General features: G+C 42.6%; 1 pseudogene; it reads left to right on the forward strand.

Moving 5' to 3' along the window:
- Positions 1-23,523: 23,523 nt before the first annotated feature.
- On the forward strand, positions 23,524-25,638 carry LOC127629667 (uncharacterized; annotated as a pseudogene).
- Positions 25,639-72,089: the final 46,451 nt, after the last annotated feature.

Genomic DNA, 72,089 nt, shown 5'->3' on the forward strand with positions numbered 1-72,089 from the left:
TGGGGATGGTTGTAAATTTTTTTATGAATTGTTAGGAGGTATTGCCCCAAGTGAAGGAGTTCAAGGACCTCGGGGTCTTGTTCACGAGTGAGGGGACAATGGAGCGGAAGGTTGGCCGGAGAATCGGGGCAGCGGGCGCGGTATTGCACTCGCTCTATCGCACCGTTGTCATGAAAAGAGAGCTGAGCTGGAATCTACCGATCTCTCGATCTACCGGTCAATTTTTGTTCCTACCCTCACCTATGGTCATGAAGGCTGGGTCATGACCGAAAGAACTAGGTCGCAAGTACAAGTGGCCAAAATGGGCTTCCTCAGAAGGGTGGCGGGTTTCACCCTTTGAGATAGGGTGAGGAGCTCAGTCATCCGTGAGGAGCTCGGAGTAGAGCCGTTGCTCCTTTGCGTCGAAAGGAGTCAGTTGAGGTGGTTTGGGCATCTGGTAAGGATGCACCCTGGCCGCCTCCCTAGGGAGGTGTTTCAGGCACGTCCAGCTGGGAAGAGGCCTCGGGAAGACCCAGGATTAGGTGGAGAGAAACGGCTACTTTAGGTGATATAAGTTGCAACATTGCATCTACAATAGAACGAACCCTAGGCAAAAAATTATCTTGATTAAAAGAAATACTTTCTTACCTGAACATATATATTTTTTTGGTTATAAAATTCACAGTGTTGCTAACAGAGACATGCCACTTCTTAGGTGAGCTTGAAAAGGAAATGGGAGTCTACAATATTGATGACATCACCACATCTGTTCACCACATAGACTAGGTCTTACGTTTTATTTGTACCAGAAAAGTAGAAGATTTATCTGTTGAATGTAAATTCAAATTTCCTGACTGTCTAGTTATATTTTGAAAATGAGGTAACAGAACCTATGTTTGCTGCTTTTTTATGTCTTTGAGCACAACTACCTACTGTTATTTCTATCAATAAATAATATAATATTTGTAAGTTTTCATTTTGATTAATGTAGACTTTTGGAAGAAATCTGTGCTAACTCACATAACTGATTTTATAGGCTAAATATATGACCGTTCTCACAAGGCACAATACCTGGACATATTGAGCTCTTTTTCTTTCCCATACTACAGTTATTTTTATTTTTTAAATGCAATTGCGTGATTTGGCCACAAGAGAGTTCTATTGTCCATTTTAGTTCAGCTGTTAATAGTAAACTAAATCTGATGGTTTACAGTCCCAACAAGTACACTTTCACTGCAATTTAATGAGAAAAGTTCAAAAGAAATTGTAGATAAAAAAATAACATTACACAAGTTTTCAGGTTTTATCTTTGTTTTAAAACCACCTCCACTATAGCAGGGAGAACACATCCTGACAGCTGAGAATGTTACGGTCAGATACTGTTCCCCCTGTGTTCAATAAGAATGAAAGCTCACAAGTATTTCATGGAAGACTTTAGTTTAAACCATCATGGTAGCAGCTTGCCTTGCTGTCTACATGTTTTTCCACACAAGTTATAGTTGGTGATATTTTGTTTTATAATCACTACAAAATTCAGTAAATGCAAAACCCAGTCAATTCCTTACAATATCTGCTGGTGTTAATACTGAACCAAGTATTTAAAGAAAAATTGGAGAGACAACTTTGTATTATTTGTATTTTCTATAATTATTAGACATGACAACCAGAGTAGTTATATATGTTTTTATTAACAACTTGTTAGTAGTGCTATTATATAACTTACCAGACTCCCGAAGAAGAGTAGAGGCAATCTGTCAATGTAACATTGCCACATCATTTTGGCCAGCAGGGACTTTGAACTCTTCGTCCATTTAAGATTTTCTCAATGAACTGATATTAAAAAACACGATATTAAAAGTTATTATTTAACAACACATACAAATCCAAATATAATTTGTCAAGGAAGCACCATTTTATATGTGCACATACTGGAGAGAAAAGGGCACATTTTTCATACCTTAATGGCTAAAACCACAGTGGAGGCGCTTTCTGGATGGTGTGGATGAGGCACTGTCACATAATGCTCTAAAAACCCAAAATACGTTTAAATATAGTAACCAGATTTACTTAAATATTATTAAACTATATTTGTTATAAAATGTCAAGTGCAAATAGAGGAGCAAAATATTACCAATTCCTCAGACATCAAAACAGAAGGATTAGAATGTTGTTCCAGGTAAAAACAACCATGATCCTTTCCCAACAACCTGATTTTTCAAAGAAAAAAAATAACAAACCTGTGAAATATTAATCTATAATGTTGCAAGTGAGAACAACTTGCCATTGTCCATGTTTGACATATACATCAACATTTAGTCCTTCAGTCATTCAGGTCTGCAATTGCTCTTTTGCCCACCAGCAGTGGGCAAACATATCCTTAACATTTCTGCAACTGTTTCTGTTTGTTCTGTTTGTTGGTGTGAGCAAATGTCTTCTCTTAAACTTAATTGTTTGTCTTGAGTGCTAACCAGTTGCTGTTTTGCATCATTGTCCAGTGATGTGGAAGATTTCAGCCTAGAAAAAGGTTCATCGTGTAAGAAACTGTCCAGTGAAGATCTTGAAGGTCCAGACACAAATTCTAGTGAACATGAAGATCAGCAAAGACGCAAGTGCACTATTGAAAACCAAAAGAACCCCAGAACTTATGTGAAAAGACAAGATAAACAAAAGAAATAAAGGAAAATCAACTGCAAACTTAAAAACTTGTACAAAAAGGGGAGAGAGTAAATTAGCATTATTGCCTCTACTGAGGTCAATCACACTCAGAGATAGCAAGGAATTTACAGAGAAAGCACATGGAGGTCAGAGCTGTGGCATATTGCTTCAGGATCAAAAGAAAGAGACTCTTTTGGAACAGCTGCGCAATAAAGGAGATTTTAAACACAATACCAAAGTTCTGAATAAAGGCAGAGGACAAATAATGACATGGAAGCAGCCCTCTGATAAAAATTCTGTTTAAGATTATTTGCCTTGCCCATATTGTTTTGGAATGTTCAGGAAAAATTATGCAAAAATAAGAAATCATGTGTGACAGATGACAAAAGAAATGGACGAGGGAGAGTACAAAGTAATGCTGCACATCTGTTTACAATAGCAGCTTCCTCAGATGGATGTCAGAGTGTCGTCAACATGCGACAAGATGATGTGTCCTTTCACATCAGGAGTGATTCATTATTTGCAAATATGGTGAATCGCTGTATACAAACATGGTCGTGTGTAGTCTAGGCACCAGTACATTGCACAAAGAATGAGGCTTGGCCGATTCATGTTAGTTGCTAAAGATATGGATAAGATTGCAAAGGTCTTCAAGATTTGTGTGCACCATCAAAATTTCAGCTTGTTGCCAATGTTGCCCAGCAACTTAAGAGTTTAGTCCAGGCAAAAATGAACATGGAAAACCTTCAACAGCAGTCAAAATTCTGTCTTAAAGGGGCAGTGGAGGTCCAGATTGGACAGACTCTTATGAATGACGATGACCTGGCAAAGAAGGCAAAACAAATATTGGAGAAAATCTGGAGGAACAGTGTTGCTGTCAGCGCTCACCACACCAGACTGTTCTGGCACAGGTCATTATCTTCAACATGTGGCATGAAGGGGAAGCATCACACTTGACTCTTGAGATCTACAAGAAAGCAAGCGCAAGTGCCATTAATGAGTACATTTATGAAACCTTGTCACCATTAAAAACGGAACTAAGCTAGCTATTAACCTGCATAAAAATCTGTGGGAAAAGAGGCAAGGTACCAGTTTTCTTGACAGAGAACGAAGGAGTCAATCGATTTGTTGGTTAAAAGGAGAGAAGAAGCTAGTGTACCTGCTGAAAATCCCCATCTCTTTGCAAGACCTGGGGCCTCATGTATAAAACTTTGCGTAGATTTCATCCTGAAAGTGTGTGTACGCACAAAAGGCAGATTTTGCATACGCACAAAAGTTTTCAGATTTGTAAAACCGTATGTATGCCAGAACCTGCGCAAGCTTTACTTTAAATCACAATTATCTAAACATTGTGCACAGGTGTACATGCTTTGAGTTTACCCCCATCTCCTCCCCGAAATAATCATATATGAAACTTAAGAACGCCTTTTTTTACATTTATGATCTCACTGCATATTTATATGACCAGTAATTTTCAATACAGCGGTTGGTATAAATTCTGTAATGAGGAACAAAATCACAAATTGAAAGAGGAACTTCTCTGACTATGAGATGGAGGTACTGCTGTCTGAGGTGGGCTCTCTGCAGGTATTTCTAATAAACCGAAAACTGTGGAGTGGGAACAGGTAACTGCAGCAGTCAATGCTGCTACCTCGGTGCCCCGCACTGTCCATGAAACAAAAAGTGGTCTGATATAAAAGTTGTCGCAAAAATGTGGTATGGAGTGGTGGTGGTGTAGTGGTCTAAACCACATAACTGGTAAACTGTTAATCAGAAGGTTGCTGGTTCGATCCCCACCACCATTGTGTCTTTGAGCAAGGCACTTAACTCCAGGTTGTCCCTGTAATAAAGGCTCTGTAAGTTCCTTTGGATAAAAGCATCTGCCAAATGCACAAATGTAAATGTAAAAAATAATCTCTGCGCAAAAGCAAATTGTTGGTATGAATTGTGGTGGTCAAGGAACCTCTCAGCCTTTGATGTGAGGGTGGGTGCAATTATAGGGGAGACAGGATTAAGTGGCATTGTTCTGGAGTTCGAGGGTGATACTGACATGATTAGTGTTAAAGTACTTGATTTTATAACCAGAAAAATATGTGTCCGTTTCAAATGTAGCTTTATTTGTAGCAGGCTTTAATAATAATGCATGTAATTGTTGGTGCTTTCTTTTTTTAATTCATTTATTGATAATTTAAAAAGTTAACCAATTCAACATTTTATTTCGGGGAAACAATAATGTACTTAAAATAATGAAGTGGTAAATATACAGATAGTTAGATACCTCCTTAATACAGACATTTTCTAAACAAAATTTAACTTGACGTTTTTCCAGATTTTTCCTAAGTTTATAATTTCAACACATCATCCAATTCCAAGTGCAAATTAAATCACAATAAATTATTTAAAAGTTTAACACAAATTCACAATACAACAATTATTCAGTGGCTAATCCTGGGATGTCTGTGGTCCAAACTGGGAAGATGAGGGATGTTCATCCTTTGCCCTTTGCCCCACCACCGCCGCCATCCAATGTGCCACCAACGGCATCTTGTGCACCACCGCCGCCATCCAATTAATCCCCATCCTCCGTGACACAACCAAGCACTGGTCCATCAAGGCACGTACTGACGGAGGAAGTAATGCAGAGCCAGCGGCACATGGTCCATGCCGTCTGTTCCAAACTGCTAGAAATAAAAAATATATTATCAGAAATAAGTGGTTCACTTAAAGAACTTGTGAAAAAATAAAATACTGAATGAATTCACTTGCCGTTTCCTGTTACATTCCACCTATTATATTTAATGCAGCTGTACTGCCCAAGCATTGCGTGTTGCATTTGGAGGGCCAGGTTCAGGATCATTGGAATCAGCGTCAGGGTTCAGTTGGACTGGTAGCCCATGTCTTTGCGTGATGTTGAGCAACACTGCGCAACCCACCACAATATGGCAAACCTTGGTAGGACTGTACAGTATTTTGCCACCAGACCCATCCAAGCTCCTCCGCTGTCCTTTTAACAGACCAATAGCTCGTTTGACCACTGAACGCAACCGATAATGTTTCTCGTTGTAGCACCTTCCTTTCTCAGTCTGGGGTCTAGTTAGTAGAGTGAGCAGCCAGGTTTTAAGGGGGTAACCACTGTCTCCTGAAAGGTACAACATTTAAAAGTAGATTAAAAAAGTTACATGATTACACACAATGACATGTACCCTACCGTCTTACCAAGTAGCCATCCATCCTGCACAGCTCCTGTTTGTAGTCTGTTCCCTACACTGCTGTTGGATAAAATGTAGGAATCATGGGTTGACCCCAGGCAATCTCGCAACTACATTTGTCAGAGACAAGTGCACATCACATATGATCTGCACATTCACTGAGTGGAAATGTTTCTGGTTAATGAAAGCAAATTAATTCTCAGAAGGTGCCTTTTTTGCGACATGAGTGCAGACAATAGCACCGATTACATTGGGAAAACCAGCAATCGCTGCAAATTGTGTTTTGATGTTGGCCTGTTCAGCTTGTGTGTAAGGAAAACTGATTTTTTGGGGTGCCATCCCAACTATGGCATCCCATCGGTGTGGCATGACGTGGCTCAGGGATGACTGTGACATCCCCAAACGGTCTGCCAACTCCCGCTGCAAAGCACCAGTGGCCTAATGTCGTCAGTACTTGCAAGGGAACAGATGAGCGTGATTTCTCCATGAGGGTCTCTCCAATACTGGCCGTAATTCAGAACACAATTCCAAGAGGATGGCTCTCGGGAATCAAAATCGGCTCATGAGCCAAGAAATCCTCACGGTCCCTGAAAACACGCTCCCTCTGCACAGTGTCATTGGCCAGGTCCTCTAACAGCACTAGTGCATCCATTGTCACAATGTCCTAAAAAACTGCGCGCACACACACACACACCTTTATATAGCTGATTCATTTAAGTAAATAAATTAATACAAAGTATTTGCACCTGGATGAATAAGAAATATGTTTTGAATGATTAACTACATATCTGATTGAGACAATTTAATTACAGTGGTGTCGCCAAATCACACACACCACTTAAAGAGTGCGTACGCACAGTCAAGATTGTCCGTAAAAGTAAATTTTTTCTGTCTGTGTAACTGAGTGTTAAGCTGTGTTGCCAACTAATTTCAAATGGAAAGTAGCTAAAGGTTGCTAGATTACGTCATACGCTAATTAACATTTTCGTGACGTCACCATGTCTCATTTGCATTTTGCATATAGTGTCCACCCTTTACATGCGTATGCTTCCCTGTGCTTACCGTACATACTGTAATTATCTATATACAAATGTAGCAAAATGTAAAGTTTGTTACGTGTTTGAATAAATTACAATGTACAGAGTACAGTCTCTGAATTCAGAGCGTTCAGAAACAGGAATGATCCCAGATAGCAAAAAATATCCGCACGGCTTCTTTTGCCGCCGTCCCTAAGCTGTCGGCTATAGGTGCGTCCCACTGGCGGGGATGAAACGTTTGCCGCCGAATTCGTCACTCCCATTTCTTGCGAGATGCCGCCTGCGGGCGGCTGGCGGCAAGCCGCTTTGAAATACAAGGATTTCTACTCTCAAAATCGACCAGCCATGTTGGCTATTATTATTTTTTGCTCCAAAGCCATTAGGGTTTATAACAGAGTCTTGACTCTTGATTCCATGATAAGGTAAGGTTTAGGAAATGACATTTAAATTACTTTGAAACTCTGAAGCGATTATACAGTAATATATGTAAAATATATTGAATTATTTTATGCACTTTACATTTCTTTGATTGCTGCGCATTTGAGACATGCACCAATAAACCAAAAAGAATTCCTTTTGTAAAACTTACTTGGCAATAAATATCTTTCTGATTCTGATTAGGTTTTAAAATAGATATTTAATTCATGGTATGAACAATTTAGCACAATAAATTGATGAAGTTAGACTTTTCACGTAATGCCTGACTATCAGTGAACAGTGAAAGACATCTGCAACATGGCCAAAATCTCGGTATACTTTAATTTTTTTATTAATTTGCAACGATGGTGATATCTATCATAAACATGAAAATCCCTGTTTTGACGTGAAGGATAAACTCAATGAAAAAGCTTAAATTATCCTCTGGTTTCACAGTTACGCAGAAATTTCGTTTATGTCTAAATTTTTTCCAACCTCGATTTGTTTTGTTATTTTACCTTTTACAGGTTTTGCAATTATGACCTGTACAAATGTTTAAGAAAGTGTTAAAGTCCCTGTAAAGGCAATAAAAAAATCTAAACGCATTATAAATGTTAAAAATGTATTGCTAAAACACATTACAAAGACTGAACTGTGAAGTTGCGCTGTCGCCATATCTGTTTCCGGTTTACTTGCGCGTCGCCCAAAATGTCTGTTTTTACTCGATGTCTCCAGAATCTTCCGAAAATGTTCATCGCATTGTTGATGCCTGGTCCCCTGCTCCGACAAGCAAGAGGGACAAGGGCTTTAAACTCTACATATCGAGTTATCTGCACAACTACAAGGGTAAGTATTTTAATCTAATGTGGTGTGCCGGCAGATAGCGGCTAAGCTAGTTCGCCACGTGTTCATTTTTAATGTAAGGTTAGTATAGAAGCTTGTTTTTTCTTAGTTTTAAAGCAGACTGTTTGTTAATTTTTGTGATAATTGTAATATAAATTATATTAATTTGCTCTCCTCTCAGTTTCTAATAAAGGTCAGGGCACAGGTGAAGTCACTGTCAGGGCATTGTGTTACAGGTCCATGAGGAAAGCAGATAAACCTCACAGTTTGAGTGTATGGTGAAGCTAGAATTGATAAGACCGCAGTTATAGGCTTGTTACTTAAATAGCCCGATGTTCCTGGGGACTCGGCTAAGGTTATTCATGTTTAATGTAACTCAAATCAAATGAAAACAGTTATTGTAGGCAGGTAAGTTTCCCTAACTGGTCCCCTCTGTGTAAAATTAGTTCTTATTCAAGTTTTCAACTCAGTCATTCGTTTAAGATGCAATCTTGTGTTATAAGTATTAGGCTATCATGATTATACAGTGAGCAAGCTATATAAATAAGTATTTAATATAATAAAAGTGTAGAGCAACAACCGAGGGTGTAAGGTAAAGGCTGAATATTGTAGATTTATTACAATATGTTGCATGTTTGAATTAAAATACCTGTGGATATGCAACTTCCCACTCATGAAAGTGTTATTCAAAGGAGCAAACTCTACAAATGCCTGACTGGAGATTTGCCTGATCTATCGTCCTTCAGGTGAGTAGGGATATAACAATAGCAAATTTCACTGTACAGTATGATATATCAACCAAAATCTGTATACCAATATTTCATTATTTTCTTTTTCCTCCCCTTTTACAAACAAATATTCTGCTTCAAAGAAAAAAAATGAAATTGATGTTATCATAAGGGTTCTTCATTATGAACTTGTATGCCATGCATAACATACTGTGGATAGAAATTACAGGGAAAGTTACTGGTATGATAATTGTGGTTATATTATATTACTATTATATTTAGTGTATTGCTAATCAATATATTGTTACTTCCCAGGTGACAGCGACTCACTTATAGAGCAGGTGAAGCAAGTAGGGACAATGTTGAAGACATTTGCTCGCACTGGGCAATCAGGTACAACTTGCAAACAACACCTGTGGTTGTTGGTTTAACCCTAATGTTGCGACGTCTTGGAGTTTGGCGATGTTGTGCGTAGCATGGACAACAAAATGCTATGCTGCAACATTTCAGTGCCAATGTGTCTGTTGGAGAGTTATCCCTGCCAGGGGATCTGTTACTCCCCCCTAGACACCCAGGAAGATTTGGCGTTGCTTGACAACAGTTTGAGGTAGGATAAAGAGCTCCAGCAACGATTTGTAAGCGTGCCGATTTTGTTTATAACGCCATAGGGTAATCTAAAAAGTTAAATTAAGATCGTACACTGCATATTCTACAGTCTGAATCCACAGCCTGTCACATTTTAAATTTATGAGAAGCTTCAGAGCATCACTGACAGCTGGAACCGTTTCTTTATCCTGCAGTCAGTAACATCAAGACCCATAAAAAAGCCTGCTAAAAGTGTCAGACTACACTCACCCAATCCACACTGTTCACTGTGGAAATTGCTCTTTTTTTTTTCTCTCGTGACCCCGCTTTGAGGGCAGCTCCTTGGATGAATATGGGATGGTTTGTCCTTTTATACAGGCGCACGAGGAATCACTGAAGATATGCTAATTTGCACTGCCTCATTCTGGGGGTCGGGGAAAACCGGTGATTCTTAGCCCACTACGCCACACAGTCCCCAACCTCTCCAGACATTCTGATTGGCTGTGTTCTCTACAGCCAGATTTTCTGCTGTTAATTATATTTATTCCCACTTGTTGTCATGTGTAAGTTGAATGTCAAAATGTATATTATACCTGTTATCCTGCACATTCCTTGATACCAAAGATCTCAATTATTTCATATACAATTTGCTGCTTATTTCATTGTTACAGTGCTTAACTATTCTATTTTTAAATATAGCTTGTAAATCCTAGATTATACATCTAATACTTGATATTTGCACATTATCTGGTATCAAATATTCTACTTACCGTGACTTTAGTATTGGCTTATTTAATTCCGTCAGTGCTTAACAATTCTATTATAGTTTGTAAATCCTATTTCATACCTCTGATACTTGATATTGCACATTAACTAGTACCAAAAATTCTACTTTCATTCCGTCACAGTGCTTAACTGTTATTCTATTGTTAAATATAGCTTGTAAATCCTTGTGCCACAGGTCAGCATTGCAGTTATAATGGTATATTCTACTCCAGAGCTTTACTCTAAATTATTACCACTTAACCTATTGTTAGAAATGACTTGTAAATATGATGTTATACCTCAATTTATTTGTATCCTGTACTTTCTTTGGTACCAAATATCCTCATTGCTTATGTTTACTGGTAATTCTTTTCATCCCAGAGCTGACCTCTTTATATCATTAACAATTATTGTAAGTGTTACAATAGTGTTTTTTAAAATATTTTGTATTTTTTTACCAAAATTGAATTGGAAACCTGCATGTTCTTTAGTGTGTGTGTGTGTGTGTGTGTGTGCGTATATATAATGTTTGTATTTTTCTGTTATTTATATTTCAGTGATCTGACATCTTGTTTCGATGACAGTTACTGTACTTTGAAATGTGGAATTAAAACGCCAAATGGAAATTTGTCTGGTTTGATCAATCATTATTCTTGATAAACTGCATGCTATATATATATATATATATATATATATATATATATATATATATATATATATATATATATATACACACAATAAGCGCAGATCGCTCGGAAAAAAGCGTTTGCCTCCGACGCTCCGTGGAAGGTCCGCCTTCGATATAACGGCGGCGGAACGGCGGATGGCCAGCGGGCCAGCCGCGGAACGAAGGCGGTAGGAAGGCGGCTGCCGCCGGCGGTGCGCCGTCAAACGTGTTTGCGATATCGCCATTCTGACGCTTCTACTGCCGCCGGAGCACCGCCAGCGGCCCGCCGACTTATTGCTATCTGGGGAACAACCGTCTAAAAATCTCCTGTGATTAAGTGCATGAAAAAAATAAAAATAAACATTCAAATTAAACTCTTTAAATGTAAAACTAAAGAGAGCACACAATACAGATTCGTGATTGGTCCTTGGAAACGCTGTTTGCACATGCGCAACTCATTCACGTCTATGTCAGCTGCCGTGCGGTCACCTGATTGTGCGGCTCCGCCTTCTCGCCTGTTTATTTATTTATTTGTATTTATTTATTTATTTAACAGGGACAGTGTATGGCACTCAGCCATACCAGAATTAGCTACAAGCTAAATTTCATCTGTAGTCCCTGGGCAGGAAAAAGTAACATACAATTAACAATCCAACAAACCATATAAATATACCATAAAACGTCATCACGCAAGTAGCCTCTCAGACAACAAAATTTCACATTCTTAAAAAAGCACAATAAAACAGAAAAACAGAACAAAATAAAGTGCAATATTAATAAACACTATTAGGATACGACAAAAAAATGAGTTTTTTGAATTTATGATTAATGGGTACATGATTGTATAGATTTCAGCCATAATTTTACTTAATATTTAAAACTAGTAAATGTACAAATGTCTCTAATCTCATTTGGGACTAAGTTCCAGTACTTAGAGGCTCTGATAGAGAAGGCTGATCTGCCAAACTCAGTACGTCTGCGCTGTACGGCACAGTGACCTCTATTGGTCGCCCTGGTTGTTCTCCGACTATCTGAGAGCAATATTATGAACTCCTGTAATGGGGACGCAGCCAGATTATTAATTACTTTGTACACTAAACAAACATTGGCAAAAGCCACATACAATTTTCAAAAGTCAAGAGTTTATGCTTTTGAATGATATTGCAGTAGTGATATCCTGATGGCTTTTTATCTAGTACTTTGAGAGTTTGTTTATATAGCGTTTGTAGTGGAGCAAGTATTGTTTTTCCGGTTTGTGACCAACTTGTGATGCAGTATGTACAATGTGAGACAATCATTGAATGCATATACAATTTGGCAGCATCTAAAGGTAACTGATTACGAATGTGTCTAAAATTTCTTAAATTAAATTTAACAGTATTACAAACCTGCTTTATATGTTTCTTGAAAGACAACTTTGAATCAAGAATAACTCCCAGATATTTAAAGTGTGACACAATCTGGATTTTTTCCCCATTTACAACGACATCTGGCTGATTTTCATTTTTCCTTATATAAAAATACATACACACAGTTTTACTGACGTTTAGTGTCATGCAACACTCAGAGAGCCATGTGGCAATTTTTGCCATTGCTGCTGTTAATTTGGTTGCCACTTCGTATCTGTCTCTTCCATGTGCCAGAATGACCGTGTCATCTGCATACATTTGGGTGTGAACTTGAGGACATGCTAGCGGTAAGTCGTTAACATATAAACTGAATAACAAAGGGCCTAAGACTGAGCCTTGCGGAACACCAACAGAACAGTTACTGAATGATGACATTTTATTCCCAACTCTGGTACTTTGTCTTCTCATGGTAAGATAGAACTCCATCCAGTTCATAGCAGCATCAGAAAAATTTAAATTTGACAACTTTGATACAGTAAATCATAATGTTCTTCTCTCTAAGGCTTTTTTTAAATCCAGAAAAACTACTCCTACAGCACTCCCACTGTCTAGTTTTGATTTGATTTTTTCAACAAAATAGCACGTAGCCATTTCGGTCGAATAATTTTTTCTAAAACCAAATTGCATTGGATGAAGTGTTTGTCCAGAATTTAGAAAGTCGGTTAACTGCTCAGTTACCAATTTTTCTGCAATCTTTGATGTCACCGGCAAAATGCTGATGGGTCTATAGTTAGCTACATCAGTAGGTTCCCCTGCCTTGAAAATCGGAACTAACACTGCATTTTTCCAAGCAGATGGAAAAATTGATTGCTTTATCGATAAATTAATTAGGTGTGTAATGGGGGTGCTGAGGGAGTGAATATTGTTCTTTAGAAATTTTGAATCCCACTTAAATGTGTCTTTTGCCTTTGATAACTTTAAAGTACTTAATGTCTTACAGATTTTATTTTCAGAAACTTCAGTTATCTTAAAAATGGTCTTATTATAATCTGGTGTAGCTATATTTTTAATTCTTGCACCAAAAGTGTCAGATAAATTCTGCACTGATGCGGTAAAATAAGTATTAAATACAGAAGCTATTTCACTAGAATCATTCTTTAAAATTCCATAAATTTTCAGCTCATATCCATTTCCCTGATTTCGCTTGTTGTCTTTCTTTGTTAGTTTATTTATGCTGCTCCATATCAATTTACTATTTCATTTCCGTCTTTAATAATATCCATAAAGAACTTTGCCTTTGCTTTCCTTAGTTCACTGACTACTTTATTACGAAGGTTTGTAAAAATGTGTCTGTCATTAATTAAGTTAGACTTCAGCGCTACTTTTAAGGCAAAGTCACGTTTTTTCATCAGGTCCCACAAATGGTCATTAAACCATGGTAGGTTGCTCTTACTCCGTCCATTTTTAAAAGGTTTTGTATATTTTTCTTTAAGTCTATTTATTGTACCAATGAAGGACTCACAGGAGGCATCTATATCATCTGTGAGTAAAACATCTCTCCAATCAGTTTGATTTAGTTCTTCCTTAAATACATTCATATCATGTTTCCCTATTCCATAGGAGTTTTTGATGATCTCTCGTCGGTAAATAATCCGTTTTTTTGTTAATTTCCTTGCAATAAGGGTCATGTTATGATCTGACAAACCAGTGAGAAGATTATAAGATTTAATAATTCTCTCTGGTTTGTTACTGAAAATGAGATCAATTTGTGTTTGTGAGACGTTTGTTATTCGTGTGGGTCCATCTATTAATTGAGTTAATTCGAACTTGTCTGTAAGTACTTTTAACTTTTTTCTAGTTGCTTTTTCAGCCCAATTTAAGTTAAAATCGCCCAGAACTATACATTCTTTCTTTGTGTCCAATAATTTAAGCAGGTTCTTAAAATTTTCATAAAACGTTACATCATTTGACGGTGGTCTATACACGCCAATCACATTAAATGACATCTGCTGAGAAAGAGTAATAGTAATGGCAATACATTAAAGTTCATTTACACATGTTAGATCAATTTGTTCGCATCTAATGTTATCTCTCACATACATAAGTAGCCCGCCGCCTCTTCCCTTGTTTCTGTCCTTTCTGAAAACCTTGTAGCCAGGCATTGTGAACGAGGCTACAGGTGACAATTTGGATAACCATGTTTCAGACAGACAGAGAAAGTCCAAATTTGAGTCGGTAAAAAGTTTTTCTAGTTGTTCCGTTTTTGCTCTTACGCTACGAATGTTAAGGTGACCACCAATGAGGCCCCTCGGCTTTGCCTGTGGGTCCCAAATAATTTTGGAGTGCTGATCAGTTTTGAAGAGACCAATGTTGAAGTGTTTTGTAACCGCTGGGTTTCCATGTGAGTGTCTCTGTTGGTCGGCATTACCTGGAGTTACGAGCATGCTCGCCGGGAATAGATCTTGCACCACGACGGGTCCTGGGTTCAGCTGGACATCGCCAGCAAGGAGGAGTGTAGCAAACAGGTACGTGAGCAGCTTTCTGTAAGAGTGTGGAACTTTAGATCTATCACTCGCAGTGTTGGTTTGCTCACATGGCACCATTGCTCTTCCATCCCGTAGTATTGCCGTGTAGAGGGTAATACACAACAAACAAACTCCATTTGTTGTGTATAACAGGTTGTGTTGGTGGTAGTGCGGTGTCTCGTGAGATCAACTGATTGATCCCACAGCCGCGGACAGAAAGGATCAGCAACAGTATAATATATACCAAAAAGGCGGATCGCTGTATTAAATTCTCAGTCCTCAGTGCATACCGGTACTTGTTTGTAGTATGGTTACGATCATAGCATTTTTCAGCCACTTTAAACGGTGTGAATGAAAACATAAATAGAAGTTTGGTGAGCACACCTGCGGCTCCTGCCAAGCCGCCCGCCATGCCCATCTACTACTGTCCTCACCTTATTATTATTATTGAAATATAGTTGCACTTACTGTATATTTTTACTATATTTATAGTAAAGCAAGCATTTTATTGGTGGTGACAAAAAACAACTTGTCTAAGAGCAAACATGTGATTATTGTTTTATTGTACAAGACATTTTAAAACATAAAATCACATTTACAGATTAAAAATAGCATTTTCCAGTATTATTAATATACCAAAAGTATTGTTACACCATTGATATCATACATCAATTAAATAGTACTGATAAAAACATTTTAAAAAATTATAATATTAATGGCACATCAGAAGAATTGTTACACCATTTATTCCAGTCCATGTATCATTATTTGTAACAATCATTTTAATAGTGACATAAACAATAAGAACTTTACAAATATTTTTTAAGTGTGTATCGTCAGGCACGAAACGCCAAAAGATTAAAATCACATAACATGCGCTTTGGCTGAAACAAACTGAACTATACTGTTTCAGCTATTTGAACATTTACAACAATGATTATGATACCATTCATGTCATATTATATTGCTGATTTCAAATGTTATTGAAATGTTTGGCTAGCAGTTTGAGATTTCAGGTTAGGATAAGTTATTAGATAAGTTAGATTTCAGTTTCGCTTAAATCTAACCCTAACCTGGTAGATAGTGCATTAACTAATGTTAACAAATATAACATTTGATTATAAAAATCACATTTTTCAACTGATAAAATCATATAAAAGGTTTATATTCCAGAGCTAGATTCGAACCCACGTCTCTATGACTATTTGTGGTAGTTTTCTTGGAGCTCCACCACGACGGACACGCGCTGGCCTGGCGCCAACCTCTCTCTCTGTCAGTCTCACTGAACAGAGTAGACACAGAGAGAGGCATACCTGCGGCGGGAAAGCAAGGCAGTACTGGTGACTCTTCTACGGAAAGTAGCTAAGATTTGTCCAAAAAGTCGCTAAATTTGTTGCTAGGTGCTTTTTAGGAAAAAGTCGCTAAAGGGGTCTGAAAAGTCGCAAAATCTAGCGACAAAGTCACTAAGTTGGCAACACTGATTACAGCGAGTTGACATAAATTACATTAGTGATGAGTAAATCCAATTTCCGGTCCTTGCACATTATTTCCTTTTTGATTAAATGGCAGTGTTCAAATAAATTTTCATATTTGATCTAAGTTTTCTCAATTTCTAATAACATATGTAAGTTTCCCAACATTGCCAGATTGCTAATATTATTTTCCTTTTAGATAATACGGCAGAGAACCGAGAGGAGCTACAAGGCCAGATAGCTAGCTAATTATGTGGCAAATTGAGGTACAGGTAATAAAATAAATAGTTTAAATAGTTAATTTGATCAGTTTTCTCATTCAACTTGGGTTTAGTTATATTTTAGAATTTTGGCTGGGAAAAATAACTTATGTGATTAATGTTTAACGCCTTAAATTAACGCAAATAATGCAGCATCTATTTTCCCCCCACTTCCCGTAGCTTAAGTCATATGCGCTGGCAAATTATGGTCATAAAATGCATTTTGTCTCAGTCATGCATTATGCTCTCACAAATATTCACTAACAGTTTATGTGTAAGTGAACGGCACTAATAAACGTGCAATTTCTTGTTTAAAATTAAACATGCACCCACGTGTGCAGTTTTAGATGCTCCGAGGAATTTACATGAAGCGCATCTCGGTTACACTCTTCAATAAAATGAAGGCAGTAAAGAGAAAATATCAGCTAACCCAGCAAGAAACGGCCGTGAAGAAGCGATTTGAACATTTATTTCCTGGCCAGGTATAAAATTAACTGTTCATGTTCGCTTATCATGTAATGAATGTGTGCTTGAAGTGCGCATGCTTCATCTGCAATGGTTCGCACCAAACATATACTAAAGTACCAATTAACATGCTCCATGGAATATGGATGGAATAATAAGGTTCAAAACAGTGAAAAAGACACTATATTAGAATAACAAATATATATAAATAAATAATTTCCAACATTCTTTTGAATGTCCATGTGCTAAAATAAAATATTTGATGCCATGATTGTACCGTAATTTACTATTATTTTGAATGGCCATGGAACATGAAGCAATGTGATTGTAAAGCAATGCAAATATGCACACACACAAATTAAATATTAGATCAGATGCACATCATAATGCAACTAAAGCCGAATCAGGGAATCACATTTTCACAAATTTAGAAATCCCGGCCGGACGCTTTTTTAAAGGTCCTAAAAAGAGAACACATGTTCACCCTATACTAGTGGTACTGCAGGAGAGGTCTGAGAAACACTGCCTTATATTATAATGCATTACAATACATCCAATTTTATCTGCAGTAGTTATAGACCGTATTAATTATATTAAGTAAAGTGACAAAAATGTCTGCTCATAAACATCCATAAAGATATTTTAATTGGTTATTATAAGGTTATACTAATACAATGCAATACACACTTAAAAGGCAGTGATTCCCAAACCTGTAGAGCTTTCCCAACAGATGCACCCATTTCAAGAAATGGAGTCTGGACTCTACTAATGAGTTTAATCAGGTGTGTTTGATCAGGGAGACATGTAAAATGTCTAATGTTGGGGAGACTCCAGGACAGGTTTGGGAACCACTGCTTTAAGGTATAACCATAAATAGATTAAATATTATAATGTATAATAACTGTAGCTGCAATTATTGATGAGAGGTTACACCGTATTATAAGGTGTATTATAAGACATTATGAAAGGAGTAGAATGTCTTTTTAATGCCTTTACAATGCATTATAAATATGGGCTTTAAAGCTGATGATTCATCATCTGGTGAATAGCCAGTTCAAAATGTTGATTTTAATCAGTCAGGTACTTTGTTTGTCATAGAAAGTGATCCCCAAGTTGCAGCCATTGACTCCCCTTCACAAGGAGATAGACAGCAGATATATGTGCCTCCATTGTGGCCAAATTACAATGCAGTGGAGTGGCCAATAGCTTGGTATCATCAGTTGTTTCAGAGTTTGAGGAACTCACCTCAGAACTGCATAACCAAACTCACCAACACAATGTCTGTCATTCCTCTTAATAACCCTGCCAGATCAGCAGTTGAAGATAGTGTCAATTCCCTGTTGTCTTTTGTTTTTGTGCTTTTATGTTGGAGTTTAATTTAGTTCCTGTTTGGTTTTTGTAGTCCTTTGTAATTTCATTTTATGATTGGTTTCCCCCTGATATTTTCTCATTCCCTGATTGTTTCCCCAGGTGTTCCTCATTCCATTGGTTGTTCCTTGGTGTATTTAAGCCCTTTAGTTTCCTTTGTTAGTTCTTGCATGTGTTGTTATGTTCTGTGCTAGGTTTCCTGTGTTTTTCTTTGTTCTGAGTTTTCTTGATTTTGTTAATAAAAAGCAGCACTTAGATCTGCATTCTCTGCCTGCCTTCGTAACAGAAGAACTAAGATGGATCTAGCAGCAATCTTCATCCAGTTGAGCAGAGCGAACTTCCCTTTAATTGAGTACTCACGTCAGTTCTGCACCATTGTCAGATGCACTGGATTTGCGGATAGACACCTCAAGTCCATCTACCAGATCGGCCTCCTTGCCCAAGGATGGGAGGAGTTGCCGGAGACTGGAGAGTACATTTGGATGGCGTACGTGGATATGATTTTGGAGAGGTTCGCTCCTGAGGGCCCTCCCAACGAGCCAATGCCCACGTCTGCCACGGCCAACGAGCCAATGCCTACACCTGCCACGGCCAACGAGCTGGAAGTCTCGTCCGTCCCAGAGCCAGCGTTGCCAGCTTCGACCGCCCGGAGGAGGAAGAGAAGAGAAGAGAAGAGGAAAGGCTTCTGCTCCCCAGACTCCACCTGCCATGGTCAGCAAGCCAGCGCCTGTAGCCTCGACCGTCCCAGAGCCAGCACCTCCCAAGTCTTCCAGGGCTCCGCCTCCCAGGGCTCTGCCTCCTGAGCCCACCAGGCCTCCTCCCAAGCCTCCGCCTTCCAGGGCTCCACCTCCCGAGCCTTCCAGGACTCCACCTCTCGAGCCTTCCAGGGCTCCGTCTCCAAGGGCTCCACCTCCCGAGCCTTCCAGGGCTCCGCCTCCTGAGCCTCCCAAGCCTCCGCCTCCCAGGGCTCTGCCTCCCGAGCCTCCCAGGGCTCTGCCTCCCGAGCCTCCCAGGGCTCTGCCTCCCGAGCCTCCCAGGGCTCCGCCTCCCGAGCCTCCCAAAGCTCAGCCCCCTGAGCTTTCCACAGCTCTGCCTTCCATGGGTCCGTCTCCCGGGCCTTCCATGGCTCCGCCCACACAGCCTTCCATGAATCTGCCTCCCACGGCTCCGCCCCCTAAGCTTTCCATGTTTTCCGTGCCTCCCAGGGCTTCACCTTCCACAGCTCCGCCTTCCATGGCTCTGTCTTCCGGGCCTCCCAGGGCTCTGCCTTCCTCAGCACTTCCTTCCATGGCAGGGTTCTATCCAGGTTGGATAGAATTTTCCAGTAAAGTATGTTTAAGGTTTCCAGTAAAAATATTGATTTTGAGTGCATTTATGTAAAGTAGCAGACCATATTTGTCAGTTATGTTCAATTAGCTCAGTTAGCAAGTGATTATGTTACCTAATGGGTTGCTAATAGTTGGAAAAACTGTTTTCAAATGTGTTGTAGTGATTTGATGAGGCTTAGTGAATAATACATTCAACTAAATATGAACCGTTTAAACAAATAGTCTTATTCCAACTGCACAAACATATTTTAAACATGCTAACATAATATAGTGTGTTAAAGCAACAACACAAATTAGTAGAGAATAGCTTAGAAATGTTTTTATTTTTTAAATAGTTATTTTATTTAAATTATATTTTGAAATGAAGGTCATGTATTTGTGTGTAATTTTGAATAACAGTGTATTGTGTTTTTTATGTCAAATATAGCAGTGGTAGTCAGTTGGGATTGGAAATGGTAGGCATGTTACAGTGGGCGTGGTTAAGGGTATGCTTGTGTTTCGTTTAAGTCAGGTTAGATCATAGATTTCCTGTTGAAGGAGAACTGAGAAGTGGACAATTTACTGGATTACTGGACAATTATTTCTGTTATTGTAGCAGCTATTCATCAGAGACGTAGCTATTCTACAAACAATTTTCATCAAGGAATGTAGCTTGGCATTTATTTTTTTGTAACAGCATTATGAGGGTAACTTTTTAAATTTGAAATTAAACTATAAATCCAAACGTATTGTTCTTCATCAATCATTCAATTGGGATGAACAGAGTCAGATTCATTTTTCTTGAAAGTTATAATTTGTGAATGTTAAGTATAGCCTAAACATTTTATTTGTTATATTTTAACTGTAGTAGTGTGTTTGACAAACATTTTCAAACAATCTGAAGATTATTGCAAAGTTTTGTTTGGTATATTGAACCCTTTTGTTGTACGTTTCTAATCTAGTGTAGTTGTTACTAAGAATAGCTAGGCTATGTTATGCTCAATATTTATTATTTTTGTTGTTGGTGCAGCATTCGTATTGTTTAAGCCTATTTATTGAATGCTAAGTGCATTATTGTCACGATCCCCTGTTGTCTGCCCTGAGTTTCTCACTTGTCATCTGAGGGACTACACTTCCCATAATTCCCTGCCCTCATCACTGCCAGCTTGATTTTTTTTCACCTGTGTGTCATTATCCTTGTGTATTTAAACCCCATTGTTTTATCATTCGGGGTCAGTAGTTAAATGTAATGTATGTCCTTGACTGTGTTCCTGCCCGTGCCCTCCGTGGATGTTTCTCTTGTTTATATTTTGGTTTTCCCCTTGTGGATGTTTTATTTGTTCCCTGTGTTGTTTTGTTATTTTGAGTTATCCTGTTCACCTTTTTGTTTTTCCATTTAAAAACTGCATGTAGATCCTCACTCCTCGTCTGCCTTCATTACAGTTATGTAGCCTGTGTGGGATTTTAGAGACACTGCTTAGTGAATTGCTATCTACAAATAAACATTAACCGATATCCAGAAAAATAGATTATACATATATGCAATTCATATTTGTTTAAAGTCCTAGTGAAAAAGTTAGGCACTCATTTACATTAGCTCCATGCATCAACACTAGTAATCACACATGATGTAAATCATTTTGTAATTTGCAGTAGCTGTCTGTTGCTTTTGTGAGTTCCACCATACACTATATCAGATTGGCGATGTTCTGCACTCGTGCACAGAGTTTGTGCCCGTTCTCTTTCATCATCTCGTGTTCGAGATCCACCTATGGGAAGGGCATCCGTACCTGACCTCTGCAGAAGCATCCAATTGCACCAAGTCTGGCTAGACAGACAGAAGCGCATGTCCTATGCTCGGTAAGGTCCCGCCCCTTACCTAAGGGCATATAACAATCTGCACGCGCTGCTGCTCCTCAGTTGACATTCGCTTCTCGCGACCTCTGTTTTGTACTCAGCTCGGTTGAAATTAGAGTTTTTCACTCACCCGTCTACAGGAGGATACATCGCACAGATCAGCCTCCGCCTGACGTGATTAACCTTTTTTCAGCCAACTTAGCTGTTTATTGTTTATTGCAAGCCGCCCAAGCTCGCTCTAAACTACCACCAGGCTGCCCGCCTTTTCTCTCTCCTGCTCCACGCAAGGATTTTTCGGAGTTTTCGAACATTTATGGCATTTTCTAAGCCTACGGCCTCCTCTGGGGGCAGCCTATCGCGTGCCTGCCCGGCCGCGTGCGGTGCCCTCATCGCAGCCAAGGATTCCCATCCTTTATGTGTTGTGTGCATGGGTCTCAAACATGCGGAGGAGGCTCTAGAGTTTCCGGAAAACTGTAGCCACTGCCTGGCGTTGCCTAAAAACTCCGCCGCCGGAGGCTCAAGGTCGCCGCTACCCAGTGCACCGACCTCGAACTCTCCGACTCCGATGGGGGTAACGGTGATGACGACGCGCTCCTGGTTTCCTCCGGGCGCGGCCTCGCTCAGCTGGGCTGATCAACACAACCCGGAATTTCCTGAGGAGATTCTCTCAGTGGACCCCTCGTTCGCCAATGAGCCGGCTGGTTCTGGTGACTACGACGATGCGGGCCTTCTTGAAGGTTCGGAGGACGAGGATGCCATCCCGTCTTCTGTGACTCAGGCTAACGCCCCTGCAGCTCTCACCCAGTCTGTCCTCATCGAGGTTTGTGAGCGAGCGGCCGCTCGCCTCAATATCGAATGGCCAGCTTTACAAAGTGCCACTGACCAAGAGAGGGACGTGTATGACGGGAAACTCCTGGGACCCCCTCCAGGCTCGAGAAAACAACTTCTCCCCGTCCTTCCTGCATGCGCAAAGCATATGAGGTACTTTTGGGGGGACCCGCTGGACCTAAAACACGGTCTCGCGGGCCTTGAAGTAAAGGACATGACGGCCCTTGGGATGGGTGACCCCCCCCGCCATCGAGCCCTCTGTCGCCAGACACCTTAATCCATCTCAAGGTGGTCTACTTGCCCCCCCCCAAACCTGTTCTCCCGAACAAAATGGACCGGTTTTCTGCCTCTATACACCAGGCCTCTTACAAAGCCTCGGCCTTGGCCGTCAGAGCCCTCAATGTCTCCTCTCTTCTGTCTGCATACCAGGCTGAACTCCTGGTCGATATGGGGCAACAATTGGAAAAAGGGACCCCCACACCCTCTCTGTGGAAGGAGATTGTTACGGTGAATGACCTTGTTCTCCGTAATGCCCGTCAGGCCGTCCAAGCCTGCGGGCGCTCTATGGCGTTCTCAGTGGCTGGAGAACGTGCTCTTTGGCTTAACTTGTCGGGCCTCCCTGACAGTGAGAAACGGCGCATTGCGGGTGCCCCTGTAGAGCCTGGCCAGGCTCTATTTGGCCCTGCCGTCGCTTTAATGCAACAGCGTTGCGACGACAAGAGGAAGGAGGACGAAGCGCTAAAATTATGCCTCCCGAGGAGAGCGGCACCGCGCCAGGCACCACCCGCGCGACCACCCAACCCTCCTGCTTCGGGGCGTCCTTTCCATTACCCCGGTAAGGCAAAGCCTCGGAATAAGCCACCTCATCAGCAGGGTAACCCGCCTTCTGCTAAGCCTTGGGGTAGAATGTCTTTCGCTGCGGCCAAGAAACCCCCCCACTCTACCCCCTCCGATTCTAAACGGAAGCGGCCGGCCTGATCCATGGCCTCAGGGGGCTTTGAGTCCACGTTCTCGGGCCACCAGCCCCCCGGACTCTTGTTCGACCCTCCAAGTTCTCAAGAAAAGGAGGGTTTCACTCGGTGGGGTCAGCCCCCCCCTACCAGTGGGTGCCCACCCTGTGTGTTCGGTTCAGAACCATGTGTGTTCCCCTGTTCAGCCCATATCAGGGAACTTCCATGTGCTGGAAGTGTTTACAGTGAGAAACAGTATGAGAGCAGTGTCACCACACAGCCCCTATTACATCTCTCCCACACACTCAATAAAGGCTTCGGCCCAAGTGTTTCAAAAAAAGAAAAAGAACACAAAAAATCACAAAAATCCAGCACAGAGAGAGAACATCTCTCCACAACCCCTTATGTCGCCCCTATGTTGTCCACTAGATGGCGCCATTGTATTTCAAATGAGCAACTCGGGCATAAACGCAGCAATAAGCGCTTCCCCGGCTCAGGTGGGCTCACTTGCGAGCCACACAACAGCTTGGCAGGCTGTGTCGGCTCCCGAGTGGGTGATTCGAACCATAACGAAAGGGTACAGGCTCCAGTTTGCCAGGAGACCTCCACCTTTCGGCGGCGTTATCTTTTCTCACACAGAAAAGAGCGCTGCACACATTCTGAAAGAAGAAATTTCCTCCCTCCTCGTGAAGGGGCGATTCAAGTAGTACCCCGAGATCAATGCAATCAGGGGTTTTACTCCCGTTATTTCCTAGTTACAAAGAAGGACGGCTCTCTCCGTCCTATTATGGATCTCAGAGTGTTAAACAAACATTTGAGGAAATACAATTTCAGAATGTTAACACACGGCACACTCGCGCGCTCAATTCATCAGAACGACTGGTTCACATCAGTCGATCTGAAAGATGCCTTTTTCCACATCAATATGTACGCCCCGCACAGGAAATTTCTTCGCTTTGCCTATCAGGGCATATGCTACGAATTCACAGTCCTCCCTTTCGGCCTCTCGCTGAGTCCGAGGGTGTTCTGTCTATGTGCGGAAGCGGGCTTAGCGCCGCTGAGAATAACGGGTCTCAGGATCCTAACATACATAGACGATTGGTTAATCATAGCCAATTCCAGGGAAGAGGTGGTGCAAGACACTCGCCGTGTGATCACGCACATCACATCACTCGGGTTCAGAGTGAATGTGAGCAAGAGCAATTTCACACCTGCCCAGAGTGTTATATTCCTGGGTCTGGAGCTGAATTCAATCTCAATGCGCGCGCGCCTTTCACAAGAACGCGTTCGCTCTCTAATGAATTGTCTATCACAATTCAAGGAGGGGACGAATGTGCCATATCGCAAGTGTCTCAGATTACAGGGTCTTATGGCATCAGCTATTCAAGTTTTGCCTTTGGGCCTTCTGCGTATGAGGGCATTCATGAAGTGGGTTTTATCCCTCCACTTCAGCCCATTACGCGACCTCTGCCGCTCTGTCACAGTGACGCGCTCGTGCACAGCAGCCTTGCGCCACTGGAGGAGTGCAGACATGTACGCACATGGGACCCCTCTCGGGGCTGTTATGTTGCGAAAAGTGGTAACGACAGACGCGTCCTTAACAGGCTGGGGAGCCACTCAGGAGGGCAGGACGGTGAACGGTTCGTGGCCGAGCGAACTTCGTTCAGCCCACATAAATTATCTGGAGCTCATGATCGTATGGAAAGCTCTGAATCATTTTCTTCCCCGTCTGCAGGGGCATCATGTGCTCGTTCGCTGCGACAATACCACTGCAGTGGCTCACATCAATCGCCAGGGCGGCATGCGCTCGCCCAAGCTTCATGCCCTAGCTCACAGGCTTTTGGTGTGGAGCGGGCGGCACTTCCTGTCGTTACGCGCAACCCATGTTCCAGGTGTCCTGAACAGGGGCGCGGACCTTCTGTCGAGGGGAACCCGCTCTACGGAGACTGGCGACTCCACCCCCAGATAGTGGGCATGTTGTGGGAGAAATTCGGGAAGGCGAACGTAGATCTCTTCGCCTCGCGCGAAAACTCCCACTGTCCTATGTTCTTCTCGCTAAAGGACGAGGACGCGCCCCTCGGCGTGGACGCACTTGCCCACCCGTGGCCCAAAGTGCTGCTCTACGCGTTTCCCCCTGTGCCTGTTAATTCCTACCCTGGCCAGGGTGAGAGAGCAGGGCCTGTCCCTAATTTTGATAGCACCCAGGTGGCCCAAGGCACCATGGTTGGCAGAGATAATTCCTCTTCTGCATGCCCAACCGTGGCCCCTCCCTCTTCGCACAGACCTGCTGTCTCAGGCTGAACGGGGAAATATATCACCCACACCCGGACAGGGTGGCTCTGTGGGCTTGGCCCGTGAGAGGACAAACTTAAGCTCGATGGGGCTCCCCCACGGGTGGTTGCAACTATACAGAACGCTAGGGCTTCCTCCACAAGGTCCCTATATGACTGTAAGTGGCAAGTGTTTGAAGGGTGGTGTGATGAGCGTGGTTCAACATCATATCAGTGTTCAGTCTCTGATATTTTATGTTTTTTACAAGACCTTATGGATAAAGGCAGGACTTTTTCCACTATTAAGGTCTACCTGGCAGCTATTTCCGCTTGTCATGTTGGGTTTGATGGCTTAACGGCAGGGCAGCACCCCCTCATTCAGTAGATTTATGAAGGGTGCCCGCCGTTCTCTCCCAGTTACTAGAAGGACTGTCCCTGAATGGGACCTCTCCATGGTGCTGGAGGCTTTATGTCAGCCACCTTTTGAGCCCCTGGGAGGCGTTTCCCTGAAAATTCTGTCTTTTAAGACAGCGTTGCTCCTGGCCTTAGCATCAGCTAAACGTGTCAGTGACCTACATGCACTCTCTGTTCATTCCTCGTGCACTAAATTCTCTCTTAGTGGAGATAAGGTTTTTCTTAAGCCTAACCCGGCCTTTATGCCGAAATGCTTCCCAGCATTCTCGTGTGAGGTAATGGAGCTTTCCGCTTTTCACCCTCCTCCTTTTTCATCTGAAGAGGATCAGAGGCTGAATGGTCTGTGTCCGGTCCGTGTCCTGCGGGCTTACTTGGATAGGACCAGTGCTTTTCGGAAGAGCAATCAGCTCTTTATCTCTTGGGCTCCTCCTCACTCGGGGAATCCCATTTCTAAGCAACGCCTCTCACATTGGCTTGTGGAAGCTATAATTTTGGCTTATGAATCTTCAGGAGTGCTGCCTCCAGAAGGCATCAGAGCCCACTCAACGAGGGGCATGGCCGCCTCTTGGGCTCTGTTCAGGGGAGTTTCATTGCAGGACATCTGTTCTGCTGCCAGCTGGGCTTCTCCCCATACTTTTGTACGTTACTACCGACTGGATGTAACCAGGACCCCGGTAGCTCATTCTGTCCTGGGGTGGGTTCTTCATAGCCCCTCCCCTGTTGGTTCCTTTTTTCTTTATATATGTAATATATTTATATATATATATATATATATATATATATATATATATATATATATATATATATATATATACATATATGAAGTAGGGAAAAAGGGGTAATGGGCCGGTTGGCTGTACACATTCATGTCACCAAGCATGCATTAACATTCCTGCTGGGTGTTGTCTTTACTGGGTGCTGCTGGGCTGATATTTATGTTTGTGCCACTAACATGTTTCTTCAGCTCTGCCAGTACACAGTTCTCACTTGTGTGCTTCAGGGTTGCCATGTGTGTAATTACGGGACGTGTCAAGCACCGCCTCCTTGGGGCGACCGTTCCCTTTTCTGGCTTGCAGGACCTCACTGTGAGTGTATTGGGCAATCGGGGAGCTGTCCATGTCTCCCATAGGTGGATCTCTAACACGAGATGATGAAAGAGAACAATAGGTTACTCACGTAACCCCGGTTCTCTGAAACATCGAGTGGAGAGATCCACCAAGCTTGCCCCGCTTGCTGCACGAGAAGCGAATATTCTTACTGAGGAGCAGCAGCGCGTGCAGATTGTTATATGCCCTTAGGTAAGGGGCGGGACCTTACCGAGCATAGGACACGCGCTTCTGTCTGTCTAGCCAGACTTGGTGCAATTGGATGCTTCTGCAGAGGTCAGGTACGGATGCCCTTCCCATAGGTGGATCTCTCCACTCGATGTTTCAGAGAACCGGGGTTACGTGAGTAACCTATTGTTTCATCTGATTCCTGCTTCAGTATAGCTGTCTGATACTGGTTCATGATTCGATTCCATATCAAAATCCAATACTTTCACTGTTATAGTTTATAGTTATAGATGTAAAAAGCTTACTTTAGATTAGTGTCTGTGCACATTTCTTTCGTGACATTGCATGCGTTTAAGCACAAAGAACTAGTTTTATATAGAATCATATAATCTATATAAACTAAGATGGTGTCATTAATATGCACATGCTTTCACAATGTGTTAATGAGTTGACAAGTGATATTTGCATTTAAAATGCCACCTCTTATCGCATTCAGTAAATTGAAAGTTGGTTTTCCAAAACGAAGTCAATCGTAAAAATGATGAAACATAGACTTGCGTGCTGGTTCTCGTTGTATTGCTTAAGATGCACTCGACGATCTACGATTGCTTGAGAGCTTAAGTAGACAGACTCGTGGAGGACACCAGCTGGACAACCGCAGAATTACACCTAAACTTTGTTACGCTTACACATTATGTAGCTCGGTCATGGAAGAATACGTTCAAATTGTTTAATATATAGTTTAATTGTATATTATTTTAATTTTAAAATATACTAGAGTCAATAGGCTAAATAATAAAAAATAAAAATAAATGATGAATACAAAAATAACTCGTATGTAGTTGATACAGGTGAGGGTTGCCATGTCAACATTGATGTCCTCTTCAAAATCCTCCTTGTTCGTCATTCAGAAGAGTCTGAACCACTTGAATTTTGTTCTTTATGTTATTGACAACATTGAATTTTTTTAAATTAAATTTCACAAAATTTTGTCAACTAAACTGACCCACTGTATAATTATAGAAATATAAAATAATATAGAAAAAGCACAGTTTTTTCCCTGGAAGAATATTAGGCTTAAAAGTGACACATCTTCCTTTTTCCACAGAAAGCTTATATAATTTACTTTTAATAATATTTAAACATGATATGTGCACCGTCTTTTTTTTTTATTTAGTATTATTTTCCCAATAGTTTTAATGGAAAATAAGAACATTCTTCATATTTGTTTCACTTAAACACAAAAAACCTCAGGTGAATGCATAGACCATTCATTGCAGAGAATAAAACATGCATTTTGTGTCTCTGCTGACCTCTTGTGGAAAAAAATCTAAATGCCATTTTATGTCTAGGCCACTAGATGACCTTCTCATTCCATTTGTGTATTATTAACAACTCCTTATATTTTCTCACATTATTTCAACCTAAATGTGTATTTTTTTCTACAAAATGGTGTTTTAAACGAAAAGCATTTTTTTAATGCATATTTGTAAACTATTGTGTCATTTGTCCTTTATTGTAGATGCCGAAGAAGAAGGGTTTTTGTATGTGGCCTGTTATATTGCCTGTTGTTGCTGGGACTGATGTCAAAGCTGCATCATTGAATTGTGATGTGAATGTATCGATTGCATGTAGTGTTGTGACTGCAATCAAACATGTGATTGCTCCTCTGTGTACATGGGAACAGACAGATGTTGATGACATTAGTGTGGCCACATATGTAGCTAAGGCAAGCCAGAATAAAGACATTAAACACAAGGAGTTCTGTAAGTTGATTGAACAGCTTAATGTGTTTGGCAGGAACTGGAATGTAGAAATTAGTATGCCAGTGTTCAGAGATTTTGGGTTGTTGGATGAGACTGTAATGTACGAAATGCTGCCAGTATATTTGTTGAGGGATGGAATGTGTCCATGATGAATAAATGGCACTGATTGCACTTTGAAGGTTCATCAAAGATGATGTTGTAGTAGTCAAGAAGATCCTGACATAAAGAGTGGTACAGTGTTTACAGATAGTGATGACATCGGAGGTGCTGCTGAGTTTCAGGATAGCAGTTCTGTCAGACTTGAAAACAGTGTAAGAGGATCATTTCACCAGGGGAATGAACGGTTTAAATATGGAGGAGTTCAATGTATGGCAATAGGTTTAGTAACCCTAAAAAATGCTGGGTTGAGCCTTTTGGGTCATTTAATTTGGTTGTTTTCTCTGTGTTGGGTAGTTTTGTGTAATCCAACCACTGAGTTAATGGCAGGATCATTTTCACTGACAGTTGAATCAATACACCCCCTCCCCCCACCCCGACGCAGTTATTTGACGCGGCACACAGGCTGTTTTAATTCACCTCAGTTGGAGGAAGCGGTTTTCAGTACGGACAGATTGTTAAATTAAGTTGTAGAAACAAGGTTTGTATCAATATATTTACATATAAAACAATTACTGTACACCAGGGGTGCCCACACTTTTTTGTGTGATGATCTACTTTTGAAATGACCAACTCAATAAGATCAAAATAAAAACACAGTTTCATTTAAAATAAGAAAATGCTTGTTGGGACTAGTGCACATATCCCTAAATGGAATTCATCTTCTAATTAATAAAAAAAATATATAATAATGTTCAATGTTGATATCATTCAGTTTTAAAACTAAACCCAAAACACCTACAGCACAATCCATTACAATAGCCAGGGCATTTACCTTATTCTGATGACGAGTAAATATTGACCAGGCGAGGTTGTTTATTCAGTTGCCATGACAACTAGCCTTCCAAGGACTTCTGAGAACAGAGCGCGAAATTGCGATGCTACTGCCTGATTCCATTCAGTTTTGCCTAAAGCTGCGTTCACACTGCCAGCGACTTTGTCGCCTTTTGGCATTTATAAATGACATTCACGGATGTCATTCCATTGCTGTTGACAGCGAATCTCTTTTTCTTGCCGCTAAAAACAAACATTTTGGAGGGAAAAGACTAAATATAAATTGATATTAAGCATTTTATTCCAAGATGAATGAGAAACCAGGCGTGCTGTTTGCCATAGCGGCTGTTTATCTGCGGCGAAAATACAAACGCCGGTCTGTCTGGGTCCACAAAATCCCCCCGATCTCAGATACACCTTTCCACGCAGTATTTTTCTTAAAAAATGTCCTTGTATGTGGGAAGAGACATATCATAGAGCACTGGGAAATTTCTAACAGCAAGAATTAGCCTTTCATCCATCTTTCCGTTACTGCAGGAGCTGAGAGAGAGAGAGAAGGATCACGTGAGCTCTCCCGTCTTCTCTCCTATTGGCTGTCGCTTCCGTTAGTCGCACTTCATTTGAATAAAGTTGAACTTGTCTCAACTTTGTCGCGTCACTGGACACGCCCACATCTAGTTGCCAATGGTCGCGACAGCTCGTGTCGCGTGCGATGTCGCTGGCAGTGTGTACGCACCTTAATCCGGGCAGCAGCATCGCAATTTCGCGCTCTGTTCTCAGAAGTGCTTGGAAGGCGAGTATGCGCAAACCTAGTTGTCATGGCAACTGAATAAACAAAATCTCGCCTGGTCAATATTTACTCGTCAAGTGCAAGTCAGACAGAAAATAAAGAAGGAAAGACATTATATTTATTTTTATTAAAATTTAACGAAAGTACATTTAAATTTTGTGCGATCTACCAGCATTGCCTTTCGACGTATTGGGCACCCCTGCTGTACACTAAAAAGGCAAAAATGTGCAAAAACAGGCCAGTTTACATGACATTAAATGTACCTCTATCTTAATAAGCTTTGGTTTATTTTAAACTGAAGGTACATGCAGGGACGGATTATGACTTGCAAAGGCCCCAGGGCCAATTATCTCAAAGGTCCCCCCTCCAAAAGTTGAGCAGGGGGATTGATGGGTTTGAGCGGGGGATCGCAAAAATGGATCGTGCAACATTTAAGCCCAGTGCCCTCCGGGCAGTCTAGGGACCCTGGGCATTGGCCTGGTCGGTAATCCATCCCTGGTTACATACCACCATTAATGTCATGTAAACGATCATTTCTTGCTCTTTCAATACTATTTTTCCCATAACATACACCACTTAAGCTTCTGAACACTTGTGTCTACGTAAAGTGTCAAAATTGCCCATCTCCCACCTCAAGTCTTACTGCGGTGCTGAGTCAAAACAACCCAGTTGCTGAGTTAACTGTCGCAGGCATTCTGGATCATCTTCAGGAGAGACTCGAGTCAGCACTTAAGCGGATATACTGGAGCATTTCTTTCTGATGAAATAAAGGTTTGTATCCGTCTTTATCTATCTTGACCATTTTGCCTTTCAATGTATACTCTTGACCATGAGCTTATTGACTTTTTTAATGCATACTCACTACGACTGCTTTGTTAATTCTCTTTACAAAGTAGTCATAGCAGTCAGTGGAAGGTGGTTCTAATGACTATCCTGATAATAAAATTAGCATGAGTATTATGCCATTCAAATATTTAACTTAAAGCTAGGGTGTGCAAGCTTTAAAAGAAATTTTTTTTGTTATACTGGTTGAAAGTCTCTTCACAGATAGTGGTCTAAATGTAAAAAAAAATTATAATAATTATATATATATATATATATATATATATATATATATATATATATATATATTCATTCTGTGGAAGGGAGAGGACTAAAAAAAATTATCGACCAATCATTGCATTCGGTCCGAATATTTGCATACTGCTGCGCAACTTGTTAGTAGACAATCACACATCATCAGCGTGGGTTCCTTGATGCTGTGCAGAGTGAGTGTGAGAATGGAAGGTGAAAACTCTAACATGCAAAACAAACTTATGGCATTCTATTATTGTGAAATGTGATGTTTTTAGCTTTTTAAAAACAAAACGAACAAAAAAACCCATAAATAAATGGTTTTCGTTCGTTATTATTGTAATGTCTAACCTTTGAATGAGACATGAGGTAATCTGAGACTGTTGCAATCAATTCCACAACACGTCTCTCCTCATGGCTCTTAGGCCTAGTCCACACCAATACGTTTTTGTTTGGAAATGCATCTTTTTTTCTCTGTTTTGGCCTTCCGTCCTTTTGAGCTTTTTGAAAACGCACTCCAAAGTGGATACATTTGTAAACCGCGTTTTCGCGTTGTAGTGTGGACTGTGAAAACTGATGCTTTGGAAAACGATGACGCATTTTTAGTCATGTGATCTATCCAACAAAAACAATCAAGATGGCAGCCTGTGTTATAGCGGCGCTGTTGATAGCGTTGTTAAAAAATAAATGTCACTGAAGTAAAGCAATGTGAAGGTTGTACACAAAGGCGAATGGAAATTTACTCGGAATTGGTGTCCGGCGACGGAACGATTTGATTAGTGACACGATTTAACATTTTCACAAGTTTCAGTGTGGACGAGCAACTTTTGGAAAACACTTTAAAATGTTAGTGTGAACAGAGCTTTTTGAAACGAAATGCCGTTTTCAAATGTATTCAGATTAATGTAGACGTAGCCTTAGACTCTGCTCTGTGTGTGTGTGTGTTCATGTGGGATAGGAGGCATGGCTTTGGGACACCTCTGAAGCAAGGGGGGCTCTATGCTTTCAATGCTAGCTTGCTAACTGCTAGCCTCTCTAAATTACACACCCTAACTTTAAATTTCATTACAGAAATTATTTTAAGGTACTATATGTAAGAATTTTCATGTATTAATAATGGTTTTATAGGTGTCTTATGAAGACGGAGGTCTAAAATATCCGGTCTAGCAGCAGTAAATAAATCTTGTGCATAAGATCTGCCGGCTAAGTCACGTTCGATGGTACGGGTCTGATTAAATAATGCATGGCTGACCAACAGAAGCACCTGTGCTTCAGATCTAACCGCTTTGATAATATTTTCATTACTATTGTTGATATGTTGGAAACCAGTGGCCACCTGGTCTGCCATCCATGTTGAAAATTGAGATTGTTTAGTTATTTTGAAGATATTGACTATAGAATTGACTGAATCAAAGAGGCCTGCAATATTTCCAAACAGATCTCGTGTATGGTATTTTGACAGCAAGTCTGTCTTTGGAATCAGAAATTAAATCATCGATTTGTGATATACGTTTTGTCATCATCATCATCGCAATATTTTGTATAGGCAGATAGAATATTGGATATGTTGTAAGTTACATGAGTCATCACCAAATTGGGAGGAATTGGGTATAGCTTTGGGCATTGCTTTGGTTTACTATACCCACAGGTGGTTAAATTATAACAGTGATTAGCAGTCCATGAACAGTTTTGTGGGCTAGTGAAATTGTTCTCGCTTATTCTACACAATAAATCCCTTCCTTTTGGCTAGTCCAGATTAAGGTTTTGGGTATATTGTCATTTAATTTATATTCTGTGTAACTTATGTGTGTGCTGTTTAGTGTTTCTGTGTGGGTGCACCTATATGTGGCAAGTTCCAATTTGTTAACAAAATAATAGATTTTAGGGTCTATGCCGTCATAGTTTTTCTCATATAAAGTGTGCATCCCACCTTCTTTAGCTCCTGTATATAACTTTAACTGATACCAGGCAGTGATATTGTGCCGGGATAGCCATGCTGGTGTGTTTATTGACATGTTTATGTATGCGGGATGAGTGGAACCTAATTTAAAACAGATTTGTGGCGTGCAATTTAGTTCCGGTGCTACTCCGGGAGGCCATGTAACTATTTCTTTGGGTGTAATGAGAATTTGTGAGGTGTATTTGGGCTGATGCCTGTGGCTTTAGATGGTGTTGCACGTAGTACAGTGAGGACGGTTGGTAAGGCATCTGTCCACCTGTTTTGATGTTGTGGGATTTGCTTAGCTAGGTTTTCTTTGATGGTGCGGTTGGATGATGCATGCGTTCCACCATACCTGAGCTTTGCGGTCTGTAAGGAATGTGACATTTTTTTTAATTTTAAGCATTTTAAACATGTTTTTCATTACTTGCCCAGTGAAATGGGTTCCTTGATCAGACTCTATTTGGACGGGCGCACCCCAAAGTGGGATGATTTGGTTGGCCATCACCCTTGCCACAGTGTTTGCAGTGTTATTGCGGGTGGGAATTGCTTCCACCCACTTAGGCCCCATTTACACTGCATGGTTCAAGTGACCCAAATCCGATTTTTTTCCTCTCATGTGGCACAGATCGTATATGACCGGTGAACGTGTAAGCAGGAAAAAAACGCATGGATTCCGATTTTCTCAGATCGCATTCAGGCCTCACTCATATGTGGTAATAAATCGGATATGAATCGGATATGTGCATTTGCGTGTGTCATGTAAGCAGACAAATCGGATATTCCCCAGTAAATGCGAGTCGTACGTCATTAAAGTGACGTCAACTCAGGTGGACGCCACCAACTGAGATCACGTGACTTATTATAGGCGCGATGGAGGACGAAGGAAACGCACAGTGGAGCAATGCGGAGGTTTCATGTCTTTTGAGTGTTTGGGGCGAAGAGACAGTGCAGGCAAAAACGCAGGGCTGTTATCGAAATAAATCAATTTACGAAGACATTTCACGAGATATGGGGAGGCACGGTTTGGAGCTCTTCACCTTCTGGCAGCTTGATGTACTCGCGCATCATCTCATTTCGCACGGCATGGCAAAACTCCCGGACTATTAGGCATACTGATGCGTCACTTATGCCAAACAGATGTGCCAGTGTTCGATAACCAGCTCCTGTCGCGAGCCACCATAGTCCAACTCCAGCGCGCTTCTGCACTGAGATTGCCTGGTGAAATGTTGTGTCCTCGTATGAGAGCATTGGTGACAACCGCACACACAACATTTCAAAAGTTTCTCGTCGCATACGAAAGTTGCTGACCCACAGTTCTTGACCCCAGGTTCCAACAACGCGATCCCACCAGTCTTGAGTCCTTTGCCGCATCCAAACCTCCCTTTGAACCGATGTTGCAGCGATCATCGCTAAATTCGCCCAGGCTGCAACAAGGGCTCTCCTCTTTTTTTCTCCGCCGTACGAGATCAATGTTTTGCTGACTTTTTTAATGACTTTTCAAAATACTGTGGAAAGCAAAACACTGGATAATTTTATTCGCGTCTTAAATCCATTGCATTTCGTGCTGTTTTACTTCATTTTCCGGGTCAGAATGTCTACATTTGGTAGTTTCAGCAGTGTATGTGTAAATGCAAAAATCGGATACGGGTCACTTTTAAAAGATGATGCAAGCGTGTCGTCGATTTTGGCTAATTTAGCCAAATTTTGGCTAATTTATCGCAATGTTGTGGTTTTGCTTGTGTTTGTTGGGGTTTCTGTTTATGTGTGCACGTACTTTGATGACGGAGAAGAGTCACTCGCTTTGATTGCTTGCCAAATTTCAGTGATGGTGCTGAAATGTTTTATTGGCATTTCTGCCGAAGTTTTCGCAATTGCCATTGTACCATAAAATCATGCACTACCCCAAAAGCATTACGGCTCTCTGTGTATATGCAAAGTGGTTCGTGGTAAGCTTTAATGGCTTCTAGCAAGGCCACTAGTTCTTCTTCTTGTGCAGACATACTTGGCGGTAATTGAATAATAGTTGTTTACCAACATCTGAGTTGGGAGAATGAGGAGCCCACACCGTACACACAGTATAGAAGTGACCCTAATTACAAAACCGGGAGCAGTCAGTGTACACCTGTGTTTGGTTTGAAGGTTTTTGGTCTTGTATAGGACTTGGTACTTCCTGTTCAGGCTGACAGGTGTGTGGGTGGCCCTCAACATCTCAAAGCAGATGAGGCAGAATGCGTGTGTTTACTGTTATGTCACATGCTTGTATGTCTGCTAGCCACCTTGCTAATCTATGAGATGAAACACCTTTTATGCGTCCTTGCAGTAGCATTTGACCTGCTGTGTGCAGTGTGTGCACAACAACAGGCTGGAAGCCAACAATTGGCTCTGTTGTTGTTGTTAACAACCAATGAACCGCCAAGACATGCTGATTTCATGGGTCGAAGCCTTGTTCAATTGGAGATTTGTTCCGGCTATAATGTGCAATCGGACGTAGCAATCCGACATGAAAAACATACACCCGGATTTATTCAAGCAACTAAAGCTGGTGAGTTTAAAAGCATATTATAATTTGCATTAGGGCTGAAACGTTTAGTTGACATTATCGGCATCGTCGAAAATAAAAAATTGACGAGAAAAATGTTCGTTGTTGGATAGTCGTTTGATCTCATTTAACGTAACATGAAATCACAATAAACTGTACCGATGACGCGTGAGAGCAGCAGTTCACGCCTGATGGAGGAAGAATTACACAGATCAGTCAAGATGCACTCGAAACTGTCACAGTTTATTTTTTGTAAATCCCAAAGTATTAGGGAATTATAAAAAAAAAAAAAAAAAAAAAAAAGCATATTCAGAAGCATGTACCGTTGTAGAATAAGTGGAGGCGGAGCTCTTTAAAGGAAATATCCCGGCATTACATCTTAACACTATAACTTCCGGAATTCTATAACTACTAGAATGGCCATAGCGGTTATTCTGACCGTTCATACTAGACTGTACCAAATGTAATTTTGTTCATGTCATATTTACATTTGAAACTTCTATTGAGGTTTTAGAATGAAGCTTCTAATGTCTGTCATCATGTTTTATGACGTCATCACCCTAAAAAATAAAAAAATCCTCGAACAAAATCCTCAATTTGAATAATATGGATTAAATGGAGCATCGAGTGCCAAGTGAATGCAGATAGGCCTACATAATACAATCTTTATATATATATTATATATATATATATACACTGTATATATATATATAAAAAACTTGCTGGACTGCCCCGGAAGGTGGGTGTCTCGCTTTGTGTCCAGCAAGTTTTTTCACTACAGTGAAAATGTTTTTGAAGATCTAAACGCCAACAAACATGGATTGGGGCAGAATATTTCATTAGATAAATAAATGTTGTGAATTTTGGAAATTATTACATCTATCTTTTTTCAAAACATGTTGACTTTTGGGCTTTACAACGCTCTGGAGTTATTGGAAATGTTTGGACAACACGAATTGGAAACAATACTGTGCGGCCACCACTGGAATCAAAATTCATGAATAAATTAATCTGTTATATATATCTATATATATGTCCATATGCATTTCTTATCATGAAGAAAAATGGCAAAATGTAGCTTTATTAATAAGAGAGCACTTTGCACATTAGTTTGGAAATTGTTTTTTATTCATTCTATTGTGTGCTTGTTTATTTAGGTTTTGTTTTTTAGCACTTATATAAGATTTGCTTCAACTTTTAATTTAAGCATACATTGTTCAGTTGTTACAATTCAAAAATAATATATTTAAAGTGTTGCTCAATGGCATATTTCTGTTCTTAGTTCTGCTGCTAATGTTTTGTAGACTTTGTTATTAAAAGAGTGTTGTTTAGTAACCTGTTTTTGCTTTGGTACAGAAAATGGTATCGAGTACCGTGAAATTTCACTGGTATTGGTACCGACTACTGAAATTTTGGTACCGTGACAACATTTTCATATGCGTCTACTTGAACATGAAAAGCTTTTGTTGGGTTGGGCAAGCCTAGGGCAGGTGCGGAACATAAACTTTGTTTTATATTGGTAAAAACATGATCGTGTTCTTCGCTCCATTCAAGGACGTCAGATGGTTTTGTTTTCCCTTTTAACAATGAATATAAGGGCGCTGTGGTATTCGCAAATTTTGGGATGAAATCTTGCAAATAATTTGCTGTCCTTATCACTTTTTGCAGTGCATTTAATGTGTGAGGTCGGGGCAGATCGGCAATGCATTTACGTCTCTCAGTTAGTGCTCGGACACATTTGGTTGGGGTGTAACCTAGGTATTGCATTTCCTGTTGTGCAATTTGCGCTTTCTCTCTGCTTAGTTTGAAGCTGGCTTTATCTAGCGTCTGTATGACTTCATCTACTAAAGTTAAATGACCGTCAAGATTTCCTTCTGTGGCAATGATGTTGTCATCCACATAGTGAGCTACTCTGCTTGCCCTCAGTAGGGGGCCAAGTGTATCTTCCACATCTCTGTGGAAGATTGCAGGACTGTTGTGGAGTCCTTGTGGCATCCTTTCCCATGTATACTGGATTTGATTTACAGTAAAAGCTCATTTCCACTGGTCTTCACGTTTAACCTTGATAGACCAGAAGCCATTCTTGATGTCTAAGACAATAAACCAAGAGGCTTTTGTTGAAATTTGTGATAATAGGGTAGAAGGATTTGCCACTATTGCAGTCGCTTTAGGCAGGACTGGATTCAGACGCTGATAGTCTATACATAGTCGCCATTTTCCGTTTGGTTTTGGTACTGGCAGACACGGAGAGTTGGTAGATGAACTATACTGTCGAACTACACCTCTTTTTTCAAGCTGTTGGACTATCTCATGAACAGCAGCCTCTGCCTCTTAATGCGGTATTGCTTTTGTGGGGGAGGTGACTCCCCCTCAACGCATACTTCAAAATCTATGACGCCACAGTCGTGTTTGTGATTAGCCCAAACATTGCTATATTTATCCATTAGCAGTTGTATGGGGTTTTGGAAATGGACATAATGCTTGCCTTGTCTCGTGATTTTTTTTTTTTTTTTATTGTTTTATTTGTTCTGAATTCGATTTGTTTTTCAAGGCTGTGAATAACAAGGCCATGTTTTTGCATGATGTCCATTCCCAATTCTGTTCCTTCACTGTTGTCTGGTAAATACCAAAAAGGCTCTTCTAACATTATCATGCCTAAGTTGAGTTGAACTGGTTGTGTTTTGGTCGTATGGTTTCATTTGTTAGAGGTAAAGGAATGTTTGTGCAGGAGCATGCAGTGCTGGTATTGATAATATGTCGACTGACCGGCCTCCAATGTTAGCCCTTATTTTGATACGGTTGCCGCTGTTGATATTACTCCCTATTTCAATGGAGGCCGCGCATCACTATTGTATGTTATATTTCGACAGTAATGATTCAAGTTCAGCTTGGAATTCACTGTTTTGTTGATTTTGACCCTGTGTTTTTTGCCCTTCCATTTGTCGGGGAGCACTTGTGTTGTTTTGCATACTCCAGGTATCTAAACGTTTGAGAATTTCAGTGTCGGTTTTGGAGGGGGCTCCCTTTCTTTCACACTCGGCTTTTAACTGATAACAGTCGCGTATGTTATGACCTTTTCTTCTGCAATAATCACATTGATGTTGGGTGTAATGACATTTTTTCGGTTTATCAGGACCCTTGCCCTCCGTCACCCACAGGGTTGCTGCAATATGATGCGATTTAGACTGGGCATCTAAATTCGAAAAGAGACACAAACAGTCTACCAATGCCCTGTACGTGTTTTCAGCTGGGTCGGCGCTATTCAAAATGGCTTGTTGAACAGCGGGCCCTGCATTAATTTTTAGGAATTGAAGAAAAACTTCATGATCCCTATCTGTATTTTCTAGGCCGGAGTATTCTTTGTACGATTCCCACAAACGCTCTGCATAACTTTCGAATGGTTCTTTATTTGATTGTTTAATGTCAACAATTTTACTCCATTCTGCATGGCTGGGTTCTCTCAGATCTAGAAGTGTTTTTTTTAGTCTTTCTTACACTTCTGGGTCGGTTTCACGATCGCGTCTATTTATAATACGTCCCGTTTTCATTTCCTCATTCAGTTTTGGTCCGAGTTCGTTTGGAATAGTTAAGAGAGCAATTTGCCATACGTCTCTGATCTCTAGATTGTAAACATTGGCCTGTAACATTAAGGTGTCCCAGTAAGGCTTGTTGGCATCATGCCAACTATTTCTTTGTGTGAGCTGCATTCCTCACACGTTAAAAGGACTAAATATAGTTGATTTCATCTTCCGCATCTATCCCCATGGGCTCGGTTACGAGTCTCTCGTGTATTTTGCGTAGCTAATGTTACCGCATTATCGTCGTCACTATCCTGTTTTCTTTCCGCATCAAATGGTGAATTTATGGCTGCTTCTTTTATAGCTGATATTATCACAACAGTCTTCTAAGGCGGATGCATAATTTCGACCTGATCGAAGTTTTTGTTGGAGATAATTAATCTGTGCTTCCATCGCATCTACCCATCTTGCCCAACTTTGCTTTTTATACACAAATGCGTCGACTTGAGCCCTCAACTTTTTTAATTCTTCAGATCGTGATATCTCTTTCTTTAATGTTTACTATAAATTGCTAGTTTTTCACCATAGTGTTTATGTCGTTACGGCGAAGCAAGTAAACAATAGTGACGGGGGTTTTTCGGTATTTAGATTTGGATTCTATTCTACGACCCTCCGTAGAGTACCATGATAAGATTTCATCATTACTCCATTTTAAATTTAGTCCTTTCTTGCGTATATGAAAAAGGAGATCTTTGAATTTTATGGCAAGAGCTTCCATTACCTCCTCATCTACTCTGCCTCTAGCATGTCCCTGATCCATGTTTTTGTCTAATATCTTTAGCCTCCAGTCTAACAGTGGGTATTCCGACCCATTCTATAAATGTGTCTATATGGGATGTGTCTGTGCTTTCCCTCAAAACTTCTAATAGGCAAAAAGAATGGACTTACCAGAGCTGATGAAGACAGAGAAGTAGAAGAAGCTCAAAACTCTTCCTATGTACCAAACAGGATGTCGCGCTGAAAAGACGTCACTCGCTCGTTGGAGATTACGTCGGGGTCACCACTTGTAAAAAGGCAGGGAAAACTGCTAAAAATAGATAGATTTGCCCCTTGAAGGTCTCTGCATTGTTCTGGGCACTGAAGTAAAGCAATTATTGTTAATTATTTGCACCTTACGAATTCATCCCGTTATTATTTTTATCTGACAATTTTATATTATTCTGACTCCAATTTTAAGTTGACCTCTAATTTAGATTAAGGCTCTAATTACTTACTGATCATTCTTTTAGTTTAATCTTTTAAGTTATTGATTACTCTGAATCCTCTTCTGTTCATTTACCTTTTGATCAATTTCTAATGAGATTCAAACTGATAGTCTTTAAGTGGCTTCCTCCTACATTAAAGCTTCAGTTATGATATAAATGATTTCAGAGGAATACAGAATAAATCAAAAAGTAACAATTTATTTTCCAGGTAGGATTTAAAACACAAGTTACAAAAACAAGTCAAAGAACATACCTGGCAGTTGAGAAAACTACATGTAATTGCAAAGCATGGGAAATCTGAATGCAGATTCCTATTATTACAGTTACACACATTGAGGTGACTACAGAGAACCCTGAGCTCTGGGCCAGCTTCCCTTAAATATCCAGACAGAATACACATTGTGTACCAAATGGTATTATCCTTTTAGCAGGCCTGGGAACGACTGAACCTTGACAGCCTGAATAAAACCACCACCCATTAACTACTTCAGGACTCTCTTGAGGAAAGCCTTCAGCAAGAATATCCTGACAACATCGAAGACCACTGGGGCCTTCTCAAATACACCATCCATGACTCATGCAAATCCACCCTTGGGTATCAGTCCAGGAAACATCGGGACTGGTTTGATGAAAATGACACCGAGATAGAACAACTTATCTCCAGAAAACAAAAAGCCTTAAGAGATTGGCAAAATGACTTAACATGTGAGGCCAAAAGGACAGCACAACCTAGAGCCAAGGCTGACGTTCAGAGATTGATGAGGGAGCTCAAGAACAAATGGTGGACAGAAAAGGCTATAGAACTCCAGAGACTGGCAGATTCAGGTGATATCAGAGGCTTTTTCAGTGCCACTTTTGCGCTCAAAAGATGGACAGACTCTTCTAAAAGATAATGACCCCATCAACTCACGTTGGAAGGAGCACTTTCAGGAACCTCTGAATCATGACAGTTTAACTGAGCCAGACATCGCCGATCATATCCCGCAGAGCCCCATCAGAGAAGACATGGGGGAACCTACTACCCTAACTGAGGTTCACAATGCCATCAGGAATCTCAGGAACAACAATGCCGCTGGATCCTGATGGGATCCCTGCGGAGATCTTAAAGGAAGGGACACAAGGCTCTGGCACTACATCCACTATCTACTCATCAAGATCTGGGAAAGGGAAGAGCTCCCTTCAGAGCTCCGGGATGCCCAAATTGTTAACATATTCAAGAATGGGGACAAGGCTGAATGTGGAAACTATAGGGGCATCTCGCTCTTGTCAACAACCGGCAAAGTCCTTGCTCGAGTCCTCGCCAACCGCCTGCTACCACTATCTGAGAAGGCACTCCCTGAATCACAGTGTGGCTTCCGTCAATCCAGGGGAACAACTGACATGATCTTTTCTGCTCGCCAACTACAAGAAAAGTGTCAGGAACAAGGACTGTCTATAATCTATAAAGGCCATGTACTGAGGCAAAGGCCTTTGACTCTGTGGATCATCAGGCACTGTGGAGCATACTATCAAGGTATGGATGTCATGACAAATACATCCGTGTACTGAGGCTACTGCGTGACGGCATGTCAGCCACAGTGCTCAGCAACACTGGCTCTGAATCTGAGACATTTACTGTAGAAACTGGGGTTAAACAGGGATGTATCATTGCACCCACCCTATTTGCCATCTTCATTGCAGCCATACTCCACCTCACTGGCCAAGAGTTGCCACAGGGGATCCCAATCCTTTATAGGACTGACGGCAGGCTCTTCAACCTTAACAGGTTCAAAGCTAAGAGTGAAGTTAGGAATACCATCATCAGGGAGCTGCAATACGCAGATGATAATGCCATTGTAGCACCCTCCCCTGAAGACCTCCAGGGCATTCTAAATGCCTTTGCCAAGGCATATAGAGCCCTGGGGTTGGCCTTGAACATTAAGAAAACTCAGGTTCTGTATCAACCACCACCCAACCAGCCATCACTCCAGCCCATCATCAATCCAGTCAGCACTTAAACCTGTCATGCCTAAAAAGGTCATAATTTGTCCCACTGTCTGTGGTTGTGGGGCTTTACTTATGCCTTATGGGTTTGGCACTTCTGCAGGCCATACTTCTACCTTATTAACTGCTCTTAAATCATGTGCCATTTTGATCTATCTGCCTTAGCGACTGGTAGTATGGGTGTATTGCAAAAGCTCAACGTCTCAATCAGCACTCCTACCTTGAGTAATCCTTCAATAGTCTTTTTAATTCCTGTCACTGCCTCTTGTTTTAATGGCTACTGTTGTTTTCTCGGGTGCTGTGTTCCTGGTTTAATTCTAGTCTTATTTGTATTTGCAGATTTCACTAGCCCTACATCTGTGTCATGTTGTGACCATATTTCAGCCGGTACTTGTTTTTCCATTTCTAACATTAATTCGGCTGTTTTTGAATCTAACTCTTCCTTCTCTCTAGTAATGACCACAACTTTTGGTGTCCCTATCATTTCAGTGGTACACAACATTTTTAGGTACGTTTTATTTGGTGATTAAGGGGTTTTCTGTTCTTTTCCATTCCGCCTTTTCTGCTTCCTTCATCATCAGCCTTAAGTCTTTTGGTTGTCTTCCCTTACTCACATATAGAGTTACATGTGGGGTTGAGTCTAGCACTTGGAACCATTCTTCCATAAAAATGCATTTTTCAATTTGGAGTGCAGCCCTTGTCCTACAATTATGTACTTAGATAAAACAAAGGAACAGAAAGTTCCATTAATGTCAAACCACTTTTCGAGATCAGGATCCCTATCGGAGTCATATGTTAAATGTACAATGGTATTCGGTCCTTGGCTCGCTTGGTTTGTAAAGCTGTGCTTCAATGTATTTTCCCCATTTGCCTACCCTATCTTCTACTTCTTTCCCTAATTCTCCAAACCAATATACATTTGGTTGTGGTACTTGGAGCTCTTGCAGCTGTGTAACAGTCATTTGTCTAACTCCTTTATTGTCTATGTACTGTATATCCCCTCTAGAGAGCACCATATTTGTAAGTTCATCTTGCATATAGCATCTCTTCCCAACAGATTAACTGGCGTGTGTTCTGATATTAGAATTGGAATTTTCACTTCTATGTTTACTGGAGCCGTCATTGGAATTAGCTGCGTTTGTCCCGAGAATCCTACTGTCTTTACATATTTTCCAGACTGGGGGAGGTGAGAGGCATAGTTCGGACTTATACATGTAAAAGTGGCTCCAGTGTCTAACATAACTGGTGTTGTTTTGCCCTCTATTTTAAACTGCAGCATAGGTTCTTGATCAGTATCGGTCAATATCATTGGAAGCTGACCCCTCCCTGTAGGATTCTCTGGGCAACCCTAGTAGCCCTGTGGTGGTCCACGCCATGGGTTGAGTGGACCTTGGGGATGTGGTTGGTATCCATGCTGCCAGGGATTAGTCAAGTCAAGTGTCAAGTGGTTTTTATTGTCGTTTCAACCATATACAGTTAGTACAGTACACAGCAAAACGAGACAACGTTCCTCCAGGACCATGGTGCTACATAAAAACAACAAAGGACCAACACAGGACCACATGAGACAACACAACGAAATAAAACACCTATATAAAAAAACCTACATATACCTATATAAAGTGCACGTGCAAACATGTGCAAAAAGTACAGGACAGTACAACAAATTTCTGACAATGAACAGGACAATAGACAGTGCAGCGCCGACCAGTACTCAGTGGTGCAAAAGATGACAGTTTCTAAAAATGTAAACATAACATACTATGAGATAATGTTCTATGCACATAGCAGTTATTGAGGTAGCAGACAGTTATAAAGTGACAGTAATTAAAGTGCAACTCAGGACACGTGTGTGTCAAACCAGTCTCTGAGTATTGAGGAGTCTGATGGCTTGGGGAAGAAGCTGTTACACAGTCTGGCCGTGAGGGCCCGAATGCTTCGGTACCTCTTGCCAGACGGGAGGAGGGTAAAGAGTTTGTGTGAGGGGTGTGTGGGGTCATCCACAATGCTGGTTGCTTTGCAGATACAGTGTTTTTTGTAAATGTCTTTGATGGAGGGAAGAGAGACCCCAATGATCTTCTCAGCTATCCTCACTATCCTCTGCAGGGCTTTGCGGTCCGAAACGGTGCAAGTCCCAAACCAGGCAGTGATGCAGCTGCTCAGGATGCTCTCAATAGTCCCTCTATAGAATGTAGTGAGGATGGGGGTTGGGAGATGTGCTTTCCTCAGCCTTCGAAGAAAGTAGAGACGCTGCTGGGCTTTCTTGGTGATAGAGCTGGTGTTGAGGGACCAGGTGAGGCTCTCCGCCAAGTGAACACCAAGGAATTTGGTGCTTTTGACGATCTCCACAGAGGAGCCGTCGATGTTCAGCGGAGTGTGTTCACCTTGTGCTCTCCTAAAGTCAACAACCATCTCTTTTGTTTTGTCGACATTCAGGGACAGGTTGTTGGCTCTACACCAGTTCATCAGCCGCTGAACCTCCTCTCTGTATGCTGTCTCGTCGTTCTTGCCGATGAGACCCACCACGGTCGTGTCATCGGCAAACTTGATGATGTGATTCGAGCTGTGCATTGCTGCACAGTCGTGAGTTCAGCAGAGTGAACAGCAGTGGACTGAGCACACAGCCCTGGGGGGCCCCAGTGCTCAGTGTGGTGGTGGTGGAGATGCTGTTCCCGATCCAGACTGACTGAGGTCTCCCAGTCAGGAAGTCCAGGATCCAGTTGCAGAGGGAGGTGTCCAGGCCCAGCAGGTTCAGCTTTCCAATCAGGTGCTGGGGAATGATTGTGTTGAATGCTGAGCTGAAATCTATGAACAGCATTCGAACGTATGAGTCCTTATTGTCTAGGTGGGTGAGGGCCAGATGGAGGGTTATGGTGATGGCATCGTCCGTTGAACGGTTTGAACGATACGCAAACTGCAGTGGGTCTAGTGAGGGGGGCAGCTGGGTCTTAATCTGCCTCATGACGAGCCTCTCGAAGCACTTCATGGTGATGGGTGTAAGTGCGACGGGACGGTAGTCGTTGAGGCAGGACACTGAAGACTCTTTGGCATGAGGATGATGGTGGTGGCCTTGAAGCACATTGGAACGACGGCGCTGCTCAGAGAGATGTTGAAGATGTCGGTAAGAACATCTGCTAGCTGGTCTGCACATCCTCTGAGCACTCTGCCAGGAATGTTGTCTGGTCCAGCAGCCTTCCGTGGGTTGACTCTACGTAGAGTTTTCCTCACATCTGCCGTGGTAAGACAGAGCACCTGGTCATTGGGAGGAGGGGTGGACTTCCTCGCCATCACGTCGTTCTGCACTTCAAACTGAGCGTAGAAGTCATTCAGCGCATCTGGAAGGGAGGCATCTTTGTCACAGGCAACTGATGTTGTCCTGTAGTTGGTGATGGCCTGGATGCCCTGCCACATGCGCCGCGTGTCACCGCTGTCCTGGAAGTGACTGTGGATTCTCTGGGCGTGTGCGCGCTTTGCCTCTCTGATTTCCCGTGACAGTTTGGCCCTAGCTGTTCTTAGGGCTGCCTTATCGCCTGCTCTGAAGGCGAGTCTCGGGACCTCAGCAGCGTCGCACCTCCGCAGTCATCCACGGCTTCTGGTTGGGCGTGTGGTGATGGTCTTGGAGAAAGTGACATCATCAATGCACTTGCTGATGTAGCTGGTCACTGATGCTGTGTATTCCTCCAAGTTGGTAGAATCGCCATATGTTGCAGCCTCCCTGAACATGTGCCAGTCAGTACACTCAAAACAGTCCTGAAGAGCAGAGATGGCTCCTGCTGGCCAGGTTTTCACCTGCTTCTGAAGCGGTTTTGTGCGTCTGACTAGCGGTCTGTATGCTGGAATTAACATAACAGAGATGTGGTCTGAGTAGCCGAGGTGGGGGCGGGGCTCCACCGGTGCAGCGCCTGGGATGTTTGTGTAAACAAGATCAAGCGCGTTTGCCCCTCTCGTTGCAAAGTCCACATACTGATGGAATTTAGGGAGCACTGTCTTGAGATTTGCATGGTTGAAATCTCTGGCGACAATAAACAGTCCGTCGGGGTGAGCGTTCTGCAGTTCAGCTCATAGCCCCATACAGTTCACAGAGCGCTTCCTTAGTGTTAGCGCTGGGGGAATGTAAACTCGGTTATGAAAACAGTGGTGAATTCCCGTGGTAGATAAAAAGGTCTGCATCTAACAGTCACAAGCTCCAACAGCGATGAACAGTAACTAGAGACTAGCATAGAGTTCTTGCACCATTCCGTGTTGATGTAAACACACAAGCCACCACCGCGAGTCTTACCGCAGAGAGCTGTATTTCTGTCGGCGCGAAGCGAGGCGAGCCCGTCTAGCTGAATGGCGGCATCCGAACTCTGTCGCTGAGCCACGTCTCCGTGAAAACAAAGACGCAGCAGTCTCTAAACTCACACTGCGTAGCCTGCTGGAGTCGGATATAGTCCAGTTTATTGTCCAGGGAGCAAACATTTGAGAGCAGGATAGGCGGGAGAGCCGGCCGGCTAGGGTTTGTTTTAGCCTAGCATGGACCCCGCCCTCTTTCCGCGCTTCGCTTTCGCGCACACGCTACGGCGTCCTCTCCCCGGCCACCGGCATCAGGCGACGCCGAGGGCTGGAGGCCTGGTCTCCGCAGCAAGCCGAGTACGCGTAGCGCCTCCTGCAGGTCATCATGCAGCTTGGTTTTTGCATGAGTCTTATATTTCAGTAGTGTCTGGCGATGGTAGACACGAACACCGGTTGCTCCGATGTCCATGTGTTGCAAAAGTCTGGCTTTTTTAACAAAAATAGCACCATTGTGGATCCGGAGTGGCCGCTGCGTGCTACCGCGCCGCCATCTTGGATCAACTTTTTAGTGTTCGTTTTAGTGATTAGTGTTCACATCTGACTGTGGGGCTGGGATCCAAGGATTCATAGGGCAGTCTCTTCTTCTGCGTCCTGGTTGATTACATCCCCAACAAGTGCCGATGATTCGAGGATAATTATTTTGTCTTCCTCTCCCTTCTTGAGGTGGTCGATTCCAGCTTCTGTTTGGCTGGTCTGGATTCATAGAAATTATCATTGGTGGTGGTTGTTGCATTGCTTGTCCAGGTGTTGGCATTATATTTTGAACAATTTGTATAGGTGGCATCGGGGCAGCTTGAGTTACAGGTGCATATTGGTACATGGGTGCAGCCGGTACATATGGGGCCACCATTACTCCTCTCTCTTCTGGTTTTTCTCAAGTAGCCCTATAGAAGGGAACATCATTTGAGATATCGGAGGCACACCAGCATAATGGGTATTTCTATATTCTCTCTGAATTGTCCCAATTGTTCGGGCTCGAGTTCTAGCCCATAATAGAGTTTCTCTATAGCTTCAGCAAATGGTTCCACATTCAAATGTCTCAAAACAAATTTTTCCCAGTTTATCCATGGCCACTCGTGCTCTACCTCCCTTAAGTTAATTATTTTACTTGGTCTTTTCAAAAGTTAATTCTCTCCTCTGCCCTGTATAGTCTATGTATTCTGAATTTCTCCCAAAATGATCACTGATTCCCTTTGTTTCTATCAATATATTTTCTAATCCTTCTGAATCTTCAGGTCATACATTTTAATAATTCCTTATTTCTTACTAAGCCCGGGCTTTTAATTACTTAAACCTTTTTAAATGTCATTTTGACCATCCATGTAGGAATTTCACTCACTCCATGACCCCTGGGCCACCTGTATAGGAATTTTCACTTGCCACCTGTATAGGAATTTCAATCATTCCATGCCTCGATGGGCCACCTATATAGGAATTTCTTGCTTGCCTTCTTGGGCCACCTATACAGGAATTTCATTCATTCACTGCCCCCATGGGCCACCTACATAGGAATTTTTCTTTCTTTTAAACAATCATTCACACTGTTTTGAAATCTGGAACCCAATTTTTACTTTAATCAAATACTAGTTAGTCAAATTAGTCTATGTCTGGGCTGCCAAGGCCTCCAGGGTAACCACTTACTGGGTCAAACTTACAGATCACACAAAAACACCTTTAAGCAAAAATGCTTACCTCAGTTTTGGCACCAGTGGTTTTGTGCAATCCACGTCAGCAGACCCGCAGCAGTTTCTCCACCCTTTTGGCCTTGATCCAACCCTGCTCGCAGCAACCCTGCTCGCAGCACAATCTTTGAAGAATCTCTCGATGCTTGCAAGAAAACACTCAGAGTCCAGGGTTCCAAATGCCAAAGTATAAGTTTATTTAGCAACCAATAAACCTGAGAAGGCCAGCTGTCCATTCTGAATACACAGTTCCAGATTCCCTGTTATATACCCTTTAGTTATCTCTCTTGGGCCCATTTATCTTTCAAGTCCACTATCTCTGAACAAGGGGCCCACACTTTGCATCCTTTTGGCTCGGCACCATTATTTTCTAGGCCATCTGGTTTTTACTTAATGGTGGAAAATTATCTACTTATCTATTTTTTAAAAAGGATATTTGTTTTCTATAGAATATTCTATTTCATATCTTGTTTCAATATAATGGTTGCACACACACATCTGCTGCAGTACATATGTTAGCAGATGTACATGAGACACTTCTATGTTTCTCCATTTACCTTAATGACCCATAATGACATTATAATTGTTACCTTATACTTTTTACATAATATAATAGTAATTCATGTTTTTTTTTTTAAATATACCATAGAAGCTGCAAATGAGCATACTGGAAATGAACACAACGATAACAATTTTCACACCAGTGTACGCACCACACAAAGCCAACAAACGGTGGGTTTTACACTATGTACTTGTACACAGATGTCATCGAATACCTGTGTAAAGGGGTTCAATGGGAAGGAGGAGGCAAGAACTGGCTTTCCATTATAAATAATGGTTTAATATAAAACTTAAACAGACACAAACACACATGACGGACATGTCCGTAAACTATCTCTCTCTCCCGCACAATCCTCCGCAGTCGAACTTTATCGGAGGCTTGATTAGCCTGATAAGGGACCGGGTGTGTATGATCACAAACCAGCCCCGCCCTCCGCCCTGCCACAGTATGCTATAGCATCACTCCTCATTAGACAAAATTCATCTTTGCCTCTTGTCAGACGGATTTTAATGTCCACCCCATTAATCACTAGTTTTTCTTGAAAGAAAATATCACTGTGTATGGGTGATAAAAGCTCAACTACTGAACTTTCGTTGCTAAAGGCAGCCCTGTTTGTCAGACCATTGTTAGCCCCTGCCGGATCGCCTGCATCCATATGTCCTGCAGAATCTTTGTAAAATAAACCTGCTGAGAAAACGCTTTCCAGTGTATCTTTACCATAGTTTAAAAGGCATTCTATAATGCATCGATAATGGTACGTGTTTGTACTCTGTGAAATTAGCCTATCACCAAGAGATACATCAACCTGTGAAAAAAAAGTGTTTCCTGGATAATTGACCAGTCCAACAGGCGTCCCATCTCTGATATTTGAACCGTCAGGATTTGTGATTTTAACACGCATGTAAAGTAGTGTATTATTACACTACTGGCGGTGGTGTAGTGGTCTAAACCACATAACTGGTAATCAGAAGATCGCTGGTTCGATCCCCACAGCCACCACCATTGTGTCCTTGAGCAAGGCACTTAACTCCAGGTTGCTCTGAGGGGATTGTCCCTGTAATAAGTGCACTGTAAGTCACTTTGGATAAAAGCGTCTGCCAAATGCATAAATGTAAATGTAAATTATTCAAATCTATATAATCTTCAACATTTCCAGCTATAAAAAATTCCAATGGAGCGCTGTCTGATATTGTAGATAGAGGAGGGATTTCAATGTATTTGTTTTTTTCAATTGCCGACTGAGACAACGATACTGTAAACAGATTCAGTTCGGATTTAATACACTCTTCGGACATGGTGTGTAGCAGAGTCATGGTTTAGAATATAGTTTTAACAGATCTATTAGCCAATCAAGATGAGACGTGCTTCACAGCTCTTTTGTTTTCGTTCCCTAACTGCATTTTTCTTAGGGGGGTTCCTGGTTTTCTTTACTGCTTGACCACTCCTCCCCCTCCTCACCCCAGGTGGTTTAGACCTCCGTTTACGTAACATAACCATTAAACCCGAGCCATCTTGAGATTTATCATTATTAGGAATGTGTCATAGCATTGGTGACAACGTCACTGACTATGTTTTTAGCAGCATTTTTAAAGTGTGGTTTGGCTATGCTGAAACCTCTTTTTAACAACGGAAGATCCATTCGAAACAAACCCCTGAAAAGTCATCCGAGCCCCGCCCCTTCATAACACCTCCGCCTGCATACCCCGGCTGTTATGTATGACCTTGTCTTGTTTTACCGTTGCCCCTTTGTTTTCCATTTTTGCTTCTGTTTGTCATCTCGTTATCTTGTTTTGAGTTCTGTTTGTTCATTGGCCCCTTTGTCCCTTGTTCATGTATTTATACCCCGGTTTTTGGTTCAGTCCTTGTCTATCGTTGAATGTTTGTGAATGTTGTTAGCCTGCTCTGTGTTCCCTGCCCGAGTTCTCCATTTATGTTTATTTCCCCACTGAGGGTTTTCCTTTGTGTTTTTGTTATCAATAAAGTAAGCTGCATTTGGATCCTCAACCTTCGTCAGCCTTCATTGTCTTACATTCATGACAGAACGATAGACCGCAATGGATCCAGCGGCCCAACAGGCTAACTACCGGCTGCTCTGCTTGAGGCAGGGGGACCAACCGATTGAGGACCACGTCCGGGACTTCCTCGAGCTGGCTTTTGTCTCCGATTTCCCGGACTCCTCTCTGGTGGTCTTCTTTCGGGGTAATCTGAATGCCTCACTAAGGGAGCGGTTGCCACCGGCGACGCGCGGCTGGACTTTGGAGGAGATGGTAGAAGAGGCTCTGCTGGTCAGCGGCTCGTCACTCACGGTTTACGTGGCAGAGGAGAAACCTGCCTCACCTCCCGCGGTGGCGGCTTCAGCTCACCCTTGGCTCTTCCTGTCATACCAGTCCCACCTGTCAACGAGGTCACCCTCACGCCAGTCGCCTTCCAAGAGCCAGCGCGTTCATCTTCGTCTGCCCAGAGGAGGGAGAGAAGACGGGCTTCCGCCTCCCGGTTTGTGCCTACCCCGGTCTGCGAGCCTGAGCCCACGCATGTCACTGTGAGCGAGCCAGAGCCCACGCATGTCACGGTGAGCGAGCCAGAGCCCACGCATGTCACTGTGAGCGAGCCTGAGTCCTCGTCAGCCACGGTCAGCGAACCCAAGCCAGCGCATACCACGGTCACCCAGCCAGTACCTGTCGCCTCAGAGGTCAGTGAGCCAGTGCCTGTAGCCTCGACCGTCCCTGAGCCAGCGCCTGTAGCCTCGACCGTCCCTGAGCCAGCGCCTGTAGCCTCGACCGTCCCTGAGCCAGTGCCGATAGCCTCAAACGTCCATGAGTCAGCGCCTGTAGCCTCAGATGTCCGTGAGCCAGTGCCCGCAGCCTCGACCGTTCCTGAGCCAGCGCCTGCAGCCTCGACCGTCCCTGAGCCAGCACCTGTGGTCTTGTCCGTCCCAGCGCCAGTAGCCATGACCGTCCAAGAGCCAGCGCCAGTAGCCATGACCGTCCAGGAGCCGGCGCCAGTGGCCATGACCGTCCGAGAGCCAGCACCCCCCGAGCTTTCCGGAGCTCCGCCTCCCGAGCTTTCCAGAGCTCCGCCTCCCGAGCTTTCCAGAGCTCCGCCTCCTGAGCTTTCCAGAGCTTCGCCTACTGAGTCTTCCAGGGCTCTTCCTGAGCTTTCCAGAGCTCCGCCTTCCTGAGCTTTCCAGAGCTCCGCCTTCCGAGCTTTCCAGAGCTCCGCCTCCCGAGCTTCCCAGAGCTTCGCCTACCGAGTCTTCCAGGGCTCTTCTCGAGCCTTCCAGGGCTCTTCTTGAGCCACCCAGGGCTCCGCCTCTCGAGCCTTCCAGGGCTCCGCCCCCCGAGCCTCCTACGGCTCTGCTCCCAGAGACCCCAGGGCTTTCTAGGGCTCCACCCCTCAAGCCTCTCGAGCCTTCTAGGGCTCCGCCCCTCAAGCCTCTCGAGCCTTCCAGGGCTCCGCCCCTCAAGCATCTCGAGCCTTCCAGGGCTCCACCCCTCAAGCCTCTCGAGCCACCCAGGGCTCTGCCTCTCGAGCCTTCCAGGGCTCCGCCCCTCAAGCCTCTCGAGCCTGCCAGGTCTCCACCTCCCAGGCCTCTCGAGCCTTCCAGTGCTCCGCCCCCCGAGTCTCCTACGGCTCTGTTCCCAGAGACCCCAGAGCCTTCTAGGGCTCCGCCTCTGAAACCTCCTACGACGCCACCCCCTTCGGCCCCGCCTCCTGAGCCTTCCTCGGCTCAGCCTCCAGAGCCTCCCATGGCTCCGCCTCCTGGGCCTCCTGAGCCAGTGGCCATGACCGTCCGAGAGCCAGCACCCCCCGAGCTTTCCAGAGCTCCGCCTCCCGAGCTTCCCAGAGCTTCGCCTACCGAGTCTTCCAGGGCTCTTCCCGAGCTTTCCAGAGCTCCGCCTCCTGAGATTTCCAGAGCTCCGCTTCCCACAGCTTCGCCTACCGAGTCTTCCAGGGCTCATCCCGAGCTTTCCAGAGCTCCGCCTTCCGAGCTTTCCAGAGCTCCGCCTCCCGAGCTTCCCAGAGCTCCGCCTCCCGAGCCTTCCAGGGCTCCGCCCCCTCGAGCATCCTACGCCTCTGCTCCCAGAGACCCCAGGGCCTTCTAGGGCTCCGTCCCTCAAGCATCTCGAGCCTTCCAGGGCTCCGCCCCTCAAGCATCTCGAGCCTTCCAGGGCTCCGCCCCTCAAGCCTCTCGAGCCACCCAGGGCTCCGCCCCTCAAGCCTCTCAAGCCTGCCAGGTCTCCACCTCCCAGGCCTCTCGAGCCTTCCAGGGCTCCGCCCCCGAGCCTCCTACGGCTCTGTTCCCAGAGACCCCAGAGCCTTCTAGGGCTCCGCCTCTGAAACCTCCTACGGCGCCACCCCCTTCGGCCCCGCCTCCTGAGCCTTCCTCGGCTCAGCCTCCAGAGCCTCCCATGGCTCTGCCTCCTGGGCCTCCTGAGCCAGTGGCCATGACCGTCCGAGAGCCAGCACCCCCCGAGCTTTCCAGAGCTCCGCCTCCCGAGCTTCCCAGAGCTTCGCCTACCGAGTCTTCCAGGGCTCTTCCCGAGCTTTCCAGAGCTCCGCTTCCCACAGCTTCGCCTACCGAGTCTTCCAGGGCTCATCCCGAGCTTTCCAGAGCTCCGCCTTCCGAGCTTTCCAGAGCTCCGCCTCCCGAGCTTCCCAGAGCTTCGCCTACCGAGTCTTCCAGGGCTATTCTCGAGCCACCCAGGGCTCCGCCTCTCGAGCCTTCCAGGGCTCTTCTCGAGCCACCCAGGGCTCCGCCTCTCGAGCCTTCCTGGGCTCTGCCCCCTCGAGCGTCCTACGCCTCTGCTCCCAGAGACCCCAGGGCCTTCTAGGGCTCCACCCCTCAAGCCTCTCGAGCCTTCTAGGGCTCCGCCCCTCAAGCCTCTCGAGCCTTCCAGGGCTCCGCCCCTCAAGCATCTCGAGCCTTCCAGGGCTCCGCCCCTCAAGCCTCTCGAGCCACCCAGGGCTCCGCCTCTCGAGCCTTCCAGGGCTCCGCCCCTCAAGCCTCTCAAGCCTGCCAGGTCTCCACCTCCCAGGCCTCTCGAGCCTTCCAGGGCTCCGCCCCGAGCCTCCTACGGCTCTGTTCCCAGAGACCCCAGAGCCTTCTAGGGCTCCGCCTCTGAAACCTCCTACGGCGCCACCCCCTTCGGCCCCGCCTCCTGAGCCTTCCTCGGCTCAGCCTCCAGAGCCTCCCATGGCTCCGCCTCCTGAGCCATCCTCGGCTCCGCCTTCCTCAGCCCCGTCTCCTAGATCTTCCAGGGCTCCGCCTCCAGAATCTCCCGAGCCTCCCATGGCTCCGCCTCCCGAGCCTTCTACGGCTCTGCCTCCCGAGCCTCCTATGGATCCACCTCCAGAGCCCCCTACGGCTCTGCCCCCAGAGACTCCAGAGCCTACCAGGTCCCCGCTCCTAAAGCCTCCCACAGCGCCGCCTACCTCGGCTCCGCCTCCCAAGCCTCCTACGGCTCTGCTTCCCGAGCCTCCTATGGCTCCACCTCCAGAGCCCCCTGAGCCTCCCACGGCTCCGCCCCCTGAGGCCTCTGAGCCTCCAGAGCCTCCCACGGCTCCGCCATCAGAGCCTCCCGAGCCTCCTACGGCTCCGCCTCCCGAGCCTTCCAGGTCACCGCCTCTAGGGCCTCCTCCCAGGGGCCCTGACCCTGTTCCTGACCTCTGGCCTCCTCCCAGGCCTCCTGACCCGGCCCCTGTCCTGTGGCCTCCTCCCAGGGCCCCTGACCCTGTTCCTGACCAGTGGCCTCCTCCCAGGCCTCCTGACCCAGTCCCTGTCCTGTGGCCTCCTCCCAGGGCCCCTGACCCAGTCCCTGACCTGTGGCCTCCTCCCAGGGCCCCTGACCCTGTTCCTGACCTGTGGCCTCCTCCCAGGCCTCCTGACCCGGCCCCTGTCCTGTGGCCTCCTCCCAGGCCTCCTGAACCCATCCTTTCCCTGTGGCCAGCTCCCAGGCCTCCTCAACCTATCCTTGCCCTGTGGCCAGCTCCCAGGCCTCCTGAACCTATCCTTGCCCGGTGGCCAGCTCCCAGACCACCTGAACCTGTCCTTGCCCTTTGTTTCCCCCAGGACTTCCTGCCTGCCCTCTGTGCCCCCTTGGACTTCCTGCCTGCCCTCTGTGCCCCCTTGGACTTCCTGCCTGCCCTTTGTGCCCCCCTGAACTTCCTGCCTGCTCTCGTGCCCCCCCTGGTCTGCCCGTCTGCTCCTGGTGTTTTTTTTTTCTTTGTGTTTCTTTTATTTCGGATCGTCTGGGATCCGATCCTTTGAGGGGGGGCTATGTTATGTATGACCTTGTCTTGTTTTACTGTTGCCCCTTTGTTTTCCATTTTTGTCCCTTTTGTAGCTCCACAGTCTTCTTGTTAGCATTCGTGTTTTCTGTCATTGTTTTCACCTGTCCTCATTAGTTTGCCATTTGCTTCTGTTTGTCATCTCGTTATCTTGTTTTGAGTTCTGTTTGTTCATTGGCCCCTTTGTCCCTTGTTCATGTATTTATACCCCGGTTTTTGGTTCAGTCCTTGTCTATCGTTGAATGTTGTTAGCCTGCTCTGTGGCCAGCTCCCAGGCCTCCTCAACCTATCCTTGCCCTGTGGCCAGCTCCCAGGCCTCCTGAACCTATCCTTGCCCGGTGGCCAGCTCCCAGACCACCTGAACCTGTCCTTGCCCTTTGTTTCCCCCAGGACTTCCTGCCTGCCCTCTGTGCCCCCTTGGACTTCCTGCCTGCCCTCTGTGCCCCCTTGGACTTCCTGCCTGCCCTTTGTGCCCCCCTGAACTTCCTGCCTGCTCTCGTGCCCCCCCTGGTCTGCCCGTCTGCTCCTGGTGTTTTTTTTTCTTTGTGTTTCTTTTATTTCGGATCGTCTGGGATCCGATCCTTTGAGGGGGGGCTATGTTATGTATGACCTTGTCTTGTTTTACTGTTGCCCCTTTGTTTTCCATTTTTGTCCCTTTTGTAGCTCCACAGTCTTCTTGTTAGCATTCGTGTTTTCTGTCATTGTTTTCACCTGTCCTCATTAGTTTGCCATTTGCTTCTGTTTGTCATCTCGTTATCTTGTTTTGAGTTCTGTTTGTTCATTGGCCCCTTTGTCCCTTGTTCATGTATTTATACCCCGGTTTTTGGTTCAGTCCTTGTCTATCGTTGAATGTTGTTAGCCTGCTCTGTGTTCCCTGCCCGAGTTCTCTATTTATGTTTATTTCCCCACTGAGGGTTTTCCTTTGTGTTTTTGTTATCAATAAAGTAAGCTGCATTTGGATCCTCAACCTTCGTCAGCCTTCATTGCCTTACATTCATGACACTGGCATTCCTCCGCCTGCTTGATTTTTATAAGAGTTTACATAATAGTGGGATCCATTTGGTACAGGTTATAATACACCATTTGTAAAGGATCGGTTGTTTCACAGGTCTGAAGTGTAGTTTAACGACAACTTTACCGTAAGAAAACGGCACTCCCCTGTTTCTGTCGTCTTTGAGTTCAATACAAATCTCTCCAATAGAATTTTTATTCACTGACACGTAGTGCACTCGGTCATATGCCACACTGACCATTTCACGATCCGATCTGGTTATATGTACACCAAAAGCGGAGGATCCAGCCGAACAGCCTTTCCACCCGTCCACAGCGTCATAGACAGCCTGTTCACAGCTATCATTCACCATTTTCATGCAGTCTCTGTAGAATGTGCAGCTCCTCTCTTAGTTCACAGAACACGCCTCGACAACTCCATAGATTCTCTGAGGATGCGTGTCAACCCAAATGGTTTTAAAGCCTGGCCAATGACTTGATTTAACACAGGTTTAAACAGTTTACTGGAAATTTACTTCAAAATGTGTGTAAAAAAAATACTTGTCAGGATCAAACAAACACGTGTGCTGGATCTGACTGGGGTGATCCACTTCACAACCGTAGCACAACTCTTTTAACTTTATGTCGAGGAGATAATCCAGAATGACTACTATGACTGCTTTTATGAAATTGAACCCCTTCACACCAATAATGCCATCCGTGTCATCGATGCATCCGGAAGCGGGCATCCTGATCCGTGGGATGAAATGAACATTAGATTGCTGTAGCCAAGCTCCATGCAAAACTTGTCGAGCCAATGTCCGATGTCAGGAGTCCCTACAGGGGGGTCACACCTTGCTGAAGTAGCCGTGTCATTCGGTGATGCGACGAGCCCAGGAAGGTCTGTAGTAAAGTCTTGAGACATTTTGGTTTGAATGTTGGTTTGAAATGCGGTCGGTCACCACCAGCTTTTAAGGTCTATAGAAGGTGGGCGGTGTTACACGCTCACTCCTGCGAACTCTCCCACACTTTTCGGGGTCAAACAGCCTGACCTTTATTTTATTGTATCGGTCATATGCATCATACCATTCATGTGGAAACAGTGACAGTGTGTCCTTCCCCAGAGACGGAGCACAATGAATGAGACCCAGTTTGTCCTCGCTGGTAAGTATGTAGTGATGGTCTTCCACCCTCTTGATAGTGTGGTTACCAAACACATGGTTTGTTGGAAATTGTGAACCGAACGAATAATGGGTCATCTCCAGAATCATTCAGGTCCCTCCAAACACAATTGTAAAATACATCCCAGTCCTTTTCCGTGAAATACAAACAATGGTCTTCATCCGTTGTAGCCCCCATGTTGAATAACTTAACAGAACAAGATGTTCTGTCAAAATCGTACACACACAACTGTGCGTTGTCAAATGTATACAAATTAGGTCATAAATCATGTCACAACATATATAATATTTACTACTAGTAATAATGCACAACAATAAGCAATTGTGTATGACACACTGAATTTGGATTGAAAATAAATTCTATTGAACCACTTGCTCTGTAGCCTTGAGCTCACAGCTGATTGGTGCATGAAGTTATTGCGAATGTTCACATGGTAGTAGTAAATATTATATACCTTGTGACAAAAATGATTGATGGGTTACGATTGACGACATAATTGGTGTACCTTTGACCTTTGCTTCCTGTCCCCCCACCCTACCTCCGGCAGTTGTACAGGATGTGATATGAATTGTTTGGTCAGCTGTTCTCATATCCCCATGCTGTAGCCGATCCCATCTGTGTATTTAAAAAGAGTAGACAAAATATTAATCTTTAATGATGTACAATGTTTAATAGAAAACGGAGATGACAAAAATAATGTTATAAGAATTTTTTTCTCTCAACTCAAACTAAAAAAATTGAGATTGATTAAAAAATTCAGTGATGTATTCATTGAGATATTTTTCAAAAACAATGATAAAGGAAAGTGGTTATTAGGTTTAAAATGTTTAAATGATGCGTCTTTAATGGGGTGCAATGCTTGGTGAAAAACTTGGTATAAGGATTAACTTTTTTACTTTTACTAGTGGTTAAATGCATTTTAAAACAGTGGATATTGTATGACATTAGTTAACAAACAGGGTTTATTTTACTCAAACACAATATTTCATTTAGCTGTAGCTCTAACAAAATATCTTTAACAATGCGGTGAAATGTGTTTCTAAACGGAGGATATTGATGGAGCAATTTCATTCAGATGTTCACTTTAAAATAATTAATAAACAGTTAACAAAGTGTTATTTTACTTATACCAGAGACTAAAACGTATTTAAACCAAATGTTCAGATTGTCAAAACACAACAAAGGCACTTCAAGATTAACAAAATGTAATCTTTGGTAGGGTTATTTTTACTAAACAATATTTCATTTAGCTGTAGCTCTAACAAAATGTCTTAAATTTTAAATGAAATAATATATATTATAAAATGTAACAACACATACATTCTCAGTTCAGTCATTTCACAAAGGATTCCAAAACAATAAATGGCATAAGATGTTGACAAGACCCTCCAGTGGGTGGAGCGTAAACCCTCTGCCAATTTCACATCAGCATTTCCTCTTAGGTAGTATGTGTGTTTTTTCAAGTAATCATTTAAAAAGAAAATGTGTTTAAACTGTTAAGTAATTTTTGGGATTGTGTCACGACACGTAATGTGATGACCCGGTGGGAATCGTGTATTTTCATGTGTGTTTTTTAAAGTAATTATTTAAACAGAAGACGGCGTCTGATCACTGTTAGATACGGGAGACAGGATATTTAGCACTCCCCCTGGTGGTGAGATCGTGAGAGCTTGTCACGACACGATACAGCCTTTAAGATGTCGATCCGGAGGATGTCAGTTTTCCCATGGGGAAATTATTTCTGTCAAATACTTTGCAGCGGAAACATGTGTGTCTTTTTAAGTAATTAGTAAACAGAAGCTGTCACCTGTACATAGTTTAAACCATTACAGGCAGTTTTTTTATATATATATATTCCTGGCTTTAAAAATGTCACCTCTCTTAGGAATTGTTTTTAAACTGTTAAGGCAATTATTCAAGCATATAACTATCAAATATACCAATGTTCCTTTATTCAGTTCTAAGAGTTTAACAAAATTTACATGCAAGAATTCGTTAACTCAATTAATGTTTTGTACTGCATATCGGGTTAATAAATATCCATTCGTCTACTAAAAATAAACCAAAAACAATCAATAATAGTCTAATTAAAAAAAACAGCTACTGAGTTAAAATCACAAGATAGACAGACTTGCAGTTGCTAAATATATGGAAAGCAAAATGAGACCAATTGTTGTCTAGTCTAAGGGAAGGACATCTTTCTTTTGAGAATTATATAAAAGAGACATGAATAAAATGTATTTAAACTGATAAGTCATTTTGAGTCTGTCACGATGCATAATTTAATGTTTGTACTGCATGTAGGAGAGGACAGCGGTTCATCCATCCATCCATCCATCTTCAACCGCTAATCCGAAGTCGGGTCGCGGGGGCAGCTGCTCCAGCAGGGGGCCCCAAACTTCCCTATCCCGAGCCACATTAACCAGCTCTGACTGGGGGACCCCAAGGCATTCCCAGGCCAGTGTGGAGATGTAATCTCTCCACCTAATCCTGGGTCTTCCCTGAGGCCTCTTCTCAGCTGGACATGCCTGAAACACCTCCCTAGGGAGGCGGCCAGGGGGCATCCTTACCTGATGCCCAAACCACCTCAACTGACTCCTTTCAACGCAAAGGAGCAGCGGCTCTACTCCGAGCTCCACACGAATGACTGAGCTCCTCACCCTATCTCTAAGGGAGAAGCCCGCCACCCTTCTGAGGAAGACCATTTCGGCCACTTGTACTCGTGACCTAGTTCTTTCGGTCATGACCCAGCCTTCATGACCATAGGTGAGGGTAGGAACAAAAATTGACCGGTAGATCGAGAGCTTTGCCTTTCGGCTCAGCTCTCTTTTCGTGACAACAGTGTGATAGAGCGAGTGCAATACCGGCCCCGCAGCCCCCATTCTCTGGCCAACCTCCCGCTCCATTGTCCCCTCACTCGTGAACAAGACCCTGAGGTACTTGAACTCCTTCACTTGGGGCAATACCTCCTTCCCTACCTGGAGTATGCACCCCATCGGTTTCCTGCTGAGAACCATGGCCTCAGATTTAGAGGTCTGAGATTTAGAGGCGGTTCAACACATTTATTCTATTTTAAAATGGCATTTATTTTCAGAAGTGTGTTGCTTGTGCTTTACAGGTTAAAACTTACATTTTGTAACTGATGTTTAACAGAATTTTAAACTTTTTGTATGCACGTAATTCAGAACATAGACGAATATGAAAACCTGGATCGCATTGTTCAACTGTGTAAGTTTACGTAAAGATCTTTTTTTTTCATGTGTTTATATATTAGAAGAGTTTAGATATTATGTGACTATATTCTTTTTATTTTCAGTGACTGAACCGTTAATTAATAAAACAACGGGTCAGTGCAAATCTGTCAACAGATGAGCGCTGCAAGGTATCTATACATTATTTGCGGTCCATCTCGATTATGCAATATTGATAAAACAAAATTGTAATTTCTGTGTTTGTAGATATTTCAAATGTTGACTTGTCACCGCTTGTCTCACAACCGGGATTTGTTACACCCGAAACAAAGGCCTCACTGTCGCTCAGTTCACGGAGACGCAACAAGGAAGGTATTCCTATCCCGAGGAATTCACAAAGTCCCTGATTACATGTTGTATCCCCTGTGGCTGGAAACAGTACGAGAGGCTATTTTGGAGAAAACAAACAGGGGCGTTTATCAGGAGAATGGAAAAACAATCAAATACATTCAGTGTTAAACGAGTCAGTTGGTGAGTATGATTTCATGCTAACATTGGTAAAAAATTAAGAAACATTGTAATCCCTCGCTAATACACATATTCTATTCTCATTCTTTATATAGATCTGTACACTACCAGTTAGCAGATTGATGAAAATCCCACAGCTATCTTCGATAATGAGGCTTTCGTGAGGGATTGGGACGCCTTCAGCCAGCCCATCGTTTCAGACAATACCGATAATGCTGTATCATCACCCGCTGGGCCTGCGGTGTCAGATGAGGAGCTGCTGCTAAACGATGCAGGGGATGTGATTTCGGATATTAATACAGAATTGGAATGTACGGATGGCGATACGAATAATCAAAGGTGCGTGGAAGAGACACCGATTGAAGCGGATGAAAATCTACCATCAAATCAACAATCAACTTTTCCCATGAATTGTTGATGGAACTGTGTGAACAGAATAGAAAGGTGGACGAGAAGCTGAACATCATTTCAGATAATGTCAAACGCCTTTGTGACTGTTTCCACACTGTTATGACAAACTCAGAAGAACAAGGGAGTTTTATAAGGATTATTCTTGATCGGGTTGGTGCCAATCGTGAAGTATTAAATAAATATGACCGTGTGCTCCAGGATGGATACAGAGAGCATCAATTAATGGTAACACTTTTATCTAACATCAATAATGCTGTCATAGATGGTAGAAAATAACTAAATGTGTTTATGATTGATTGGAGTTAAAAGGGTGTTGTTTTGGCTTATTTAGTTGATCTGTGATTGTTTTTTCATAAAGTAGAATTGTGTAGTTGGTGTATAATCAGTGGAGTATAAAGCTGAATTGAAAAAAAAAAAGATTTCAAATATGGCTGGTAAAAGATTACGTTCAGACGATGAATGGCAAGATTGTCAACCAGACTTTTAACAAAATCCTTCTGCAAGAACTAGATACGATCATTTGTCAAATATTGAACAGCTACAAATCGTAATTGATCAACAGTTGGATGTTTTAGGCCCTACCTATTTAGATTTAAATGCTAGATTAGAGTCTATTATTCAAACGCAGAGATGATGTGTAAATTATTCGAATAGTGATAAAGACTGCAAAATGTTAAATCATTCGCTAGTACCATCATCACACAGCTTGACAATACAAGATCTAACCGATGCAGAGACACAAATATCAGACCCCTCGCTCTCTAATGTATGCAAAAGATTAGAAGTCATGATCCAAAAATATAATAACAGTTTGCAGTTACCCGCATCCATAGCCAGAAGTAAGAACGGTGGTGCTTGTAGGAAGCTGGTTGATATAGCACATGATGATGTAATTAGAACAAAACGAATGCATTTATTCTGTCCTGTCAACACGTCAAACAACCTGTGCTTTCAATATGCCTTGCATATTTTCTCGACCCGCAGATTTCACATGACAACTTAGAAAGATGGGGTGAGACCATTCAGACTGCTGGCGGTTTTACACCTCAGGACAAAATAAGTCTAGGAGACATTGCGAAATTTGAACGTGCATTAGACATAAAACATTTTGTCTTTCACAGGTCAAGCGATGGAAAGTTAGAAAAATATAAAACTTCAGATGAACCACACCCCAAAACAGCATCTCTTTACATTCATGTTTCTCATTATTACATGATAAAGAATCATGTAATGTCTGCATATGTGTGTGATTTCTGTTACACAGGGTATACAAGCAGACAGAATCATGATTGTAAATATGTGTGCTCTGTTTGCAATGATAGTGAGTGCTACAAACAGCCTAAAAGCATAATACACTGTCCGGACTGCTTGCGTTATTGCAGATCTAGCTACTGTTTTAATGCTCATAAAATAGTACCACCTACGAACGATGATTGTGGTAGATCTCCTTGCGATACTACAAAATATTGTCGTAAATGAGGTAAACGTTACCACACTGCCAAAAACCCCAAACCTCATCACTGTCCAAATGATAAGTGTTTGCATTGCGGGGATGATGTAAGCCACGGAGGTCAACACCAGTGTTTCATACAGCCTACCATACCCAAGGACTATACAGAGCGCTACATTTTGAACCTCTACAATGACGCGGCTAATATATGGATTTTTCCCGCTTTCAAATTTTATAAAAAAAAAAAAAAAAAAACTTTCTGTGACGTGCTCAGTTTTTTGGCGGCGTGAAGCTTTCATTAGACCAATGAAATTGCCGAACGGGTTAAGGTCAAAACAACTTTTTTTGTTTACTGTTTAGATTAAATCGAGCGCGCTCAAACTTCCCATCATTCTGATTACGGTAGTAATTTTGTCACCCTCACCATGGCAAAGACATGGAGAAACGCATATGATGCTGCTTTCAAGTTGAAGGCGATTGATCTGGCTGCTGCACGGGAGCTTGGTCTTAATGAGTCGATGATAAGATGCTGGAAACAGCAGCGTGAGGAATTGACTCAGTGCAAAAAGACAACTAAATCTGAGGCTATTCAACTCCGACACTGAAGGAGATGACTTCAGTGGTTTCATGTGCAAAAGAGGAGGAAGATAGTGACCAATGACTTTCTTGGTAGGCTACTGTTTACTGCAAATGTTTTATTACAAGCCGTGTGTGGCAGCGGGGGCGTGGTCAAGCGCCTGTCCGGGAGAGAAAAGCTGTAAGACACCGGTGTTAGACATAATTTAGCTCAGGTGTAAGCGCCCTTACCGCTTTTCTCCCGGACAGGCGCTTGACCACGCCCCCGCTGCCACACCGTGTTTCGTTAAAGCCTATTTATTTTTGTTACAAGCCGTGTTTCGCTAAAGCCTGAGTAAAGTTAATTTGTTTCAATGTACCGGTAGGCACCTGCAGCTTATAGACAGGTGCGGCTTATTTATGTTCAAAATAATATTTTATTTAAAAATCAGTGGGTGCAGCTTATATTCAGGTGCGCTCAATAGTCCGGAAATTACGGTAGTAATGCAAGGATGAAGAACCATTTTCATGTATGATGAGACTTTTAGGCAACGTTTTACTTTGCTAGTTGCTGTATGGGTACTTTCAAGACGCAATTTCTCTCTAGAAATACACTAGCTCTGATGTATAATAATGCATACGTCAATCAGTTAAGACATTCTCTAACATCTCTATTGAATGGCTTGAGTATGTGAAAATAACCTGCGACGTAGACATCCACCATGCCCTAAATCACGGTTAAGTGAAATTTGGAGGGTACTTTGTTGATGGATATTACGAAAAAGATGGTGTACGAAAAGCTCTAGAATTTGCTGGATGTTTTCACCATGGTCACAAGTGTCGTTACAGACCTGACTATGCAAACCCCCTGTCAGCACTCCAAAAGGAATGTTTCAGGAGGCAGTTTAATGAAAAGATTTTTGTTTTGCAGAATGCATACTGTTTAGATGTTGAGGTGATGTATGAGTGTGTGTATGGAAGAATCTTATGCTGTATCTTAAACTGACCCTAATGCAATTGCGTTTATGACCGCTTATTCGGCACCTGAGAGACTGAAACGCGTGATGCACTCTTTGGTGGGTGTACAAACGCTTACAAGTTGTACCACAAAACTGCATAAAATTAGAAGATCAGATATGTTGATTTCACGAGTCTTTATCCTTAAGGTCAGGCTCGAAAAAGTTACCCTGTTGGACATCCTGAAATAATCTTCAAGGATTTTGAACCCCTTGAAAATTATTACGGACTTATTAAGGCCACAATGCTAACCCCCCACCCCCCATCCCCCCACCCGGAAACCACTTCACCCTATTCTCCCTTACAGGTGTGCAGGGAAACTTATGTTTCCTCTATGCAGAACATGCTCTGAGAAACAAATCAATGTTACATCTTGTACGCACACAGATGAGGAGAGCTCTATCTCAGGCTGCTGGGTGAGCATTGAATTGTTGAAGGCGATTGAGAAGGGGTATATTGTAAATGGAAGTCTCAGAGGTGTGGCACTTTGCGGAGAAATCGGAAACACTGTTTTCCGATTATGTAAAGACCTTCTGAAGTTTAAACGGGAGGCCTCAGACTATCCCTTTCACGTAGTCACCGATTCAGACAAAAAAGACTATATTGATGATTACTTTAAAAAAGAAGGGATTAAACTCGATCCTGCAAAGATCTGTCACAACCCTGCACAGAGGTCTATCAACAAATTGTTGCTGAATAGTCTGTGGGGGAGTTTTTCAATGAGAGAAAATCTACCCACTTCTAGACTTTTGAAAGACCCAGAAGACTGTGCTCACATCAGTATGACGTTAAATATTTCACATTTGTGTCTGATGAAATTGCGCTGGTGCAGTACAGTCATGACGATGGTGCCATGTACAACACACGGGATGTGAATATATTTCTGGGGGCCTTTACAACAGCACACGCACGGTTAGAATTGTATAGCCTTATGGATAAACTGGGTGACAGATTGTTGTATAGTGACACAGACAGCGTTATCTTTATCTCTAGAGACGGTGATTGGGAACCTCCTCTGGGACCTTATTTAGGAGATCTGACTGATGAAATGATGATCACATCACATCATAGTTTTGCTCAGGAGGGCCTAAAACATACGGATATTGCACTGCGAAAGGTAAAGTGTGTATGAAAGCAAAGGGTACAACTTTGAATGCCGAAAATTCCATGGCCATTAGATTAGACACTTTGATCGGTCTTGTTGACAGTTATGTAAAATTGCATGACACCAGACACATCCTAGCCTACACCGACAACATCGTGAGGAATAAAAATAAACTTTTTAACAACTGACTTGTTTTGCAAAGTGAAGTTCAAGTGGTGTATAATAAGAGGCAGCTATTCCCTGATTACACAACACTACCATATGGCTACTAATAATTTTTTAAATCACCGCAGTGTGCGGGAGGTTGATGGTTTTGATTTTAGACTTCAACATCCTTTTTCATATGTAATAAGTGGACCTTCAAATTCTGGAGTCTTATTTTGTAAAAATGTCGTTGGAAAATGCTGTAAATATGATTTCTGAAAACATTGTGTACATTTATGATTGCTGGTAGACTGGTAGTCTATTTACAATAGACTACAGAGTAGCCAATAAACACATTGAAAACAAAATCACCCCCCTAGTGGCAGATCCACAATTTGTAATGGTATACCATTGGAGTGTAAGATTTTTTCTGTAATTGATATGTCTAATGGATTCTTTTCTGTACCGTTGCACTCTGAGAGCCAGCCATGGTTAGCTTTCACAGTTGACTATGAACAATACCAGTGGACACGTTTTCCACAGGGATTTCAAAACTCCCCAACCATATACCATCAGGCTGTCAGACGTGATTTGTGTGACAATATGTTGATGATATTTTGATTGCCTCAACAGATAACGAGGTACATCAAACTGAATTGGCAGCATTGTTGGACTATTTGCATAAAAGAGGACACAAATGTAGCTTTCACAAAGCTCAAATTGCTAAAAAGCAAGTCACCTTTCTGGGTCAAACAATTGGTGCAGGAAATAGATCCATTACACAGGATCGAGCGGCTTCAGTCAAAACCATACCTCCGCCTACTACCATTAAAACACTCTGTTCATTTTTAGGAACAGCAGGTTACTGTAGACCTTGGATTGAATACTATGCCTCAATTGCGTAGCCGCTCTATGACTTGTTGAAAGGCCATGGTAAAGATTTAGATACTGTTTGTATGGAAGAACTTCACCTCAAAGTGTTCAATAATTTGAAGAGAGCACTATGTCAAGCACCAGCATTAGGAATTGCCCAATCTGATAGACCATTTGTGCTTTATGTCCATGAACATTTAAGCTTCATGACTGCATGTCTAATGCAAGATCATGGGGGCAGTTTACGCCCAATTCATTACTATTCTGGTAAACTTCACATAGTCGCTCAAGGTATGGGCCCATGCCTCAGAGCATTACTGGCAGTTCATCTAGCGCTTCAGGCTTCATCAGGAATGGTGTTAGGACAGACTGTAAATGTAAGAATTGGTTAGCAACTCTCACAGCCCCGAACATTGTTTTACAGCGTGCACCAGTCACGAACCCATCCTCATGTATGATGTCTGCAATGACTGAAGTTTTGTTAGATGATGAAGGAGAAATGACACATGATTGTGTTACGCTTACATATACACCTACGAGTAAAGTAAAAGAAACTCCCATAGAGAATTCAGAATTTGAGTTGTTTGTTGACGGTTCAGCTCAAGTCATTGAAGGTAACAGACGAGCAGGTTATGCAGTAACGTCCACCACTGAAGTGGTTGTTCAGGTCGTCTTCCAGATAATTTTTCAGCTCAAGCTGCAGAACTAGTAGCCTTAACAAGAGCATGCACGCTAGCTTCAGGATCGGTTACAAATATCTACACAGATTCCAGATATGCTTTTGGGGTAATTCATGATTTTGGTGTCATTTGGCAAACCAGACAGTTTCTAACTTCTGCTGGATCCCCCATTAAGCATGCTGAATTAGTGAAAGATCTAATATTTTCCATGAAACTCCCAAAGAAATTAGCAGTGATCAAAGTGAAAGCACATCTCACAACTAATACTACAGAAGCTAAAGGTAATACTCTTGTTGATGTAGCGGCTAAACAGGCTTGTTTCTATGCAACTGTACAAGTGTGTTCAGGTAGTACAATTCTGCCTCCTGAATCAATAATTGATCTGTACAAAGACGTTCCTCTGTACAAAGTGTTGTGTGTTACAATCTTAAATCAGAATATATGTGTGTGACAAATTTTAAACAATGTATGCCTGCTAACAAATGATGAATGATGTGTGTAACTTACTTGAAAAATATGTTAAAACCAGAAACGCTAAAAGGATAAGTGAATGTGAAGATGTGATAAACTGCAGCTGCATTTCTGACACAGGAAATCCTTTACGCAGGGGAGCCTAGAAACAGCTTACACACTGTAAATTCTTTAAGCAAGGATCTGATAAGAGAGAACCAATAGGAGGCAAAACCAGTAACCCCACTGCGGCAAAAAAAAAAAACGAACCAACCAAATGATTGGAGCTTATCTCTTAGAATATTGGAGATGCCCCGTCGGCAAAAATAAGCCAATCAAAAGATTAAAAAACTGAGAACAAAGGAATACATCCTGGGTCAGAAAGGTAGAAAAGAAGGGAACACTGGAGAAACGGGGTCTTTTTGAGCGGAGCTTACGGGTGAAGCAGACTAGATCCCCAGCTGGCTGAATGATTTTTGTACTTATTCTTTCTTGTTAATAAATAACATTTTTACTTTGAAAACTTGACTTCGTCTCCTCAAAAAAGAACACGACAGAATTTGGTGACCACGACGTGATGGAGCGATTGAAAACGACACCAGGAGGCGGTGGCTGATTGATACCCATACGTGGGCCCATTTAAAAAGGTGACCAGAGCCTGTTAAATCAAAATCTGCACAGTTTAGATAGTATTTTATTTAGGTGTGGGTGTCAACCAACGCCGCCCCCTGTAAGTAACTACATTTAAACATTTTTTATTGAGAATACAGTAAATTAATGATCGTTACATTATATCTATAAGAATGCAAATTGTTACATATGAAGGAATAAGTACATGAAATTATTTGTATGAATGCTATGTGTTGTGTGATATGTTTTTGAAGACCTCTGGGAGGCCCAGTTTTACTGGAATGAATTAATAGGGAAATAAGACCTCTGGGAGGCCTGCTCTAAGGAGCAGAATGGTTAGAATCAATTTGTATGAATGCAAAGTGTTGTGTGATATGTCTTAGAAGACCTCTGGGAGGCCAGTTTTTACTGCAATAAAAGTAAGTGTAATTATAAGACCTGGGAGGCCTGCCTTAAGGGCAGAGTAGTTCATGGAGACAAAGACCTGGGAGGCCTGTTTGGAACAGTGGAGCCAGGACCGGATTACGGGTGGAGTGTCTGACGAGTGCCACTTAGTCCTGGGACGCTGAGTTTCCGTCTCCTTGAACGGGACTAAATTGATTAAATTGGTAGGGGGGTAATTCTATAATTTAGGGTTCACTGCATGTCCACTGATGTTAAATATATTTATACAATCAAATTTCTTCAAACAAATTGCATTTTATGTGTAAATTTGCTTAATGAAATAACATCACACAGACAATATGTGCAATATATTCTTCATTTTGCTTAAAATGTGCCATTATGGCCCTAAATGTACTGTTTTGTCCATGTCCGATTTCAATGTGAGAAAGTTGAGGTTCCAAAAACATCCATTAAAATCATTAAAATAAATCAATTATTTTTGCAATCGTTTACAAATGTCTTAATATTAAAGGAAAACAATAGTTTCAAATATAAATTACTAATTTAAATACTTAAAATATATTAATTTATTCGTGTCCACAAAATGTTGGTCAACTATGTTACAAACAAAACCTCCCCCAGCAACTCAAAAATGGTTTGTCCCAAGACCATGTGACCAGCACCATGTGATGTCATTTTCCTCTGTGGAGGCAATTTCAAAAACACCATGGTGAGTCTCCTCTCAGTTTTTTCAATATTTGATGTAGAAAAGAATATTGTCAATGGCCGTATTATTAACCATCAACTATGTTTTGTACATTGTCATGACTAAAAAGTTTTATTTATTATAATGAAATTTTGTGTTGAATTCTTACATTAACCTGCTCTAAAAAATGCTATGTGGTTAGCTAGGCTAGGTCCACCATTTCTGTTATGGGGAAGAAATATGGAAATTGTCAACTAAGTTACGGTCAACTATCTTTCAACTAAGTTACATCAGTGCTCTATGGCATATCATGATCATTAATTGTTTCTATGTTATTTATATGGACTGAACATGTGTATATATATTATGTATGTAGATATATTATTTTACTTTTAGAAATGATACATTTAAATAGGTCTCTGCAGCTGAGAGACAGCGGAGATACAGGGCTCGCCGTGATGCAGATCCTGAAAGAAGGGCAGTATGTTTGGAGAAGCAGAGAGAGGCATGGCACAGGCTCAGGTCACAAGGAAAGGTTAAGACAGTGGCAGATATGAGTGAGAGAGAAAAGAAGAAAGAGGGCCTACTGGAAGAAAGCAAAACAGAATAGCAGAGAGAGAAAGAGCAGGCTTGAGAACGTAATTACACCACCGGACAGTCCAGACAACCATCCACCTCAGAGCAGAAGGTAGATTTCATGAGGCAAGATAGAAACAGGTTTATGCATTTAATGTTCCCAGTTACCCACATGTTTTGTCTGTACATTAATATACAATATACTGGTTGTTTATTTCAGACAGAAGAAGACTGGAAGAATAAAGGCCAAAAGAGGAAACTCAAAATTACATAGAGAAATTCAGAAACTGAGAGACTTGCTTGAAAAGCAAAAAAGAAAATCAGATAAATTTCGCAAGAAACTAAAAAGATACAATAGCACTTCAAAAGAGCATGTGTCAGAATCCCCAGGATCCAAGACTAGGCGACAACTTCAACATGCCTCTGTTTCCTCTGAGATGCGCAGGTCACTGCTTGTGCACAATGCACTCATGGCCAACATGAAAGATGCCTTTTTCACCAACAAGAAAAGGGCACATAGGCGGATAATGTCAGGGCTTGTAACAGGAAGAATCCTGAAAAAGTATGGCTTACAGCATGACATAACTAAAACACTACACCTGTCCAGAAAAAAGAAGAGACTAGCTGATGCTGAAGGGAAAATTAAGTACAGAAGCCTGTGCTATAGATTGCAAGAAAAAGTTCACGAATTTTTGACAAGGGATGAAAACAGCCGTTTGACGGCAGGCAAAGCTCAAACAATCACAAGAGGGAAGAAGAAAAAACAGAAGAGGTTTTTAAATGACACCTTGAGAAACCTCCACAGGAAATTTCTCATTGACCATCCTAATTCCAGCCTTTCCTACTCCTTGTTTTGCCGTCTGCGTCCATTCTGGGTAGTTCATCCAACAATCGCAGACAGAGAAACCTGTCTTTGCAAGGTCCATGAGAATTTTTCATTTCTTGCCGAAAAGCTTCACACGCTTAAATTAATTAAGGGTGTGGACATGGAGGATATGATGACATCCATAAGCTGCAATACAAAATCAAAGGACTGCATGTACAATGTGTGTCCTGATTGCAAAGGGCAGGAGTTTGCTATACTAGCAGAAGGTGACCTGCAGAAACGTGTCGAGATCACTCAGTGGTTGTCTGAAACAGTGGTTAGAGAAAAGAAGAACAATGATGGTGTCAAAGAAATGGTCCCTATGAGAATAACAGCGAAGAAGAAAAAGGAAATAGAGTTAGGAGACATGCTGGAGATGTTGCAAGATCAATTGACCCATTTGAAACGGCACGTATTTAACATCAAAAGTCAATTTTCACATTACCGTGAATTG

This window comes from Xyrauchen texanus, chromosome 36 (genome assembly GCF_025860055.1).
Source record: "Xyrauchen texanus isolate HMW12.3.18 chromosome 36, RBS_HiC_50CHRs, whole genome shotgun sequence".
Taxonomy (NCBI): domain Eukaryota; kingdom Metazoa; phylum Chordata; class Actinopteri; order Cypriniformes; family Catostomidae; genus Xyrauchen; species Xyrauchen texanus.